The 70,666-nt window shown below is 53.0% G+C and overlaps 3 protein-coding genes and 1 long non-coding RNA gene across 10 annotated transcripts in view; 1 reads left to right on the top strand and 3 right to left on the bottom strand.

Annotated features, from left to right (window-relative positions):
* LOC119110506 (engulfment and cell motility protein 1) overlaps positions 1-1,802 on the top strand; it is a 7,264-nt gene extending 5,462 nt beyond the window's left edge. The window contains exons 5-6 of the mRNA XM_037234363.1: positions 1-82; positions 849-1,802. The exon at positions 1-82 is cut by the window's left edge and continues 49 nt beyond it. Of these exons, the coding sequence (XP_037090258.1) occupies positions 1-82; positions 849-1,006 (240 nt within the window). The 3' untranslated portion in view covers positions 1,007-1,802. The remainder of the gene's footprint in view (positions 83-848) is intronic.
* A 1,645-nt stretch (positions 1,803-3,447) lies between these two features.
* Positions 3,448-6,850, bottom strand: LOC119108573 (D-aminoacyl-tRNA deacylase). Of its 7 annotated transcripts, none has more exons than XM_037232166.1 (5): positions 6,771-6,850; positions 6,061-6,157; positions 5,609-5,699; positions 4,685-4,920; positions 3,448-3,591 (listed from the first exon to the last, which is right to left on the bottom strand). In XM_037232166.1, exons 2-5 carry the CDS (start codon positions 6,101-6,103, stop codon positions 3,470-3,472), a joined length of 492 nt encoding a protein of 163 aa, XP_037088061.1. In that variant the 5' UTR covers positions 6,104-6,157; positions 6,771-6,850; the 3' UTR covers positions 3,448-3,469. The 7 variants fall into 7 exon arrangements, with proteins under 7 accessions (XP_037088061.1, XP_037088080.1, XP_037088098.1 ...); XM_037232185.1 differs by having other exon boundaries at positions 6,061-6,114; XM_037232203.1 differs by lacking the exon at positions 6,771-6,850 and adding an exon at positions 6,649-6,679 and having other exon boundaries at positions 6,061-6,114.
* Positions 6,851-32,726: 25,876 nt separating this feature from the next.
* LOC119108562 (protein turtle) lies at positions 32,727-62,349 on the bottom strand. Its single transcript, XM_037232158.1, has 15 exons — positions 62,341-62,349; positions 60,873-61,107; positions 58,759-58,874; positions 58,157-58,316; positions 54,618-54,905; positions 43,811-44,001; positions 41,902-42,111; positions 40,819-40,959; positions 40,062-40,192; positions 37,916-38,094; positions 37,548-37,622; positions 37,069-37,254; positions 34,507-34,734; positions 33,811-33,880; positions 32,727-33,474 (listed from the first exon to the last, which is right to left on the bottom strand). Exons 1-15 carry the CDS (start codon positions 62,347-62,349, stop codon positions 33,432-33,434), a joined length of 2,262 nt encoding a protein of 753 aa, XP_037088053.1. The 3' UTR covers positions 32,727-33,431.
* Positions 62,350-64,595: 2,246 nt separating this feature from the next.
* LOC119112423 (uncharacterized) overlaps positions 64,596-70,666 on the bottom strand; it is a 17,487-nt gene continuing 11,416 nt past the window's right edge. The window contains exons 2-3 of the long non-coding RNA XR_005095715.1: positions 67,932-68,035; positions 64,596-64,630 (exon numbers count right to left, since the gene is read on the bottom strand). This is a non-coding gene — a long non-coding RNA (uncharacterized LOC119112423). The remainder of the gene's footprint in view (positions 64,631-67,931; positions 68,036-70,666) is intronic.

Raw genomic sequence — 70,666 nt, 5'->3', positions numbered from 1 at the left:
CCTGATGGCGGCTCTCTTGACTTCGTCGCACCCGACGAGAAGACGTTCGACTACTGGACGGATGGCATCAACGCCCTGCTCGGTGAGCTGTCCCGCCGCCGGACCCTCGGTGGCGGGGGGAGGGGGCGTTGAGCTCTTGACGGGGAGGGGCGCAGCGGCACCGGACCCTCGGAAGGGGGGGGGGGGGGCGGGGCGGCGCCTGAAGGGTCAAAAGCCGGCAGTCTATTGTTCGCGATTGTGTAGCTTTAACCGCGTTTGTTCTCGTTCCGAGGTTTTTATTTTTATGTGGTGCCGTTTGCGCCCTTTTGTTGGCCTGATGGTATGTTTAGGATATATCTGTGCGTTTAGCTAGTGACCCGACTTTCCCCTTTGTTTTGACCTGGCCTGCTGGGGATATGACGGGATTCCGGTGACATGACTTACCGGGGATATGACGGGGCTCCGGTGACATGGCCTGCGGGGGATATGACGTATGGGATATGGGGATATGACGGGGCTCCTGTAACGAGACCTGCGGTGGATATAACGGGGTCCCTGTGATCTGACCTGCCGGGGGTATGACGGGGTTCCTGTAGCCAGACCTGCGGTGGATATAACGGGGTCCCTGTGATCTGACCTGCCGGGGGTATGACGGGGTTCCTGTAGCCAGACCTGCGGTGGATATAACGGGGTCCCTGTGATCTGACCTGCCGGGGGTATGACGGGGTTCCTGTAGCCAGACCTGTGGTGGATATAACGGGGTCCCTGTGATCTGACCTGCCGGGTGATATGACGGAGCTCCTGTAAACAGATCTGCGGGGAACATGACGGGGTCCCGGTGACCCGAGCTGACGTGTTCGGTTTGGCAGGTAAGCCGATGACCTCTGAAGAGGCCGGCCGTGATCTGGACATGCTGCTGGCCATGGAGATCAAGCTGCGCCTGCTGGACACGGACGGACTGGAGATCCCGCAGCAGCCGCCGCCCATTCCGCCCGACCCGCCCAACTACGACTTCTGCTGTGACTGACCTGCCGCACGCGGCGAGCAGCGGCGGCCACCGCGCACCCGAGGCCGGGCCCGGCCGGCCAGGGCGCTTACCGCCCGTGCTTCTCTGTATTTTAAAGCGCATCGTTTCGATGGAATGAACGTTGTTTTGCCCCGGCATGCAGAGTAACCGAGCGGAACAGGCGCGTTGGGCGCCGCTCTACCATACGGATCTCGCTTACTTGGCCGCGGCATCAGACGCCACTGTCGACCGTAAGGCTCATAGCTCAAAGCTCTCTGGGTGCCGCTTCGCGAGCCTGTGGTCGGCAGGCCGTTGCCTTTGCTCGGAGCAAGGCGAGCTATTTTGTGTTCGACGTACTCGCCGCGCCATCCGCCCGCCGCCGCCCGGCACCTCTGGCAGACCGGACGGGCGCGCGCCAGCCATCCGCCCGCCCCTGCCCGGCGCCTCTGGCAGACCGGACGGGCGTGTGCCAGCCTTGTTCGTGCCGGGCTTTCGATCCGTTCTTGCAGGTCACAGCATGCCAAAGCTTGTTTGTTTTACGCAGGTCTGGCGCCGTTTTCTGGCGCTATAGAGCGCTTACGGGCAGTTGTGAGTACAGTTTGACCAGTGGTCGGTCCTCAGCACATACGTACTGATTGTCAATGTACTGCTCTGTGGGCCGTCGTGACGTGCACGGCAAGCAGCAGTTATGGGAGTGAGGGACACCGTCTACCGGCTAGAGACGGTGGTGGTCTCAATGTCAAGCGAGTGGTGATTGTCTCGTCCCGCTGCTGTACCCGCGTCGAGCACTGCGCGCATCGTAAGTTTTCATTGCATGTGCTTTCAGCTCTATGTCACGTGCCTGAGAAGAAGTGAATTTCGCCAACGGAGTGATGGAAAAGCAGTTCCTTGCTACCATATGTACGTTTTTATATGGACGGATGTGTACCATTATTAGTCCAGGTATTGCATATTTGACTATATTCTTAAATAGACACCGACAGAGAATCCGATGTGTGTCAGGGGCAGTGCGACACGCCGGACTCCGTTCAACATATCGGAAGGGCATCGCACGCGCGTGGGCAGCTGGCTGGTGAATGCGTCGCATTCCGGGGATCTCGTGGCACCACCACAGCATAGCAAGGATCCCAAGCCAATGAAAACCGAAAGGCGCCACGACACGACTGGTAACGTTCGGGGCAATGGGATCCTCCGCGTTTTTGGAGTCGCGACAGCAGACTAGCAGTTGACCAGGGCTGCGGCGACAGCGGCTGGGTTTCTGGACGCCGCGGGATGGATCGGCTCCCGCTCGCGGACCGCCCTAGGAGTGTCAGCTGGCGCCACGTGCCGTCAGCCTCGGACGCCTGGACGGAGAGCGCGGCAGGGATCTGCAGCGGGGCACCGGCTGGGGCCGTCCCGCGGCGTCCGCTGGGGTCTGCAGCGGGGCACCGGCTGGAGCCATCCGGCAGCTTCAGCTGGGGTCCGCAGCGGGGCACCGGCTGGAGCCATCCGGCAGCTTCAGCTGGGGCCCGCAGCGGGGCACCGGCTGGGGCCGTCCCGCGGCGTCCGCTGGGGTCTGCAGCGGGGCACCGGCTGGAGCCATCCGGCAGCTTCAGCTGGGGTCCGCAGCGGGGCACCGGCTGGAGCCATCCGGCAGCTTCAGCTGGGGCCCGCAGCGGGGCACCGGCTGGGGCCGTCCGGTGGCGTCAGCTGGGGTCTGCAGCGGGGCACCGGCTGGGGCCGTCCCGCGGCGTCCGCTGGGGTCTGCAGCGGGGCACCGGCTGGGGCCGTCCGGTGGCGTCCGCTGGGGTCCGCAGCGGGGCACCGGCTGGAGCCGTCCGGTGGCGTCCGCTGGGGTCCGCAGCGGGGCACCGGCTGGGGCCGTCCGGTGGCGTCCGCTGGGGTCCGCAGCGGGGCACCGGCTGGAGCCATCCGGCAGCTTCAGCTGGGGTCCGCAGCGGGGCACCGGCTGGGGCCGTCCGGTGGCGTCAGCTGGGGTCCGCAGTGGGGCACCGGCTGGAGCCATCCGGCAGCTTCAGCTGGGGTCCGCAGCGGGGCACCGGCTGGGGCCGTCCCGCGGCGTCCGCTGGGGTCCGCAGTGGGGCACCGGCTGGAGCCATCCGGCAGCTTCAGCTGGGGTCCGCAGCGGGGCACCGGCTGGGGCCGTCCGGTGGCGTCAGCTGGGGTCTGCAGCGGGGCACCGGCTGGAGCCGTCCGGCGGCGTCCGCTGGGGTCCGCAGCGGGGCACCGGCTGGGGCCGTCCGGTGGCGTCCGCTGGGGTCCGCAGCGGGGCACCGGCTGGAGCCATCCGGCAGCTTCAGCTGGGGTCCGCAGCGAGGCACCGACTGGGGCCGTCCGGTGGCGTCAGCTGGGGTCTGCAGCGGGGCACCGGCTGGGGCCGTCCCGCGGCGTCCGCTGGGGTTTGCAGCGGGGCACCGGCTGGGGCCGTCCCGCGGCGTCCGCTGGGGTCTGCAGCGGGGCACCGGCTGGAGCCGTCCGGCGGCGTCAGCTGGGCTCCGCGCTATCAGCGGAGCCGTCGGCGCCGCCGCCAGACGGCGACTCTAGTGTGATCGTTACGGGACCGTCGTTCTGGATCGAAACTTGCATGTAGGCGGCGAACAGTCCATCTGGAACGAGCGCAAGGTGAGCTGGGACCGCTGGTCGTGAGACAGGGGCCCTCTACTGTGGGCCGGGCCGCACCGCGCGACCTGACTCCGGTCGTCATGCAGGATGGCACAGACACACCTGTCTCCGAAGGGCCCCTGGAACCTAGATAGCTCTTCTAAGCAAAAGGTAACATCCTCATATAAGGACAGTGACCTCGTTTGACCTTTTGAAGAACATGGTGACCAAACTCATACAAGACCACTGAGTTTTGCATTTGGATAAGCCAGATAGATTACGGCACGCAGTATATTCCTTAAAACAAAATGTTGGTCTGGGTCATTCCAGGTCAGTGACCTATTCGGATCTTTAAGAAGTTTATGGAAGGTCCATAATATGGCTCCTTTGATCAATACATTTGAAGTGCGCACCAGAAACTACCCTATACAACAAGCCCTACAGTAATAAAGCAGGTTTATGTTGACCTTGGCATGACCTTAATAACGGACCTAAGGTCAATGTTATTTGTTCATTCAATTGTTGTGCTGCCAAAGAAAGTATCTCAGAGATCGCATCTCACTGTTGTATCTCACTGTTGGATCAGAGTGAACGATTCCCTAGAAATTGTCCTCGCTGAGACCATTGCCTGCGTTTGACCTGCGATAGGTCAGCGACCTCACAAGGTAAATCTAAATATTTGATGCCAAACGATCCGCTATTCAATTGTCTACAGCTATGCAAAATTTGGCGCGGCTACGCCCCGACGTTCGGAAACAATTTTCGAAAAACCTTCGGCGGTCAATTTGACCTCCCACCCGGGCGCGTGTTAAGTCGCGTGAGTCTGCCGTTTCCCCACTGTTCATTAAAGCGGTCCAGAGATTGACGTCCGTGAACCGCCATCGTAGCACGTGCAACGCTCAATCGCACCAGCACCGTCACCACCCGAAGCCCGTATCAGCTCCAGACGGGTGCTGACCGCGACAGGCGGACATCGGCCGACCGCTGGTCACTGGCAGCTCTGCGGCTACACCGGTGGCGAGACACCCGGCACGACACCGACCCCCGAGAGCGTAGGTGTCGTGGGCACGGCAGCATAGTCGGGCAGCACTTCCCTACCTTTGACCTTCTCCGAGCTGTATTCGTCGCGAAGCCGGTCCACGAAGCGCTGGTACAGCTGGCGCGCTTCGACGCCGCCCATGGCACGCCGGAAGTCGGGCTTGTTGCCCTGCAGCTTGCCATAGAGCGTGAACTGGCTGACACAGAGCACCTCCAGTCCACTGTCGCGCACTCCGCACGCCCACCGCTTGCCATCGGCGGCCTCGAACACGCGCAGGTTCAGCACCTTGCGACTCCTACCGACACATGGTCAGAGTAGTCTGGCTCTGGCCTGGTCTCACAGTGCCCTACTGAAATAGCATACCTCTCCCCTCTCCCAGCAGAACAACAAATATTAAATGGTGTAAAGGACACAAATTACTGCCTCTAGTTGTGAGCCAGATCATATAAACACCTGATGTGTTCACAAGGGCATTCTATATAGTGAACATGTTTCAGTGCCACAAATAAGATCACTGAACTGAGCCCTCAGAATCTGGCATGTGGGTGAACATTCCATGCTGACAAAAATGCTGTCTCAATTTGTGGCACTATAACAGACATTTTATGCTAAGTGCATGTGAGGCATGCCAATGCAATGCATGTTGCATCATATTTCAGTTAGTCAGTTGCTAACTGTTGGCACTGCCTGAATGGTTATTTTCCTTGACCCAGACATGGCTTAGCTACTTAAATACAGCATTATTTCTCTCTCCCCACCCCACCCCACCCCCCCTCCCACGAGCAGCATTTTGTATTAAAAACAGATGTGTTATACCCTACCAAACATTGGCACAATCGTGCAAACATAAGATGATCATGAAAATACAAAAAACATTGTATCAAGAGCATGTCATGTGACTGAAGTCTGAGCCTGATAGTAGATGGAAGGAAGTACAGACAAAATCATATATTTTGAAGACCAACAGAAAGTGATATGCTTACATATATTCTAGATCCTTATCTGTATCATCTCTTGAGAGGCCAACTAGGATGCACAGGCCTTTTTTAATGCTGCTGACTAGCTGCCCATCAACTGAAATAATAATGTCAGCCATTAGTACAGTGCATGAAGAATCATCAGTCATGCCACAGTTACAATCTGACCACAATCCTCCATTTCATTACAAATTATCTGAACATTCTCACAACATTTAAACACGACAAAAATAGCCGAACCGCGAAAGCAATGGACATCAAGTCCTGAGCTCTCATTCATGACAACAATTTGTCTCAATGTCACAGGGGTACAGGCTATAACTTAACATCATCAAGCAGAAATATTTCTGAGCAAGTACAATAAGCATTCAAATCTGACAATGAAAACCGGAAATGGCAGACATCCTACATTCAAAATGACACAACCAAAATGACAGTATTCCAACATTCAATATTACCTGTAACACTTGCATTGGACACCCTCTGAACGACAACCTTCATGGCTTAAACTTCTGTAAATAAGCAGATGCTAATGTGGCTCATCAGCTCCAGCGCCTGAATGCATAGGAGGGGAGAGACTGCATAGCACTAGAGAGGGGAAGCACGGGAAAACCACACATGTGCCATTTTGCTTCCACAGGCTTCCACCGAAAATATGGCCAACAGGTACCCTCACCCAGAATCTCAATTTGTTGCATACATATGGGAAAAAACCGTAGTATTAGTAAAAGCTTGGCTACATGGGGCGCCGGGCCGTTCCCTCGGCCAGCATAATCCACACATGCCACAGGGCTGATTGGTGAACACCGCCCCGCCCTCCACACCCTCCAAACGCTGCCAGGCCACACTGGCCCTGTCTTAACCGATCCTGTCCCGGACGTTGTGATGAAATCGCACCTGAGCACGAGAACCTGGCGAGATCTGTTTCGACCTAGCACATCCAATAAAGCATTTGCACCTGGGAAATGGCATTGGTTTGCACCAGAACCACAAAATTATTAGTGAAACTCGCTTCCAGCCTGCCCCCATAGAGAGGATGCATTCACCAGTGATTTGTTCCGAAGAACTCAAGCCGAAAGTGCTTTGAAATAGTCTGTGTAGAGGAGTACAACATACAGTAACAACAACATGTGGTGGGGATGGGATACGGCGGGCCAGACGGACTCACATCACCCTGGGGCGCGCTTAGAAAAGATGGAACGCGGATCCTCCTGAACGCGCGCCTGTAGTGGTTTTGGTGCGTTTCAGATGTGGCCTCACGGGAGACGTTCGTATTGTCCAAGGTACAAAATGTCCAAAGGCCACCTTCGTTCGCAAGGGTGTTAGCGAGGACATTTCCCGCGATGCCACAATGTCCCGGTATTCACAGAAAGGTCATATGTTGGTCGGTAGGTAGCGAACGCATTATATTGTGGATGTCATACACTCACGGGTGGTTGAAATCATCGATTCGCTGAAGGGCCTGCAGCGATGCCTTGGAGTCTGTGCAAATCGTAGCCTGACGAATACGTCTGACTGGTATGCAACAGCACTCGTTTTGTATTGTATACGTTCGCAGAGAACACCGTGCTGAAGTTTGGAAGATGTCCGGTGAATCGAAAGTCAGGACCGACGTCTGCCACACCGACCTGGTCACCATGACCAGATCCATCAGTGTTAAAGAAAACGCATTCAGCGTGCGTATTTCGGCACTCCAGTGAGGCAGATTGTACCTCAACAGGGGACAATTCCGATTTTAGTTTTAAATTGATACTCTTTTGAGAGATCATTGTAAACCAGAAAGGCATTAATGGAGGGCTACGAGCAACGCGTATGCATGGGATGCCAAGGGCTCGTTGCACCTGTTTGACAGCGTCGGATAGGAAACACGACTTTCGCTGCCGTCTTTGTGGGCGCGGCTTATTGGTTTTAAGAGTAGCGCATACCGCGTGGTTCAGCACACTTCGAGATGTGTCGTGGTACCGAAACAGCAAGAAAGAACGCCGGTCTGTCAGCACTGGCAGGTTGATGTCAGCACGGATCGCGAGAACTGGGATCGTGCGGAGGGCCCCTGTGATCAGACGCAGGCAGTTGATTGAAAGGGTTTTGAGCGTTTACAAAGGTTGACCGAGATAGTGCTGAATATGGAGAAGTTACACTCCAGTGCCGATCGGATGAGACCTGTATAAAGTGTGGTAAATGTCGTTCCGTCTGCACCTCAGGTATCACCAGCAAGGCGCCTGGAGGCGTTAAGTCGTTTTAAGTAACGATTTCTGACATCCCCTCTGCGTGCTTAGAAGGTTAGACGTAAGTCCAGTGTTATTTGCAGAAATTTGTGCGACTTGCGGGATGGTAGAGGAATACCGCAGATTTGTGGAGAGACGGCAAGTGACGGTAATGGACCTCGTTTGAAAATGAGCGTAGCGGACTCCGGAGCGGAGAGAAAGAAACATCCCCATTCTGCGCACCAATTCACACAATGCTCGATTGCTTTTCGTAAGACTGAAAAAGACTCTTGACAGCCTATGTGTGAACTCCATGTAACAAGGTCGCCAGCAAACAGAAAATATCGGATACATCCTAGGGTGTTCGGGAGTGAGAAGAATATTATTGATGGCGATAAGAAACAACGTTGGAGAAAGTACACCGCCATGTGGAACACCATGATCCGTGCGGTGTCAGTCATATACCGTGGACTGGCAACGTACATTCAGGGAGTGAGTCTGTAGAGAATTGCAAAGAAAATACGCTGTGCGGCCCCTAAGGTCAAAGGTATGTAACTTGCAGATCACGGCGTAGCAATGGACTCTGCTAAATGCTTATGTGGTGAGGTCAATAAATACAGCGACGTTTGGGCGTTGTCAGTCGCACTTGGCCTTTATATCTGTATTGAGACCCATAATGTTTTCTGCTGTACCATGGCTACTTCGAAATCCACTTTGGAGGGCGTCTAGCAGCTGATTTGTTTCGAGAAACCATCGCAGGCGTGTACTGACCATTCGTTCCACCACCTTACATGCACGATTTGTGAGCGACATCGGACGATATGAGTTGAAGGACAGCCTTTCTTTGCCGGGCTTCAGGATTGGAATGACCGTGCTTTGGAGCCATGCGTCTGAGAAAGTGTGATTGGTCCAGCGATTGTTGAAAGCGATTAGGAGTGTTGAAAAGTTAAGAAGATAGTACAAAAAAGCAGAGAAGATTTAAAGAAAAGTAGATGGGATGGTAAAAAAACGAGTTAGTAGCTCATTAGCCGATCAGGGCCAACCGGAGTTTTGTCGCAGCATTTGGTCAGGGGCAGTTCAAGCTCACGCGTGGTAAATGGAGCATTATAGGCTTCATCGTGATCACAGGTAAGCTCGAGGGTGGAAGCTCTATCAGTTAAACATCGCTTAACGCCGGGTGAGTAGATGCTTGAGGAGGACACAAAGGCAAAGTGTTGCGCGAATCTGCTGGCGACCTCACGTGGATCGGCTACAAATCTGCTGGCGACCTCACGTGGATTGGCTACAACGTCGTTTCCTTTCGCAAACTGTGGGAAAGCACACACCTAATTTCGGCGAGAAGCCTACGAGCGGACATGTTCCTAAACTTAACTCGACGGCGTAAAGCGATTGCGCGTCGAAGCAAAGTCCCGCCACGCGGTTTGCCTTTCGCGACGCAACGTCTCATAAAACGCTTTGCGCGCTTTTCTGTACAGTTCAGCATGATGGGCGCAAATGTATTTTGGAAAATTTCTGCGCGCCCTGCGTCGAAGTGCCTTTGTCCGTTGACAGCGCCATTTCCACCATGAAGAATCTTCAGTCCAACCGGGTCTGGAACGCTCCTGAAATGTTTCGGTAGCGGCTGAGAGGACGGCAGTGAGAAAATCTGGTACGGTTTCTCTTAAATCATATATAACATGCCGAGTGACACTTATTAAAGGCTACCCAGTCACCACCACTTGTATGCCATTTATTTGTTGAAAGTGGAGACAGGAATGGAGTCGCACTCGTAAGAATGAGATGGAGGGAAAGTGGTCAAAAAAAAAGATGTCAGTCGCCACAGTCCACTGGAATAATGGAGCGACACAGGGTGACGCAACGGACAAGTCTATGGCTGAGGTGGTGTGGTAAATGAAACTCATAAACGTGTGTGCCACATTGAGGTATACCAGAGAATGTTTGTTTACCACGTTTTCCACCTGGGACTCGCGTGGAGACAGGCGTTTTCTTCCCCAGAGCGGAGAGCGGATTGTGGACGTTAAAGTCGCCAAGTATCAGGCAGTTGGCAGGTATTTGTGAGAGCAAATCGTCAAGAGTGGTCAAGGGTCAAGGACGATTGCTGATTATTGTTTGTGTGAGACCATGCCTCGCCGGCTTTTGGCCGGCCCTTTTAAGTCCCTCTTCACCAGCGGAAAACCACTGACGGCGTTTTCATCTGGCGTCCGGAATCCTAAGACTCAGCGTACAATGCCCAGAGCAGCAACACAAGCTCGCTCATTTTATGATGTCTTACAAAGTTCGCATAGATAAGACAGTAGCATTAGCCTTATTCCTCGAAAAAAACAGGAGAATGGAGATATAGTGAGGTTGATGTTTCGGCAACATACCTTTGTCGAAACAATAGCAGAAGTGGATTCAAAATTGCCTGCCTATGATTTTTAGATATTTTTTTTTGAAACAGTAAGCCACAGTTTTTACAGGACATCACCATTCAGGGAATTAAACGAAGAGCGATCGCCATTCCTTACCACGATACAGTGCCTATCTAAGAATTAGAATGTGCGGACATACGTGTACATTCATGGACGTGAAATTCTTAGAAAGGCACTGTATCTTGGTAATGGCTGGCAACCACTATTTGTTTAATCTGCTAATGTTGTTGTCCTGTAAAAACTGTGGCTTTCTGTTAAAAAAACAGAAAAATCGGGCAGGATCATTAGCAGGCAATTTCGAATTCACTTCTGCCATTGTTTCCATAAAAACATGTTGCCGAAATACCAACCTAATTATATCGCCATTATCTTGGCTTTTTCGAGGAATAAGGCTAGTACTGCTGCCTTATCCAAGTGAATAATGCTCCTCGCTGATGCACTGAACACCCTACGTGATTTCTAAGAAAGTTTCCTTGGTTGTCATATGCCTTCGAATTAAGCGAATTAATTTCGCATGAATAAGGTCATGTATTCTAAGCCGCAGTGCGCCAACGCTCGTCGTTTTTATTTGTTCCGTGTTAATGCCGTTGAGGGTTGCATCAAACACACCTCGAACGGTGCAGTTCAGTTCATGGTATCGATGCACGAGTCAATGCTTTTGGTAGAAACTTTGCGTGCATGCAACACTGCGCGCAGTACCTTGTATGTAACACACTCCTCATCGGTATCAATCACACATCTCACTACCTATGAGCCCATCGCTAACCACGTGCCATTGCGAGCAGATCATGATGCGAAGCGGAAGGAGATTTTTAGAATGCAAAAAATCGGACGCATGTTGCCATCACTCCACGACAGGGGCGCAGTCAGGATTTAGGACGGGGGGGGGGGGGCTATCAGGAATTGCGATGGGGGAAGTGTAGGATCCCAGCCCAGACGCAATCGTTTTACGGGAGGATCGAGACAAGGTACTGGCTTCACGAAATCAGCAGTATCGAATAATTTGTTATGTGTGCGCGAAACTTCAAAGTTGACAGTGTCTGCCATGTGACGACAAAATTGTTTTTATTGGTGTGGTCGTGTTTTGGAAAAGAGAAGTGACTTTTGATCGGTAGCCAGGATCAGTAGGCTAACACCCTCGCAGCATTCGTAAAGGATCTCAATAATCCTGCCAACATTGGCTATGCCATCTGACCGTAGTTCCCTCGAAATAGTAAAATGGCCGACGCAAAACTTGCATTTCATCGTAAGTTGGTGTGGCCGTGCAAGCATTGCCACACCTGCCACACTAAATCTCTTATTCCCGCGCTGGTGGTTTGAACCGGTGAAGTGTTATTTGGAAGCAGAAAGTGTCGTCCTTATTGGCGCCCAATAAGCCCAGGCGTTGGCTTCAACGTTACCGTTACTGTATAGATCACCGTTCGAGTAGATGCCCGTGCTCGCGACACAAACCCGTCGCCTGACACCGCTACCTGAGGCTCTGCGAGCCATCCGGCGATGGGCAGCGGTTTCTCTGCCGAGCTGTCCGCCTTCGGCCGCCCACTGGACCCAGTCGGGGTGCGAGAAAGCGGCACCCGGCCGGCGACCCGGCGGCCCCGGCCGGCAGAGTGCCCCCGGACGGCGGACGGACGGCTGCCGGGCTCGGGCGCTGCTGCATCGCCGCGCTCGGCCCACGCGTCAGCCTCTCGCGACGGCCGCACCGCACCGCACCGCTCGAGAAGTGAGTCGTTCGGTGGACCGCGGTCACGTCTGGGCCCGGCTGGACCGCGGCCACGTCTGGGCCCGGCTGGACCGCGGCCACGTCTGGGCCCGGCTGGACCGCGGTCATGTCTGGGCCCGGCTGGACCGCGGTCATGTCTGGGCCCGGCTGGACCGCGGTCATGTCTGGGCCCGGCTGGACCGCCGTCATGTCTGGGCCCGGCTGGACCGCGGTCGTGTCTGGGCCCGGCTGGACCGCGGTCATGTCTGGGCCCGGCTGGACCGCGGTCACGTCTGGGCCCGGCTGGGATAGGGCAGAGAGATTGCGCCGTTTAAAGGGCGGACCCGACCCCGTCTGCTTGTAACAGGTAACATTATTCCATCCTGGAAAGTGTTTTGCTTATGAAGTCCAGAAAACTTAAGATTAAACGAGCTGAGGCACCGACGGAACAAATATTGCGTAACTTTCATAACGTTCTAAGGATGAACACTCATATGTACCTGTCCAAATGTTATACTCCCGTCATGTTTTGTGGCCAAATGCCTACTATTTTGTGCGCTGAATGACACGACATGTGAACGAACAGGACAGCGGCGCAGTTTTGCAAAATGAGTCGAGGGGGCGCGCTGAACAGTGAAAAATAGCCGAGCCTGCCTTAAAACATGTCAACAAATATGTTTATCCTAGGAAATGGCCCAGTCTCTTGTTAAAGTTGGATGTGGAATTAAGCCCGAGTTGGAGAAGGGTGAGGCTAAAGCCCCTCAGAGGAAAAGAAAACTTCCTCCTGTACCAGAACTCTGCGATTTTAATGACGAGGATAATGGGCGTAACAAATATGGGGCAAAATCTTTACTACACTGAATGCTCCTATTTCACACAATCTAAGACGTTTTTGTCTACACGCGGTCCGCACATCTAAATGCAATTGCACTGGTATGGATGACGACACTATGGTACCTATCAGGGAGTCCTACATCGTTCCCGTATTTGATTTCCAGGCAGAAATACAAAGCTGTGTTTTGGCCTCTGGCAGCCAACGTACAAATATTTTACATACAGTGCCGAACCTCTATTCCCACCTCGTGGATAGTGAGAAGTTGTATGAAGATGTATAGACATGGCTATGACACCATTAAAAAAAATGTACATACATCCATAGATGATATTCTGGGGGTTTCCGGCAACCCTTCCAGGCAGTAGGAGAGCAAAAATATGTTATCGTAACGCTGAACCAAACGATGAAACTTTGCATGTCTGAGAGGCGGCCTACCCCCCCCCCCCCCCCCCCCCCGCAGGGATGGTAAAACCTGCCGTCATGGTAGATAATGTGGGCGACAAAAATGTATGTATTCACGCGAAGCTTGGTGCCAAAAATGTTCTTGGGCAGCGGGTCTTGGTGGTGGCCAAGACAAAGCACTACAGCAAGCTGCAAAACATAACGTGAGGTATCTATACATAGATATTGTGCCCCCATAGTAATACATTTCGTCAATCAACACCAGCAAATGCTTTCAACCCGACGACAAAAAATATATGAATGACCAACTAACTAAAAACACCTGGTTTTTAGGTGGTCGGCTGACTCAGTGGCAGGTCGGCGACAAATCAGTGTATTTTCTATGTCCCGGCCGGTCGGCCGATTCTTTGTCTCTAACAGCTGACTCTCAGTGTCCCGAACTAGACCGAAGAAAAATACCGAAGAAAAAATGTAGATATGGGGATTCATCTGACCGCAAGGATATGTTTTAATCGTTGCGATTCGACAGATACGAAGTGGGCTGTGATTTTTTATGCACTGAAATTTTGCAAGTGACATTCGCATTGTAGTGTCATGAATAACTGCCTGGGCTTTAATTTCTGACCTTGCTTACTTCATTGGCGGTGCCACGGTTCAGCATCCTGTCCCCAGCGACGAGAGGCGTTTACACTTCAGGGTAAGTCGGCGGGATGATCCGATCAGTGTAGAAACTGGCCTGTGATTATCCAAACCGTCTTTTCAAGACACCGAAAAGGCTGTTGACAACGCTGAACCACCGCCTCATGTGAGGTTATTTACAAATTTCGATACAATTTACTCGTTGTGGGCCTCGAAAGGCTCCCACCAGTAAAAACATATCTCGCCAGGTTCGGAGCATGCCTAAGGTATGGTAAATAGGTTGATGGCGACTGAGATGGGGCTAGAAGCGCACACGTGATTTTCGTAAGGGGGCGTGGCCTTGTGCAGGCCCCATGTTTCACATAATCCCCAGTGCCGCTTGCCACTGATTCGAAATCTGCCATGCGTTCTGCTGCCCTGGTTATCGAGGTCCTTCGTTGTTTTTTCGTAGTCGAGGAAGACAAATCCAGCCGTGGATCGAGTTCGAACGTGGGGTCCCGGCAAGTCCTGAGGGTGGAAGAAAACTCCTGTTGTGACTGGGCTATTTCATTAGCTTAGGGCAGATGCGCCTGGTTTCTTAGCAGCAGCACTTATCCTGACAACGCTGATAAAATCGCTGGCAAAATCTGATTTGGTCGTGACATGCTGCAAGAACTATGAGAGAGAGAGAGAGAGAGAGAGAGAGAGAGAGAGAGAGAGAGAGAGAGAGAGAGAGAGAGAGAGGATATATATATATATATATATATATATATATATATTTAAATCAACTCAAGCAGAACACTTAACCACTTCACAAGTATTTGAAGCCGTCGATTGTACCATCGGATACCACCATCGAGCTAGCTGAATGGTTACGCACCGATAAAGACCCTGAGCATCGCGACAGAGCACGCGGAGTTCACTCGGGCTGTCGGGGTTCACACACGCATTGGATTAAATGCTCGTGTATGCAAGACAATGGGAGGCTAGCAAACAGTACTGTGAGTTTGATGTACCCCATCGGGAAGTCTCGCGTTAAATTGGGCGGAGCGGATAGAAACTAATGCAAAAGAGATAATAAATGTAAAAAATCGCAACTTCCAATCGAATTTTGCTGCGACTCAGTGAATTGTGCACTGATACGGCGCTTTAGCTTTATTAAAATGCACTTCGCTCTGGCTGCGCCTGCTCTATCACACAACTATCACACAGCTCCAGCAACAAAATGATTTCGTACCTTATCATGCACCAGGCATGATCAGGTACGAAATGAAGTGGCATGTATAAAAGCGATCTAAACTTAGCTGATTTGATTTCATTGCATGCAACAAAAATATGCTCAGATGTGTTTCAACAGTAAACCAGATGTACGTGGTCGCGAAAAAACGGTGTTGATTTTGCGTCTCCTATTTCATGTTCCCTGTATTGGTCATGTTCATGTTCATCTTACCTATAAATGATTTTCACCGCTTTTTATTAATCGAACACTTTTCGTTTCATCAAAAGATACCTGCATACGCATTCTTGACGTTGGTTGATAGCTACTTGCAAAAAGTGCACTCAAGTGTTTTTTATGCCGCTACCCAAGAACAGGTAACCAGGCGTGCCCCTCCCTCAATCCCAGCGACACAGTAAACCGTGCGTTAACACCAGAAAACATAAAGTCAAGTCGCGGCACTCCCAGCTAGGAAAATGAAACAAACGTAATGAGGCAGGCGAAGAGGTGGTGCAGACCCGAAGGAATTGTGTTATGTAATAGGCAGGCAGTTATGTATGGAATGAGACACAGACAAAAGTATGTGATTATATCTTGTTCTATTTGCACATCAAGCATAACATCAGTATCCTGCTGAGGTCAGAACCTGGTACGTCTTATTTGTTTCGAAAACCGCGTCATGCATTGATGCATTCGGCTGCGTTTTTGCATGCGTGCCAGCTGCCATAAAACGCAAGCTTTCTCCGAAGTTCCTGTGGAGACGCGGTGGCCCGTTTTGACATCGCCGGCTTCTTGCAGGGCCCGTTGCGGCAGAGTTGCATGCGGCGGCCGAAGCCCCACCAACGCCGAGGTTTCGCTCCACGTTTGGTCAGCGGATCTCCGGGATCGGCGACCGGTGGAAAGCGGTCCGGCCTCCCGCGGTCACGGGACACCGTTCCCGCCCACGCGCGCTGAGCCATGCGCGGCGCGGCGGCGGCGCTGCTGGCGCTGGTGCCCGCCTGCTGGGCTGGTTACGTCTTCTTTCCGGGCCCGTCGATCGGGCCGGAGCCGCCGGCGCTCTGGCTCAGCCTGCGCTCGGCGCGCGCCGGCCGCCTGTTGGACGCGCGCGGCGCAGAGGGCGCGCCCGAGCTGCGCGCCGCCGGCGTCATGATCGGCCAGAAGTACAGCGACCTGGAGCCGGCGCCGGATGCCGGGTCGACGGGCGACCCGTCGCCTGGGCACGCCTCCACAGGCCCTGACTCAGCGATCGGCGGCGACTCGACCCCGGCGGAGCTGGCCCTGTTCGACAACGCCTTTACTCCAGCCCCGGCGGAGCTGGCCCTGTTAGATAACGCCTTCGCTCCCGACGACGCCGAACTCGGCGAATTTCCGGCTGCGGGGACGTCCAAGTTTCTGGATGATTCGGAGGTGTTGCCACTGCAGGGCGAGGTGCTGTCCGGCGGTGGCCCAGCGCCAGAGCCGCGCCGTTCGCCGCCGCCGCCGCTGGACCTGCAGGGCGCCGGCTCCTCCCCGCAGGATGCCAGCGTCCGCCTGGCGCCACCGGAACGGGCCGGCACGGCTCCGCAGGCCGAGCTGCTGGTGTACCAGCTAGACGGGGACGAGTTGAGTGCGGACCAGAACCTGGTGAACCTGCTGGTGTCGCAGGGGGCGCTGCGTCGCCCCGGGCCGCGGCCGCGCGGCGTGCGCGTGGCGCGGCTGCGACTGCTGACGGACGAGGGTGCACCACCCGACCAGAAGCCCGTCTTCTTCGCCCCGCGCGCCGACGAGACCGGCTCGGTCGGCGCCCAAGACGATGTTTTGCCCGTTTCGGACGGCGACAACGAGAAGATCCTGCCCGTGCTGGCAGGTGTGAGCGAGGAGGAGATACTCAATCCGAACGTCAGCAGGTTCGAAATTCGAGGAGTGTCGGATGGCGACCATAATGAGATTCTGCCCGTCTCAAGCAGCCAGCATGACATCGTCACGGATGCGGACGGGGATGGGACCGAAATTCTGCCCGTCCTAGGGAGCCAATACGATATCGTGGCGGAGGCGGAAGGGGGCGGGGCCGAGATTCTGCCCGTCCCAGGGAGCCAATACGATATCGTGGCGGATGCGGACGGGGGCGGGGCCGAGATTCTGCCCGTCCCAGGGAGCCAATACGATATCGTGGCGGATGCGGACGGGGGCGGGGCCGAGATTCTGCCCGTCCCAGGGAGCCAATACGACATCGTGACGGATGCGGACGGGGGCGGGGCCGAGATCCTGCCCGTCGCAGTCAGCCGGGGTCAGGCTCTGGACAGCAACGTGGTGCCCACGCCGTCTGAAGAGCAGGAGGGCGACGCTCCGGCGCGCGACCCACCGATGACGTCACACGTCTCCGTCAGCTGGTCGGCGGCGCCAGCGGCCGACTCGGAGCCGGCGCAGCAGGAGGCGAACCGCGGCTGGCCGGCCGCCGCGCCCCTGCGGCTCGTCTCGGAGGCGGCGCTGCTGTCCGAGCCCGGCTCGCGGGTGAGCCGGGCCGGTGCCGGCTGGGGCCCGGCCGCCGCCGCCGCGCCGCCGGAGGGCCCGCGTACTACGGAGCCCGGCTCGTCGCTCGTCGGTGAGGTGTTCGGCTGGGGCTCGGCATCACGCGACAGCCAGGAGAAATACAACGAGAGCCAGCTAGACCCAGATCAGCCAGGGTCGGCGTCTCCTTACTTCGCCATAACCCTGGGCCCCGGCGAAGAAGCGCTCGGCGAGCCGGGCATCTCGCAGGGGAAGTACGAGGATGAGGAGAGTTTGTTGCAGAAAGAGCTGCACGGCGATGTGGCTTCGCTCCAGGAGGTGGAGTACGAGGACGACGGAAGCTTGTCACAGGAGGACCTGGTGGCTGAGGGAAGCTCGCTGCAAGAGGCGCTGCATGCGGAGGGTACGGCCCAGGCCGCGCTTCTGGACATTCCCACGGCGCACACGGTCAACTTCGGCACTGACAACGTCATAGAATCTGGTGAGGACCGGGTCGTAAGTCCAATTTTTCGCCGATGGGACATGATCGATGGCTTCTGGTCGCGCGCCTCTGTTCATAGATGGCCACCATGTGGGAAAACATCGGATGCAGTTTGGTTAGCATCAGTTGGTAGCAGAACAGGTCGTTGTGTACCTGTTGCGTAATGTTATATGTTGGGAAGGACTGCTCCTTAGTACTCCTGTTGTCGCTTGGCGTTGTTAGCGTTCATCAGCTGTGCTTTCCCTGCAGATGACGGCACTGAGCCTCAGCTGGTAGGAGAGATGGAAAACTGCCCCAAGCTGGGGCAGAATATGACGCTTGAGTGTCGCATCAAAAACGCTCCACAAGGTGACGAGATTCAGGTAACGCCACACAAATGTGAAGCGTGTCGAGCTGCCGTTATGTGCCGCCAGTGACAAATGACGAACACGCGCATGGCTCCCGCTGCACCGCTTCATGTGTCTGCAATGGCGGAGGACACCGGCGCTGTGAAAGGGAGAGTTAAACAGATGCAGGCGGCAGGTTACGCAAACGTTGATCAGTGGATAAAACCAGCTGTCAGGGACACAGATCTGCGCTCCGCTTCATGGAGGGAGATTAGAAACAACTCCGTGGCATTGGGCGAATGATGTCAGTGTGTGCCAAACACCTCCTGACCGACTTCATCGACTGAGCGAGCACTACTTCATCCGAACAGCCCGATTCTGACCGTATCAGGGAGGGCAGTCCAGTGCCGGCTGGAACGTATCGAAGGTGATAGTGCATTGGGTGGCATGGTGGCGAAACGCCTCAAGCTGGTGCCGTGTTCCAAAGAGGCCATGATATCTGCATAATGTCCTGTTATGCTGCAATCAGCCTGCTGTCCAGCCTGATTGGTAACCTCTCACTCAGTCAACAGCCTGCTGTCTCCGGCCGATCGGTAACCGCTCACTCAGTTAACAGCCTGCTCTTCCCGGCCGATCGGTATCCTCTCACTCAGTCAACGGCCTGCTGTTCCCGGCCGATCGGTAACCTCTCACTCAGTCAACAGCCTGCTGTCTCCGGCCGATCGGTTACCGTTCACTCAGTCAACAGCCTGCTGTCTCCGCCCGATCGGTGACCTCTCACTCAGTCAACAGCCTGCTGTCTCCGGCCGATCGGCAACCTCTCACTCAGTCAACACTTCTGGGAAATGCTGGCCGACGGTCAGCGCCGAAGCCAGCTGTGGCCGGATGCAGGTTTCAGTGCATCAACGTTCAGAGCTGGAGGGACGAGGCGGCCTCAGTGTTAACGTCCAGGGCGACGTCGAGGTCTCTGCCTTGCAACACTCACTGTACGTCGCCCAGCGTTGGCAACGGATATGCGGTCACCGAGTATGAATCCGGTTGTGGCTCGCTGGCTTCTGCTGTGGCTCTGCTGAGTGCAGCCCGCGGCTGTCATCCGGACCTGGGATGGGTTTACCGGCAGCCTCAGTTCTGTCACCCTACCCTGGCGGATTTGTCCCACCCTGTACCCCGGACCGGGCCTGGGTTCACCGGCAGCCCCAGTTCTGTCACCCCCACCCTGGCGGATTTGTCCCACCCTGTATCCCGGACCGGGCCTGGGTTCACCAGCAGCCCCAGTTCTGTCACCCCACCCTGGCGGGTTTGCCCTGCCCTGTCATCCGGACCTGGCCTGGGTTCACCGGCAGTCCCAGTTCTGTCACCCCACCCTGGCGGATTTGCCCTACCCTGTCACCCGGACCGGGCCTGGGTTCACCGACAGCCCCAGTTCTGTCACCCCACCCTGGCGGATTTGCCCTGCTCTGTCAGCCGGACCTGTTCCGGCCTCACCGGCAGCCCCAGTTCTGTCCTCCCGCCCTGGCGGGCCCGACCTCACCCACTGTCAGCCGGACCTGTTCCGGCCTCACCGGCAGCTCGTTGCTTTCACCTCTGACGTCACCCACATCCGTGTAACACGACCTCACATCGGCTTATCGCGCCCAATCGGACGTGGGAGGAGGCAGTTTGCGCGGGGAAAGGCTGAACTCATTTAAATGCTCGATGAACCGGTGAAACGGCTGGAGAAGCACGGCGGCGGGGTGAGGAAAAGTGTTCAGGTGCTTGTTTGCTGCACAGACACACAAAGCTGTCGAATGCATTAGCAGGCGATGATGCAACAGATGGTGGTCCGGATGGTTCACACCGGTAGCGTATATCCAAGGAAAAACATTATTGTTCTGATCCTGAAGGCGATGATAACTGCAAGCATTTTAGTGTGCTACCATGAGATCCGTCACTTTGGTTTCTTTTTTAGAAAATCCGATTTGCTAATGATGATTGGAGGGATTTGACAATCTTGTGTCTGTAATTTGACCTCAGTCCGTGGGCAGCACAGCCCTCTGCTAACACACCCTGCCCGTTCCAGAGGTTCTGGTGGGTGAAGCGTCACTTTGACGGCGCCGACCGGGTCGTGCGGGACGAGCTGCTGGCGGCGAACGGCAGGAGTTTGGATGCCGCCAGCAGGACCAGCGTCGAACAGGTCAGTCGGTCGGGCCTCTATCCCGCGACCAGCGGCAGGAACGGGTCAGCCGGTCGGGCCCCTGTCCCGCGACCAGTGGCAGGAACAGGTCAGCCGGTCGGGCCTCTGTCCCGCGACCAGCGGCAGGAACAGGTCAGCCTGTCGGGCCTCTGTTCCGCGACCAGCGACAGGAACGCAGCAGCCGCCGGCAAGACCATCACTCATCAACGCTGTCGTTGCTCCAACAGCGATAGCTGGAGGACGATGCAGCTCGGTCGTGACAGGATTACAGGCTGTGGGCGTCTCGTGCCGCAATGCCAATATTGCCAGACAGCACTGCACCGTCGTATGTCGACAGTGTTCACTGTTTAAGACCATCGGCGATTGCGAAGCATAGTGAATAGTTGAGTCACGTGTCGACCGGATCTGTTTGGCTACCGCTGTGGTGCTACTGCTGACGTGTGTTTCACACCTACGTCCCTAACGCGCCGTGACGACAGGTGGCGGTGGGACACCAGCGGCTGATGGTGACAGCCGTGACACCCGCCGACACGGGCCTGTACATGTGCCAGGCCGGCTGGGGCGACCGGCTGCAGGAGGTCGAGCTGCTGGTCTTTATCTGCCCCTGACCCGCGCTCGCGCCGCGCACCGACGCGCTGCTACCTGTCAGGCGGTGCTGGTCGGTTCATCGTTCGTCCCTCGCCATGAGTAGTCGGTTGGAGACGCATCTGTCGACGTCTCGACGAGTGGTGACGGAGCAGAGCGAGCTGCTCGACCCTGCACGAGTGGTGACGAAGCAGAGGGAGCGGCTCGACCCTGCACGAGTGGTGACGGAGCAGAGGGAGCGGCTCGACCCTGCACGAGTGGTGACGGAGCAGAGGGAGCGGCTCGACGCTGCGCGGCCGCGAGCTCTTGTGAATGCCGTGGATGCTGTCTTCCCGCGCATGTTTTGATTTGTCAACGCATTTGGGCAGCATGCGTCACTGGACGCCCATGGTTAAGGAAGTGTTGGCCTCGATCAGGCTAAGCGACGGCGAGATGCTGTCATCTCACCCAGTCACGGATCCAATGACGGCGAGATGCTGTCATCTCACCTTGTCATGAATCCAATGGCCGGGTTGTTAGTTGTCGCAGCACCGCTCGCTTTTGCTTTAAAAGCTTTCATTTGGTTTGCGAGCCGAATACGCTTTTGCGAGCATCTTGGTTGTCATCTGAGAGTGAGGATATCATTCCTGCTTTTGATGAAAGCAGTTCACGCGACATGTAGCGTTTGACTTGTGGCAAGGGCTTCATTCATATTGTTTTGGTAAATACAATGTATTGTTAACGTTGGGTCGTACCGTTTTTTAACCCCCTGAGACGGATATAAGAATATATATATATATATATATATATATATATATATATATATATATATATATATATATATATGTGTGTGTGTGTGTGTGTGTGTGTGTGTGTGTGTGTGTGTGTGTGTGTGTGTGTGTGTGTGTGTGTGTGTGTGTGTGTGTGTGTGTGTGTGTGTGTGTGTGTGTGTGTGTGTGTGTGTGTGTGTTTACATATGTTTGTTTAAGAACAGCCGCTGATTTCGAATTGGCAAGCTTACTGATGCATCATTCGAGGGTTTCGGGCTTTCGACTTAACCGTACCGTTAAGATTAGAGATTGTTTTTACAAGATTGCTGATGTATTCGTCGATATCTGTACACTCCAACGTTTATCGGTATCTGTAAAGCATAGTTCAAACACGTTTTGTCACTCTCCACTCATGCACAGACGCATGCATCCCTCTCCCACACAAGCACCCACACCTGCACCCTCGCTTACACGCAAACCACATGCATGCAAAGAGGTATACATATACATATATACATATATACATATACATATATACATATACATATATATATATATATATATGCATATGTATATGTATATGTATATGTATACCTGTTTGCCCTTGCGTATGTCCATGCATGCATGTGGTTTGCGTGTGGGCGAGGGTGCAGGTGTGGGTGTTTGTGTGAGGGAGAGATGCATGCGTCTGTGCATGAGTGGAGAGTGACAAAACTTTTTTGAATTCTGCTCTTGCCATGCATTTCCATGAGGTTCATGCTAGGCTTTCATTATGAGCGAAACTACATTCTGAGCCTGTATTACAGTCATAGTTATTTTTTTTAAGGCGCTTCAACGTGGTGGTTGTTCTGCGCCTAGTCGTACAAGAGAAAACAACCCACACACAGTGCAGAGATACAAAAATACGCATAGAAACATAGTTTCAGTCAATGAGACAGCGATTTAAAACAGTCAAGAATGCCTGGCGCGAGGGGCTCGGACGGCCGCCGCAGGCAGCCGGTTCTACGCCGCGGCGGCGCGGTACAGAAATTGCCGCTGTGTGGCGCTCAGTCGTGAAAGTATTGGCGCCAACATACCCGAGATGCTTTGGCTTTAGCAGTCGAGCCGGACCTGACCTGTTCAGTCACCTTTTTAATTAGCTTATCATATATTCGCAAACACTGATCGCACTCGCTGATTAACGTAGGAAATGTAAAATTCGGAAGTTGAGAAGGTAAGCGAAGCAATTGTCTCTGATCGATCCTGATCTCTGTGATCAAGAGTATGTACGACACGATCTGTTTGGTGGAGAAAACGGAAGATTTCGCTAACAAGAGAGCGGGCGAAATGTCTAACTGGTTACATGAACCCGCCAGCGAGACGCTGATGCACGGATGTAGGAGCGTTTTTAACCCCTGGTTTTAGGTCATGGTAACCAGAAAAGATGGATGTATAGTGTCAATCGCATGATGTATGTGAAGGCACCCACCGTCTACAAATCACGTGGTGAACCTAACACCGACCGACCCAGAACGACGCCAGTAATCGACTGAGACGAGGCCAGTGACGCCCTCCTGAGACGAGGCCAGTGACGCCCTCCTGAGACGAGGCCAGTGACGCCCTCCTGAGACGAGGCCGGTGACGCCCTCCTGAGACGAGGCCAGTGACGCCCTCCTGAGACGAGGCCAGTGACGCCCTCCTGAGACGAGGCCGGTGACGCCCTCCTGAGACGAGGCCAGTGACGCCCTCCTGAGACGAGGCCAGTGACGCCCTCCTGAGACGAGGCCAGTGACGCCCTCCTGAGACGAGGCCGGTGACGCCCTTCTGAGACGAGGCCGGTGACGCCCTCCTGAGACGAGGCCGGTGACGCCCTCCTGAGACGAGGCCGGTGACGCCCTCCTGAGACGAGGCCGGTGACGCCCTCCTGAGACGAGGCCAGTGACGCCCTCCTGAGACGAGGCCGGTGACGCCCTCCTGAGACGAGGCCGGTGACGCCCTCCTGAGACGAGGCCGGTGACGCCCTCCTGAGACGAGGCCGGTGACGCCCTCCTGAGACGAGGCCGGTGACGCCCTCCTGAGTACGCCCTCCTGAGACGAGGCCGGTGACGCCCTCCTGAGACGAGGCCGGTGACGCCCTTCTGAAACGGGGCCAGTGACACCCTTCTGAGACGATGTCTGGAATATGACAATGCTTAGCATAAGCCTAGTGATTAGTCCATAAGGGCTACGCAGGAACTTGATCCTGCTCTTGGCGACTGAGTACATCAAGAGCTCTTTTCACGATGGTTTTGCCACAATGACTGAAAAATCTAGATGACATGTCAGCATGGTCAGGCGTACGGCCAGCCGAGTCAAATCGCTTTCCGTTTGTGAATATGTCCGCAAGCATCATGTGTCAGTTTTTTTCTTTCCTCATGAACTCACAAAGTGTTAGCATTCATCGAGAGAAAGCAATATTATCTGAATCGAAAGATAATATTCTGCCTAGCAGAATGCCCATATCCGGATAATGATGGCCGTCAACTGTACCACGGACGTCAGCCAAACATGTGCATAGTGCGAGGCGCGGGTCTTCTCGCTCATGACAGATGTCACCTGCCTTATCTTGACAGGGTTCACCTATCATATGTTGACAGGGATCACCTATCTTATCTTGACAGGGGCCACCTATCTTATCCTGACAGGGGCAATCTATCTTATCCTGACACGGGCAACCTATCTTATCCTGACAGGGATCTTATCCTGACAGGGGCAACCTATCTTATCCTGATAGGGGCCACCTATCTTATCCTGACAGGGGCCACCTATCCTATCTTGAGAGGGTTCACCTATCGTATATTGACAGGGGCAACCTATTTTATCCTCACAGGGGCAACCCATCTTATCCTGACAGGGGCCACCCGTCCTATCTTGACAGGGTTCACCTATCATATGTTGACAGGGGCCACCTATATTATCTTGACTCGCCACAGCACAACATCCGTACCTTATTGGGACCTCCTGTCTGCAGCAAGGCTTTCCTGTCAAATAAGTGAGACCTCTTTTCAGGCCGGTATTGAGCGGGGGGGGGGGGGGCAAATCTGCCCTCCCACGCCTGTTCAGTATTCACGATGATTCAAGAACGCCTTGAGATATCACGCCAAAATTAATGTCAGGTCTTGACCGATGATTTTTCATCTTGTGCTGAAATAACAATAATGAGACAATGATTGATCAATCATGAGCGATATCAGAGTGCCGTCAAGTTTGCCGATTTTTGACAAAAGCGTCTAGCCGTATACAAATTAATGCAGGAACCGAACGAAAGGGCATATCTGATGCCTTCAAACGTAACTGTGAGCACATTAGTCCTTCCATTCATGTGTGTTTGTCGTGCTGTTTCAAAAATCCCACATTAAAATATTGACATGTCAAATAATACAAATGTCGTTGAGCAGTACACTCAACATCTTTTGGCCTCAGGCTCAAAATCATGAAAATATGAAAGGTGTCCTAGATACGGCAATGAAGAATGCCTGGACCAAGTTTCAAGCAGGCATCTGTGACACCGACTGAGTTACAGCTTGAAATGCGTCACAGCACATGAACCGTCGCCCCATGACCGGGTGGGCCCGGGCTCAGCGGGCGGCGGGGCCCAGTCTTGCCGGAGCGACGCGGTAACGGGGCGGCGTGAGCTGTTATCAGCTTCACACGCAAACCGACGACCACGTGACTGGCGGCGGGGTTAAAAGATATTAGGCTGCGCTATCGGCAGAACTGGACTGTCAAAAACAATGCGAAAATCGATCCCATATGGTCGCGAAATAAGAAGAAATATACTGATATCGCTTTTACCGCAGTTTGCACATGATCATTTCTAGCAGAGCTGTTTAATGCCGTTCTAAGTATTGCAATTGGATCAAAGGCTATTTAGTTATCCGTTTTTGATGGAGTTGATCTGATATGACCTCGGGCCTTCAGTCTCCTCGTTTTACCAGGTCAAACCTGCTAGTAGAAACGTTTCTCATCGCACAATGGAATGATGTGCGGGCACCTAGCTGAGAAGTCCGGCATCCGACCACAACTCACGTTTTGAATGCCGTCCAGCCGCGTATTCACCACCGAGGTCATTCATTCCACTTGGTCTTAGGCGGTTTTTGAGCAAGAAACAGCTCTTGCTCACGTGTCTGATACCCACAGCTGTGACTAGGCTCTCCTACTGCGTGTTTAGAATGGTTTAAATCTGACGGAAACAAACAGACCAAAAATAAATATAGACCAAGCCTTTGAGAGGGATTTCTGTGGTGGGGGTGGTGCGCTGCGCCGCTGCCGGCCGCCGCTGGATGTTAATGCGCCGCCGGCTGCCGCTGGCACGCCTCCCCCCAGAGCAAATTTATAGAGGAGCCCATTGGTCAGCATACGAGCCAGACGATGCTAGCGCACGACTCGGCACGTTGTGACTCCGGTACACCCGACATCAACACATACTCATGTTAGCCATAGAGATAGGATGAAGCGGGTGGCCGTGGTATGGACGGGAGGTTGGGCCCGTTCAGGCACCATGAACGGCTGTCTCTCCACACATGGCTGTGCGCCCTTAACCACGTGCCCCGCCTCCACCTTTTTTAGCTTATGATAATATTTAAACGTGGCGAAAACGGAACTGGATGAACTGATAACACAAACCAACTGGCAAGGGTCGCACGCAACTGGCGAATTACATTGGCAAGGGCCCGCTGGATTGTAACTCTGGAAGCCCCCCCCCCCCCCCCACGGCCTTTACTAATCCACGCAGACTCCATGCACTCGGAGCCCCACCACACTTACTCCAAGCATACACATACGCTGGCGCCCACGTCACCCCACTCATTCCTGGCTTGCATGCTATGAGACCCCTCCACCCCCTTTTACCCAGTGCCTTGGTATTATGATTGGCTTGTCTGCGTGGGTCCTCGTTAAGCTAACTTAAATTTATTTATCACATTTCAAACATTTCATAAAGTGACGTGTAAGCCCTGTTTAAAATGTATCATGTTAATTTGTCAGTTCGGCACCGACGCAATTGCTGGGGCGACGCCTGGTGTCCGAAGCTGAACGGCGACTCGTTCCCTCGCCTGACCTCCAGGGTGACGGCTCCCTGTTCGGAAGACGCTTCCCGTATTCTGTCCACGGTGGGCGGCCCATCGCTCATTCGGCTACGCCCACCTCTAGCAGCTTTCCGTTGCCGCGCGCCCGCCTTAGGCAGCGCTTCGTCCAGCGCGGAGACGTCGCCTCCGGCGCTTCTGCGACCTCGCCTCCCACCTGCCGGAGCGAGCTTTGCAAGGCACCGGCCCACGAGGCGTCCCTCAGAGGCTTGGAGATGAACGGCGCGCCTGGTGGGACAGTGAAGCCCCTCGGCAGACGACGAGCGCCCGACTTGACCTGCGTTCATGCTTTTCGGTCTCCACGGCCGGCGCGATCTGGAGACTCGGCCTGACCGGCCTGTCCGACGACCTGGTTCCTCGTCGCTGTTCCTATAAGCGCCGATGGCGGAAAATCTATTCGTCCCGAACATCCCGCCATCAAGCGCTCATAAGGCCTGGCGTATACCGTGTCGGAAGAGAGCAGGCTGTGTCCTTTTCTCTCCCAAGGCGTGGTACACGAACGGATAGATCCAGGTACCGCAGTGCACAATCCGGCATTCCGGGCCGTCCCCACTGGTCCTGGGCCATGCCATGACCCGTGCCCCTTGATGCCGCCACGCCTGAGGTCTAATGAGAGACAACAAAACGACTTAACCGTCTCTTAGTTAAAAAAGACCGCAACTGTGCCTTTAAGCTGCGCCACCCACAAACGTATATCTGCGTAAAAGCAGGACTGCTCTCGCCTCGGGCGCGCCCTGCGCGTCCCCCGCTGGCCCAGTTCTCACGTGGCATGGCGCCTCTGATGGCAGCTGAGGTGACAGCGGCACCGGCGCGGCAGGGTTTCTGGGGATCTTCACAACGTGTCAGTTACACATTTCTGTGCGCATGTTGCGTCGCCGGGGAGCTGGCTCTTGCATCTATTTATATTGACGCAATGGACCATTTTGACAGAAGGGGCCGCCGTTATGGCCGTTCCGGTGGGGGGGGGGGTACATCTGGCGTCGCTTCGTCGGTGCGGGTCGATCGGCTGGAGTGTCGGGCCGATCGGCTGGAGCGTCGGGCCGATCGGCATCCTGCTCTCGGCCTAATGGTCGTGTTTGGTGCGCCGTGGGGGAGCTCCAGACCATGGCCGGCTCGCTTGCTGTCCCACGCTCCGCGCGAGAAGTCTCACCGGTCCCGGACGGGTGACGCGCAAAATGAAAAAGCGTGAAAATGTACGCCCTACACTTTCAGCATTCATTTGCACGGGCCGTGACCCGGGCTCTAGGCCTCATACGGCGCGCGTAACATGGGATGCATTCCTACGTAACGTGTGTGATCAGAGCGCAATGGTGCTACACACCATCCATGAGACACCATCGTAAATGTGATACGTTTTGGGCGCGGGAGGTATCCAAAAGTAACATTTTACAAATTTGGCATTACCTTGTGACTTTAATACACACTTAAACTTAAGTTTGTTGTGTTGTCCGAGACCGCACGATAGGATGCTATCGATTGCTACCTGACTTTTTAATTCGGCCCAGCCGTTCTCGAGATAAGCCCGGATAGGTCAAATCTGTTCTCTGCGACCGATGGTGTGTCGCTGAGGAGCCCGATCAAGACTGGGTTACTCCGACAGCGGGCCTCCTCCTGTGCGGGGGCTTAAACCAATCTAATTTACCTGACTTACTAAGTTGTCTTCTTACTGCACGGGTCCTTTACTCGATCATGGCATGTGCCTGCACCCTATCTTGGTTCTCAACCACGGAAGACCATGACATCACTGTGGCCTCCTTTCACCTATGATAGCAGCCTCCTATAGCGCGAGCGGAGCCGACCATGCCCGTCCTTTCCATACACTCATCTCGAGCATGGCATTACGCTGGTGGTCATAACAGGGCCTCCCGACCAAAGCATTGACCCTGATTAGGTACGTACTTTAAATCTGGCATGCCTCTAAAGGGCCGCGTAAATTTTCATTGTGGCGAACCAAGATGTGTTTGTCTACCCTCGCCAGACGACAGGGCTGTTGCTGCTGCTCACCTTGCTCACCCGTTGGCGCTCCATCAGGTTGATGCGGAGGAATAATACACAATAATAGATGACTACACTTTAGTAAAGGAACACAAGTTCCATTGCCGGACGTTTGGAAAATGTCAAAGTTTATATCGGTGATTCGTGGAATTCCAAACTGAGAAAGATTGTCGTTCGACGGGATACGTCTCGCCCTACACCGACGGATCTCGACGTGACCTTGGCGCCTCCCTCCCCCCCCCCCCCCCCCTCCACGCCGACGGGTCCTGGAGTGACTTCGGTGCCCCCTCTCCCACACACACCGACGGATCTCGACGTGACCCTTGGCGCCTTCCCCCCCCCCCTCCACGCCGACGGGTCCTGACGTGACTTCGGTGCCCCCTCTCCACACACACCGACGGATCCTGACGTCATCTCGGCGCCCTCCCCCCCCCCCCCCCCCACACACATCGACGGACCCTGACGTGACCTCGGTGCCCCCTCTCCACCACACACCGACGGATCCTGACGTGATCTCGGCGCCCTCCCCCCCCCCCCCCCCACACACACACATCGACGGACCCTGACGTGACCTCGGCGCCCCCCCCCCCTCCACGCCGACGGATCCTGACGTGACCTCGGTGCCCACTCTCCACACACACCGACAGATCCTGACGTGACCTCGGTGCCCCCCTCTCCACACACACACACCGACGAATCCTGACGTGACCTCGGTGCCCCCTCCCCATACACACCGACGGATCCTGACGTGACCTCGGTGCCCCCTTTCCACACACACCGACGGATCCTGACGTGACCTCGGCGCCCCCCCCCCCCCCTCCCCTCCCACCGAAGGATCCTGACGTGACCTCGGCGCCCCCTCCCCACACCAACGGACCCTGACGTGACCTCGGCGCCCTCCCCTCCCACCGACGGATCATGACGTGACCTCGGCGCTCCCCCCCTCCCCTCCCACCAACGGATCCTGACGTGACCTCGGCGCCCCCCCCCCCCCCCTCCCCTCCCGCCGACGGATCCTGACGTGACCTCGGCGCCCCCCTCCCACCGACGGATCTTGACGTGACCTCGGCGCCCCCTCCCCCCTCCCCTCCCACTGACGGATCCTGACGTGACCTCGGCGCCACCCCTTCGTACTGGCGGATCCTGACGTGACCTCGGCGCTCCCCTCGGGGCTTGCCAAACGTTACATAGAGACCGCTTGCTATTGGTAATAAATCCAGATGACATGTCGGGGACACCAGAAGACTAAGCCTGGAAGTCTGAGTGGTGCGAGGAGAGCGGCTGGCGGAGCCGCTGGCACCGGCGAGGGTGCAGCGTTCTGGACACCGGTGATGGCATGACGCCGCCGTGCATTTAGAGGTGACCGCTGGGAGGCGTGGGCGCACAAGACGTCGGGTCCCCTGCCTATGTTTACCACCACTTCCAGGGCCCGTTTCTACGGCCTCTGTCACACTGAGATCATTGGAGAGGTGATAGGACATGACAGACCGCTTTCACCACCCTCTTTCGCAACTGGTGGATCGAGATGTTACACCACCGGTGCTGCATGCTCGCACGCATCCAGTAAGACTTGACAGCGGCTGGCTAGGAACTTTATCAAGGAAGATTTACGAAGGAGCAAAAATGCAACAAACACTGCAGTACAAAATTAGCACTGTATTCCCATCTGATGAACATCATTACAGTTGCATACGCTTTACAAGCAAACATTTGGTTACCAAAAACGCGATAGAACTGTGACCACCGTATGGAATAACAGGCGAGCAGGGAACAGACTTGCAGGGCTACAGCGTTCACTGCATCGTAAAGAGCAAGGGACAAAAGACCATTAAAACATGACCTATGGGTGACGCGTTTTTACGCATGTCTTGCGGCAGCCAGCCCGGCGTGCCGACCCCGGTCAGCAGCGCGGCTCGTGACCCGGTCGTGACCCGCGCGGCGCGCGGTGCCTGCGTGAGGACGCTCCGGCCATCGATGAGGCTCAGGCATCGCGAGTACACACATCCGGGTGGGGAGGCAGCCAGGGAACGCAGAACACGGACCGAAACAGAAAATCTGCACCAGGCATCGTCCAGCCCTCCTCAAAGAGGCGTTCTTCCCACCCCGTGCCTTGTGTACAGGATGCTGCCACGGACCCGAGGCGGGGCAGATAGCGTGACAGAGTTCATTTTCGGCAGGCTCGGACTTGAAGCCCGCCTGAGCTCCTGACGGGCCGTCGCGACTCGGTCCTTTGCTTCAACGCCGGTCTGTAGGTCTGGTTTGGAACGTGCACTGCGGCGTTTTTTTCATCCGTCCTTCTGTTAGAGTTTATCGCGCCGAATATGGACCGTGCTGTGAGCAGCCGTGCTCGCTGAACATCCTCATCAAACAGTTTCGGCGTCAGGAAACCAAGCTCTTAAAGTCTACCTACAACTATACTGGAACAACTCCCGGGAGAGCTGCAGGCTGCGGTCTGTTTCCCCATGTTAAAATACTGCTGGTGCGAGTCATTGCCCAACGCTTGGAAATGTCGGGCGTCCTCAAGAAAGGGATATTATCACTGAATAGACTGCACATTTCCCACCAATTTAACCAACAGCTTCGTTGTTCTTTTGTTTCAGAATCGCCCATTTGTGTAGATATTTTCCATGTCTAGCTTTGCATCGACAGCTTTAGCAGCCCCCCGCGTGCTCTACAGGTCTAACGGCACCCCTGACCGACACTACCTGGTCCGGGCGGCAGCTGCTTGGCAGCTGACACCACCAGCCAGTCCCCAGCCGGCTTAAGAGCCTACGCCGCCGAGCGGCAGTGACGAGACGCGGGATCCGCTCACGCTCATGACTCAGACTGACGCCGGCCCGGCCGTCGTGGGTTCGCCGCCGGTGCGTTTGGCATCTGTGACCAGCGGCGCGGCAGGATGAGCCGGTCCAGCAGAGGACACTGCTGGCCCAGCGCTCGCTGGCGGCTGGGCAGCAGGCACCGACGCTGGTCGGGTGTGACACCGCTCACCAGGGGGTGACGGTCTTCGAGACACGCGGGCGACCTCGTCATCACCCGTCAGCTCTCAGCGGCTCATGCCAGTGACGTCCGATGACGTCAGTGACGCAGCCATTTCACACCCATAGTTGCATGCACTTACCCACCCTGAACGTAAACCCCTTTATGTACAGCGCAAGAAGCGTTTGGGAACGTCTCAGCCACCCCCTGGGCAAAGCGCGGGACACGGGTATCACAGTGACGTACGTAGGCTGGCCACATTTGTACGTCTCTCCAACGTCAATAGCATAATGTCACGGTTTTCCTCTGCCTCTGGGAGAAAGCAGTGGTTGAGAAAAAACACCACTTTTGGCCACTAAGAAGCAGATCTTATGGTATGAGACTTATCGCCTCCATTTTGAGCATTTAATGCTTGCGATCCAGCTGCGCTTGACATGCTTTAATTAACAACGGAACATCAAAGCCATCGTCGATGGCCGCTGAGCACGTTTTCCGTTAGGTGCGGCCGTCTTCGGACGCGGGCAGCTGCAGGGCTGGCGCGGCTGGGCGGATCTATGCCGTGGGGTAGGGGGAGGGGGAGGTGCCTCCTGTGGCCTCAACTCCGGTGGAGGTTGGCTGTGTAGACCTGTACCGTGGGGCGGGGGCTCGGTGCCTCCTGCGGCTTCGGCTCTGGCGGAGGTCGGCTGTGTAGACCTGTGCGGTGGGGTGGGGGCTCGGTGCCTCCCCGGCCTCAGCTCCGGTGGAGGTTGGCTGTGTAGACCTGTACCGTGTGTGTGTGGGGGGGGGGATCGGTGCCTCCTGCGGCTTCGGCCCTGGTGGAGGTCGGCTGGGCAGACTTGTGCCGTGGGGGAGGGGGGGGGGGGGCTCGGTGCCTCATGTGGACTCAGCTCTGGTAGAAGTCGGATACATGCGACGCAAATCAGGGCGTCTCTGTCTGCCGCACTGGGCCCACACGATCCGCGACGACATTGGGGATTAGCTTGGGCTGCGCAAGCGGCAGCTCGAACATAGACGTGTTGCGCGCCTCGGCTGGCCGGCGGTGCCGCGGAGTCTGCGACACTCCTGCTGGCCGGCGGTGCCGCGGAGTCTGCGACACTCCTGCTGGCCGGCGGTGCCGCGGAGTCTGCGACGCTCCTCCTGACCGACGGTGCCGCGGAGTCTGCGACGCTCCTCCTGACCGGCGGTGCTGCGGAGTCTGCGACGCTCCTCCTGACCGACGGTGCCGCGGAGTCTGCGACGCTCCTCCTGACCGGCGATGCTGCGGAGTCTGCGACGCTCCTCCTGACCGGCGGTGCTGCGGAGTCTGCGACGCTCCTCCTGACCGGCAGTGCCGCGGAGTCTGCGACTGTCCTCCTGACCGGCAGTGCCGCGGAGTCTGCGACGCTCCTCCTGGCCAGCGGTGCCGCGGAGTCTGCGACGCTCCCCCTGACCGGCGGTGCTGCGGAGTCTGCGACACCCCCGGGCCAGCCGAGTGATCACCAGGCATGTACGTCTGATCGCGCGGCCCCCCACCTTTGTGTTCACGTCTTCTGGCAGTCGTCTAGTAATGTTCAGGTCATCTGGCAGTCGTCTAGTAATGTTCCAGCGAGGAGTTCTCTCCCCTATCCAGAGTCCTGTGAAGAGCGAGGGAAACATCTTGTGAGGTGTCCGCATCGCAGGCATCGGCTGTCTGGCCTTACATTGATGCGATGACAAGGTGTGCAGGGATTGATGGGTTGCTGTTACCACCGCCATCGTCAGCTGCCTGGACACACATCAGTTGCCGTACATAGCAGCCATCATTGGCTGGCCACGCAGTACCTACAAAACGCCCCTGAAATTTGGAATATCATGGAAAATGAGCACGCCACACCGTTGAAAGACGTGACATCAGTGCATCTGAACTTTCAATGGATACATATATATATATATATATATATATATATATATATATATATGGACGTACTTACTTATTTAAAGGCACCGGGCTGCTGACGCTGCTGCGAGCCTCAGTAACCCGGCACGCCACCATGTTGTACTCTGCCGGAAGAGACGCGGGTGTTTCATAACATGGCACAGGTCACTGTGCCGTGCTTTCCTGCTGCTCGTGCTGTTGTATCTTATAAAAAAGCGAGCATATTAGATATAATACTCGATAGGCCACCATGTTGTGTCATGACGCTCACGACGGATATTTTAGCTAACACGACTCAGTCGCCCGCCGCCATGACCAATTACGCTGAAGTCGCCATTGGTTCGAAAATATAAGCAGCCGTGATAAGGCACGGACAATTCTGTCTGATATACTATCGTCATTTTAAATGCCCTGTTTCGTTTAAAATGTTTGTAGGACTGCGATTACAGTATACTGTGTTCACCTACGAATACTACGGACTGTCTGAGCTGTGGCATGGATCCATTTGAGAGTTGCTAACTGAAGAGCTGTCTCTGCTGTCTTTCCGCTCACCATATGTTAGTGAAAAACGTGTCTACCAGATCACCACTAACAAATGGAACATCCAGTGACAGCCATATGCTCCCTGAAGAGCACGCATGTAAAAAGGTACCACCTCAAGAATTAAGACGCAAAATGTATTTTTTATCGTATTCCGTACTCATCGTCACGCTCTGCAGCTAGTGGCCAGCTGAGAGCACTGTCCGCTCACCTTTCTCCTGTTTTCGGCGCTTGCGCTTATTGCATATTTTGACGGTGCAGACGGAGAGGATGATAGACACGATGAGCAGCAGGAGGCCGCCGACCAGCGCTGCCGTGATGGCCTTCTTCTGCACGTGGTCGGGCACCACGTACTTGACGGTCTCGCTCTCTCGCCAGCCGTCGTGCGAGTGCGCCAGCACCTTGAAGTAGTAGGTGCGTCCTCCCTGCAGCTGCTTCACTGTCGGACAGCGGCGCCGCCGGGTCAGACGTGCGGTCAGCCCCGGCGGTAGCGGGGGGGGGGGATCGCGGCCACGAAGGCGCCAGTGTCTCAGGCTCGGATCATGCAAAACTCGTGATGGGATGGTGCTTGGTGTCCATGTGGCCGCACATCCAACACCTTGCTCATCTGCTGTGTTCGCAGCCCAGAAGCGTTAGATCTGCTTAAAAGCTTTTATTGGAAAAGTAATTTAGCATTTGCCGTGCTTTGAGCACGGTGTAATGCGTCGAACTGAGCGGCACACTCAGTGGTGGTCATGATTTTGTTAAGTACCTTATCTCTGTCAAAGATATTGTTGAAACCAGCAGAGTCTGCCAGAGATGACCTAAAGCTTCAGTCTTAGAGGCAAATCGCTCACTGAGAAACTTGTAAAATTGAAGTCAAGCCTCTAAATCACTAAATACGTTAGCGTATATTAAAGTTAATCCGTCAAACTGTTCATTTCTGAAAACGTTTTCCAGTTCCCAGCTGATCTATATCCCGTAAGTCTTTTTAAAAGGTGGATCGAGACTTAACTGCCGCAGGTTTCCCACTTATAACTAGTTTCATTGGTTTCTGCTAGCTGTGCACAATGCTTCTGCCAATGGAACATTCCTAATTCGACCAAAAAAAAAAAAATAGAGACAGGCATTGTCGACAGGCACATTGACGACAGGCAATGCAACAGGCATTGGCAGGCATAAAGCATGAGCTAAGTCATAGATTTCTCCAGACCACAAGAAGTGGAGCTATGCCAAGGTATATGACCAAGTAGCAGTGCCCCGCCCCCAAGCGACAGGCTGTTTGTGGCAAAACACGGATTGGTAATCGGTTACTTAAACTGTGATGACACTATTTCATGATGAGTGTGATATCTAATCCCTGACTTTGAATAAGTTTTTTAGGTTTCAGGCTTTGTACGTCGCTTATAATACAACACCAGCATCGAAATCACTTAACTGATGAGGCATGCCCAGGGCTTCATTCAGGAGATGTCAGGGGGCAGTCCCAACACAACCCCCATGCGTGCCAACAGGAAGTTGGTCAACGTCTACCATTGTCTACCCTTTACTCATATTATCAAGGCTCAAACCATGGAGTCACCCACCACTGGTGCAAAGGCTAACGCTCTGAACTCATATGAAAATTTGTATAAAAAATAACAGCCCCAAAGACAGCAGACAAAAACTAAACCGATCTTAAAGATTCCGTGAATTGTTAGCGACGTTAACGAGAGCGGAAGTCTATTAAGATAAAAAACCAGTTCATTCACGGATTGACGGTTTCAGGAATTCCTGCCCACTACTGGAAATCAGCCATCGGTGAGACACCGTAAATGGCTTGCGACAGGCGCTCTCTGCGAGTTGGCAGTGGCACAGCCCCATGTGCGTCGGTTTTGAGGAAACACTCACGTGATTCCATCATATTCCCAGATTTATAGCACCGCCATGCAAACCAATGATCTCTTAGCTAGAATCTGTGTGGTGTGAGCGAACAAAAATAGGTTGGTCCTGTAGACCAATACCGATGCATGCATATAGCCCGGCCCAATACGCTCTTTTGGCGTGTGGATGATCACTTGCGTCACAGATTATAGATTTAAAGAGAAGAGCTGCGCATATTCACGTGAGATTTAAATTTCGGATTCTAGTAGGGTTAGTGCCGGCCGTCGCTCGCTTCGAAGTTAGCTGTTTGGGTCGCCTACACACATATATGCATATTATACATACATATATATATATATATATATATATATATATATATATATATATATAGTTTTCACCACTGTTTCATAAAACGGCAAACCTTCCCCCCCTTGGCAATAGCAATGGTATATGTCCTAGGGGTAACTATTCAACTGAAAATCAGTGCCACGTGACGTCAGCCTCGTCTGCCGGGTGGGTTTGTTCTGATACACGTGGCTGTACTCCGTGATGGTGGCACGCTTTTGTGCTTTCTCACGTGTACACTTACGACTTCACTGGCATAATGAAACTTGGACTGATCGAGATCGACCCAAGTAAAGCTGAGGTCGGCTGGTGCCGTAGCGTGTCTTGGTGTCCCGCTCCCTGTGCCGCCTGTGGACTGCCCCTGTCAGGTCAACAGTCCCTGTGTAGCGTGTCTTGGTGTCCCGCTCCCTGTGCCGCCTGTGGACTGCCCCTGTCAGGTCAACAGTACCTGTGTAGCGCGTCTTGGTGTCCCGCTCCCTGTGCCGCCTGTGCACTGCCCCTGTCAGGTCAACAGTACCTGTGTAGCGCGTCTTGGTGTCCCGCTCCCTGTGCCGCCTGTGCACTGCCCCTGTCAGGTCAACAGTACCTGTGTAGCGCGTCTTGGTGAGCCGACGCTCGCCCAGCGGCTTCCACTCGCCGTCGGCCGGCTTCAGCTCCACCGAGTAGTACAGCACCGGCACGTGCGGGTTTTCCAGCGGCGGCTGCCACGACACCAGGAAGCCGCCGCTCGACTCCGTGACGTTCACCTCGAGCGGCGCTCCCGGAAGCGGACCTGAGGAGCACCGCCACATCTGACGCATCCACACCGGCTGCTGCTCACCGGCCCGGTGAAGGCGCCACGTGAAGGGGACGGTGCTTCGCAGATGCCTGTGGGTGAGGTTGCAGCGTAGGCGCGGCGCTGGGCAGCCCGAGTGTCCCCACGAGCGATTCGCCACCAACAAAAGGACGCGGATCTGAAAACCCCACCCTTAATTTAGTACGTGGCAGCAAAATCAAGTGGACTAGGACTGGCAACTTGTTTCTATTGAATGTTTATCCTTGTGTTTCCCAAGAATGTTGGCTTACCGGAACCGTCAGACGCCTTTTTCTTGGAGGCTTTCGGGTCTACCGCCGGGTCAGTCTTCGCCGATTCCCCAACATCTGGCGAAAGCACACAAAATCTAGGGTCGTAGCGGCCTCAACAATTCCATACATTGCGTACGAATGGCAGTGCAACGACGACTAACCACTACGTTATTCCTCGTCACAGCCTAACGCCGCCGGTGCAGACGCGGGCCAGACTAGAGCGACATCAGTGGGCTGGGTACCGAGCTGGGGCATCCCAGCCTGACCCGGACGACGGGTCCTGGTGTCCGGCTCAGGACCGCGTCAGGGCAGCGCACGGGCGCCACAGGCACCGCCCGCCAGCCCGGCGCCCGCCGGCGCCAACGTACCGAGCGTCCTGACGGTGACCTTGTCGGAGTACATGCGGTCGCCGATGTCGTTCTTGGCGGCCACCATCAGCTCGTACGCGGTGTCTGGCAGCAGCTGGTAGATGGTCACCTGGTTGTAGGAGCTCCCTGTCGGTTTGATCTCGTATGTGTTCCAATTGCCGGTGCCTTCCTGTTGATACCTGCAATACGGCATGGTCAATAAACGCGTCGCGATAACAGGCGTCCTGGTCTCGAAGTTTTTTACACCGTTTGCCGAAGTAAAAGCGATGAAGTCGTGTAGTATCACTTACTCGTGTTACTTTGAACGCCGTCATATCAACACAGCAGCATTGGCATGAAACATGCCGCCAAGGAAAATGTGTTGAGCAATGTTCAGGTGGCCGCTTTTCTTTGTCGCCAGCGACTGGCACCCAGCTTAAGCAATCGCGGACGTCAATTTTGGGCGCAAATTTTGGTGGGCTGGGGAGATATGGCGCAATATATTTGCTGACAGTAAAGAATTCCGTCCGCTAGATCGCAACAGGAAAACGAAATAGCGCAAACTGTTTCGCCTTGGAACTCAAAGCGTCTTGTCCCATAACCAAGTTTGCTATGCTCCGAAAGGCCCGTACCTGCGAGCAAGGCTGCAGGTCGAGCGGGTCTTCAAGCGAACCAACCGGAGTTGTGGCTCCCGCTGCCCGTCCCCGCCCGTCACATTCTGCCAGGCTGATATATTTGCAGCTCCATGAGTTTCCAGCAACATGTACCCAATTTAAGGACCTTGATGTAAGTAGTACTGTGATGTTCTCAAAGTAATTGAATGCAATATGTTTGATCAGGCGAGCATTCCTGCAACCTTGCAACAACAAGGTAGTTACACCTCCCAAGTCGCTAGACATGGGAAAAGCAAAATTTCCACATCGCAAACAAGCTTGCGCACACCGGCCAAAAACAGATCCAGCCCTAGAGTAAGTCAACCAATACAACCAATCTAGCATATCGAAGTCAACTGATTTCGTCTATTCAGATCGCCAGGCATTGGTCGGCCCAAATTCAGCCAGGCTTCAAACGATACCCCGGTGATCTTCCTAACGGATGAAGAATGGTCGTCAGCATAATGATAGAGTAGCAAATAAAAGCCAATAGCTTGCCAAGACGATTAAAATTTGTGTGAAAGTATCACAAAGAGGAATGAGCCCTTAACACTGTCATCTGGTGATGTGTGAATGATCTCAGCCTTGGTATGAATCGAACGAAAGCTTGTTCATCTTTTAGCGGGCTTTGCAGAAAAAAGACAATAATTAATGTCATAATAAGATAAGATAAGAATACATAGTATAATAAATAATGGCTCGTTAATTTCTAACCTATACGTCAAGCCTAAGCATCAACGCTAACGATGCAGTTACCTATTAATGATAAGACTGGTGTGAGGGTTATAAATGCTTGTAGCCTTTATTAGCCTATACTGAGATCTAACTTACATGATGGTATCTATGTACGTCCGGGTGGTGATGATGTGCGTTGCACATATGACACTTGTATGCATCTATGTACCACTATACATAGGTGTACATAGTATACGTAGGTGTACATAGTACATACTCATACCGCAGAAGGGACCTTTATAGCTACGGAAAATGTGACTTGTTTTGCCATATGATACTTGTATTCCATATCGCCATGTGATATGGTAGCCTACACCTATGCACGTAACCTTCCCAACGCTAACCTCTGGTTGCCGACCTTCAAAGACACTTTTTCACCTGCGCAATCCAGCCGATGCCGGAAAACTTCGTGATGTGGAGCGTGCGGACCACATTGTAGCCTATTTTTGGAGGAACACAGAAAGGCTGACTGCCCAACCATGTTGTCATTTTCAAGACAGTTGCCCATAGTTATCTGAACGCTTTCTATTATTTTTTTCTGCATGAGAGTTATAAAACCGCATGATTTTATTCACGCGCAGTTTCGCACCGGACCCGGCAACATCAACGGAAGTCACGACCGTTGGGTTTAGAAAAATGATTCGGTTGGGAAGAAAAACGGATTTTGTGACAGATCACCAGTCGCAGACCTTAGAGAGTGCTCCAGCCGCTACGCAGAAGGCGCTGGGTTAGTCGGACGGCAGTTCGTGTGACGTTCAGCTGACATTGACCTAACTCACCATACGGCGTACTTCTGGTCGAAGCTGTCCCCGCCGCTATAGCCCGGCAGCCAGCGGATGGTGATGGCGTAGCTGGAGGCGTTGGTTGTGATGTCGTGTGGCGGATGAGTTGTCGTCCCCTCGACCACAAGCTGGGGAGACGAGTGACATTGAGAGAAGCCCCTGAATAACATAGTGTTTGGACATGCTCTCATCCGTTATCATGCTGAGGACAGCCGAGTTTTAATCTACCATTAGTCACTGGTTAAACGGAAATATCCAGCAGTCATTTGGCTCAACCTTTCTAGCGGCGCACACGGAGACGTTACCACGAACAGTGTTTGAAACATCTAATACTTTCGTAATATATCTCAATGTTTGTATGATGCATTCGTTTAACAAGTATTTTCGGATACAGGACTAAAAATGAGAAAAACCAGGAGATTATAGTCTTTCTCCGTTCTTTCTCCGACGTTTTCTGTAATACCGTGCACCTAATGTTTTTATCACAACCCTTTTTCCGTCCAATGCTTCCCTCTTCCTTCCATCGCTTTCTGTGTCTACCCCACTCCAGATGCTTTCTTCTTTGCGGCTGGGTTTCTTTTCCTGCCTATCCGTATAGCCTGCACTATCCCTCCTTTCAATAAGTCTTTTTGTATCATGATCTCCTCCAAACTTTTTCTCCCTGTTTCACATAGCCTCTGTCCATCCTGCACCCTGGCGCTCCCTCCACCACAGCACGTGCCCGGCGCCTCCTCTGGCTTCCCGTTCTCGGCACCTGGGTAGAGGTGACGATGGTGGCCACGCTGTTGCGGGCCACGCACTCGTAGTAGCCGAAGTCGGACTTGCGCAGCAGTCGGATGGTGATGTTGCCCTCTTCTAGTACCACGCGGTCACTGGGCAAACTCTGATTGTCGTGCTGCAGCAGGGGTCAGCCGACGGTCAGGACCCGGCGCTGGGAGGCGCCGCTCGCCGCGCGCTCGTCACCTCTGCTGATCAGGGCCGGCTACAGGGCAAGGGGTTCGTCCAACGCGGACGGGGCGCGTTGCATCGTCTAGCAAAAGTCAAACACACATTCACATTCAGTGGGCTTTGAGCACAACTTCGAGCATCAACTCTCAGTTTGGGGCGGATCACGCCGAGGGTTTGATTTAATAATACAGACGACAGTCACAGAGAAGCCAGTCACATGTCAGTAAACTTAGTCGAGACGACGCGTTTCTTAAATATATGCGATACAAGGGAGCGATGCCATTCATATAATAATGGATCTACCAGACATTAATGTATGCATTACAGAAATACCCCTGCCTATCCGCACGCTGCGGGTACAGCACGATCAGACATTATCCAACTGTCAGCGGCTCCGATGGACGCAGTACATCTCACTGACCCGTCTCCAGGTGACCTAGAGCGCTACCCCTCCACTGACCTGTCTCCAGGTGACCTAGAGCGTTACCCCTCTACTGACCCGTCTCCAGGTGACCTAGCGTGTTACCCCTCCACTGACCCATCTCCAGGTGACCTAGAGCGTTACCCCTCCACTGACCCGTCTCCAGGTGACCTAGAGCGTTACCCCTCCACTAACCCGTCTCCAGGTGACCTGGAGTGTTTCCCCTCCACTGACCCATCTCCAGGTGACCTAGAGCGTTACCCCTCCACTGACCCGTCTCCAGGTGACCTAGAGCGTTACCCCTCCACTGACCTGTCTCCAGGTGACCTAGAGCGTTACCCCTCCACTGACCTGTCTCCAGGTGACCTAGAGTGCTACCCCTCCACTGACCCGTCTCCAGGTGACCTAGAGTGTTACCCCTCCACTGACCCGTCTCCAGATGACCTAGAGTGCTACCCCTCCACTGACCCGTCTCCAGGTGACCTCGGGCGGCGGCGAGCCCTGCACCACGCACGGCATCCGGATGGTGTCCTGCACGCGCCGCTGGTACAGGTTGTTGGGCCGGACGACGAAGCGGGGCGGCTCGCGCACCACCACCTGCATCTCGCCCGACTCGCCGCCGGTGCCGTACAGATTGAACGGTCTGCACCGGTAGGTGCCCTGGTGGGCGGCGCTCACCTGGGGGCACCGGGTACGGGTCAGCGCAACTGGTGGGAGCACTCGGTACGGGTCACCACAACTGTTGGGTGGTGCTCACCTGGGAGCGCCCGGTACGGGTCACCACAACTGATGGGAGCACTCGGTACGGGTCACCACAACTGGTGGGCGGCGCTCACCTGGGAGCGCCCGGTACGGGTCAGCACAACTGATGGGAGCACTCGGTACGGGTCACCACAACTGGTGGGCGGCGCTCACCTGGGAGCGCCCGGTACGGGTCAGCACAACTGATGGGAGCACTCGGTACGGGTCACCACAACTGGTGGGCGGCGCTCACCTGGGAGCGCCCGGTACGGGTCAGCACAACTGGCACGAGGGGTATCTCAGGCCACTGACCAGCGGCGGGTACCCCAGGCCACTGACCAGCGGCGGGTATCTCAGGCCACTGACCAGTGGCGGGGCACCTCAGGCCACTGACCAGTGGCGGGGCACCTCAGACCACTGACCAGCGGCGGGGCACCTCAGACCACTGACCAGTGGCGGAGCACCTCAGACCACTGACCAGCGGCGGGTACCTCAGACCACTGACCAGCGGCGGGGCACCTCAGGCCACTGAACAGCGGCGGGTATTTCAGGCCACTGACCAGCGGCGGGGCACCTCAGGCCACTGACCAGCGGCGGGGCACCTCAGACCACTGACCAGCGGCGGGGCACCTCAGACCACTGACCAGCGGCGGGTACCTCAGACCACTGACCAGCGGCGGGGCACCTCAGGCCACTGAACAGCGGCGGGTATTTCAGGCCACTGACCAGCGGCGGGGCACCTCAGGCCACTGACCAGCGGCGGGGCACCTCACGCCATTGACCAGCGGCGGGGCACCTCAGACCACTGACCAGCGGCGGGGCACCTCAGCCCACTGACCAGCGGCGGGGCACCTCAGGCCACTAACCAGCGGCGGGGCACCTCAGGCCACTGACCAGCGGCGGGTACCTCAGACCACTGACCAGCGGCGGGGCACCTCAGGCCACTGACCAGCGGCGGGTACCTCAGACCACTGACTAGCGGCGGGGCACCTCAGACCACTGACAAGCGGCGGGGAGATCACTGGACAGGAGTGTGGAAGTGAAGAGGTGACGGCGCTCGAAGGTCTTCTGGCCGCAAAATGATTGACAGCGAGCGTCAAGCTCAGGGTGTCTTCACATGGCCTTGGACTGTTTCAAGTTCATCACTTGCAAATGTAAATTCAATACAATTTATAAGTCCTAAAACTCCCTGATTGTTTCAACAGATGGCAAACTCTCCTGCACTGCAACCGACGATGTCATGTAATTTCAAATAACTTTTGGATAAAAGTTGCAGCGATTATGGGTGTACTGAGATCCCTCATTTTTCCTCACAAGGCTGGAATACATTCTTCCATCTCTAATATTCATGGATGCGGCTCTCAGTGATGCGAAGTGGAGTTGTGGGAGCTATGACGGATGCATAGTCAGCGAGAGCAAATCAAGATTCCCAGTCTGTAACAGTAGATCGCGTATCTCCTCAATCTTCCTTCCAAAAGTTAAGCCGGCATTGCAAATGGATTTAGACAATGGAAAATGAGCCTGTCAAGTCGGTAAGACCATATAACAAATGTATCATTGCTCATCACAAACATCCAGTCGAGAGAGCGCATCACATACACCCAGTCCGCTCGAGTAAGCAGCGACTGCGGCGGACCTTGTCGATGAGCAATGACCCGTTGGGCAGGAGGGAGACGCCGGTGACGTTCTTCGGGTCGTAGTCGCGCCGGTTGCGGTACCACGTGACGAACTGGATGGGCGGGTTGGCCTTGATGTGACACCGTATGACGCCCTGGCTACCGGTGGCCAGGTACTGGACGGACGGCGTGTACGGCACGTGGGCCGCGTCTGCAACAGTCGACAGGTGTGCATCCAGCATGGCCGAGAGTGACGCACTCGCGACCGTCGCAGCCGACACGTGTGTAGCCAACATGGTCGACAGTGACGCACGTACAGCTGACGCCACCGACATGGTCGACAGTGACACATGTGCAGCCGACACAGTCGACACATACACAGGACGCCACTGGGTTCAATGCGTCGAGTGACGTCAGAGTATGGTGCGTCTTTATTTGCACGACTTCAGCTTTGAACCGTTGAGAACCATTCAGAACAGAACATGCCATCATTTCTTTAAATACCTAATCCGGATCTTTTGACCGGATGGATTTCTGGGACCAGAGCTCACGCTGAGCGGTGCTTGCGTTTGAGCCCTGACCTCTAGCGTGCGATCGCGCAATGCCAGGTCAGCGGCTGAATTTGGTAGCGAAAGCGTAACGTGCCGCAACGCTCGCCGCGGTCCGTCCTGCCCTCTGCTGTCACCTGACCTCTAGCGCGGCCGCTGCCACCGGCCGCGGGTCACACCTGGCAAAGGTAAACAGCGGGCGCCTGAAGCGACTCGAACCCACCCTGCGACGGGTGGGTGGTGCGGAAGGTAGGCCCTCTAGCCAGCTGAGAGGACGGACGTGAACAGACTAGCGTTGCCAGCGTGTATATGTTGGGCTGTGGCGGCAAAATGTTGGTCGGCGCTCTCCATGCTCCCGAATATATTACCTACGGAGCAGTTCCCGAATATAGTACTCCCCTCCGGTGAGAGCTGAGGCTGTACCTGTTCCTTTCCGAACGAACCGGGCAGGTCCGATAACTCGACCTGCCCTGGTCGAAATGTTGCAGCGGTATTACAGACTTACCGCCCCTCACAGACAGGTCAGAACGTGTAACGATTGTACATCACGCTCCAGTGGAAACAAGATAATATTACATGATCAACCCAGTCACACCGTACAACCAGACTCGGCTTAACTTAGGATTGGACACACTAAGCGGTGGCAATTAAACGTAAGAGTAGTAGATTTAATGTTATTAAGGTTCTTAAAACTAGTTCTTCAATTTTCATACAAGAACAATGCGATGCAACGTGATCTTGATCCCACCTGACCTTATCTGATCTCCACAGTCGGGGATTTCCACCGCTCCGTTCTGCGTACGCCTTCGGGGTTATCAACCTCACGCTTCCGACCAATGATAGGACTATCGGCCATCGTGCCCGGATGGACTCAAAACCAGGCGGCCGGACAGAAGTTCATGTTCTGAAGTTCTGACTAATTTGATCCTGCAGAGATTATGCAATGACCGGCTGCGCCCACAAGCAGTTATTTGGCCTTGATTCGCCAGATACTTTCAGTGGCGCACTGCACAAATAGATCTTGCCGAAGAGCATCTTTCGCAGATGCGTTCTGCGGGACGAGGCACACTAAGGATTAGGTCTGAGTTGCATGCCAAATAAGAGCGAAGGGACAATTATATAGAAAGGTGCATAAAAATCTAGAGGGGTCACTGTTTTCTACATCAAATCTAAGCACGAATTTTGTGTTTTCGACGAGCTCGGTGCCTGCCATATCGTCCGTATCCAGGGTACGTCACTGAGCGCGCCTCTGTGTTTCCCCCCCCCCCCCCTCCCATACTGGAATTTCCGGTCCGGCCTGCGAGCCGCACGCGCCCGCTAATCGGCTCAGTCGGGCGGCGACATCAGCCTGGAGCGGGCCGCGATGGGCGTGAGCGCGGTTACCGCGTTCGGTGCGGCGCTGCTGGCGGTGGCCGCCGGCCCGCTCGGCGCCGTGCCCACGGCCAACAGCGGCCGGCCGACCCTGCTGCCGCTGGACTGCGGCCGGCGCCTAGTACGCCCCGCGGACGCCGTCCGCCCGCTCGTGGCCGGGCCGGGCAACACCACCGCCTACTACGGCCAGTACCCGTGGCAGGCGCTGCTGGTGATGTACGACCCCGAGGTGCGCGGCTACGTGCACCAGTGCGGCGGCATCATCATCACGCGCCAGCATGTGGTGACTGCCGCCCACTGCGTGGTGAGCGTCAGCATCAGCCGGCTTCTCGTGCGCGTGGGCGACCTCCGGTTCGACGTACGCGAGACTGCCGAGCAAGAGTTCGCGGTCACCAGCCACCACGTGCACAGCCAGTTTGGCAGCGGACCAGGACTACAAAACGACGTGGCGCTGTTGCGGCTGCGACGCCGCGCCGGACTCGACATCCAGTTCGGACGCTTCGTGCAGCCGGCGTGCTTGCCGGCGGCCGGCGCCGAGTACGAGACGTTCCTGCCGTGCGAGGTGTCCGGCTGGGGTCGGACCGCGGACGGCGCGCCCCTCTCGGAGACGCTGCGCGGCGTTTCGGTGCCGCTGGTGTCGGACGCCTTCTGCGGCTCTCCCGAGGTCCACCTGGGCCGGTTCGTGCCCGGCGCCATGTTCTGCGCGGGCCCGACGAACGGGGGGCGCCGACAGCTGCGAGGGCGACTCGGGGCGGGCCCGCTGACCTGCCGCGACACGGATACCGGCCGCTTCGTGGCATACGGCGTCACGTCGTCCGGTGACCCGCGGGGCTGTGGCCGCACGCCGGGGCCTCTACACAAACTGTCGACCTACGTCGACTGGCTGCTGCGCCGGCTCCAGCTGGAGCTGGACGAGGAGCCGGCGCCGTCCGGCGGCCCTGACCGCCGTCCGTCCCCAGAGCGGCCAGCGTCAGGGCCTGCTCCACACCGGCCGGCGCGGCCGGCCTCTGTCTCCGCCTGCAGGACTGCCCCGGCCTACTGCCGGCGGCCGGCGGCCGACCGGCCCTGCCGTGGTGGGGCAGCCCGTCTGCGGGCTGGACGCGGCCTCCACGCCGCTGCTCTGCTGTCCCCGACGAACGGCGGCAGCCTCGCGCCGCGCCGGCTGCGGACGCACTCGCTTCTCTTCCGCCGGCGCAGCTGGGCGCCGCGCGAGTCAACAACGCCGCAGACTTGCCCTGGATGGTCACCATCGCCACCAAGGCGTTTTGGCGAGAGTGTAGGTGTTCTGTTCGGGTGCCATCCTCTCTGACCGGTGGGTGCTGACGGGAGCGACCTGTGCCAGCGAGGTTGGTCCGTTGAGCGTGCGCTTCGGGGAGCTGGACTTGAAGAACCGCGCGCGCAACAACCCCAGTGCTACGATCGAAATGGACGTTGTCAAGTCAGTGCTGCATCCGAACTTCGCACCACCGCAAAATGCAGCCTATAACATCGCACTGCTGAAAACTGCATCGCGAATTTCGCTGTCTGACACCGTAAGCCCAATATGCTTGCACGACACATCACGTCCGTCCACCGTGAGAGCGGGCAAGGACCTCATATTCGCGGGCTGGGGCTCCCCCAGTTTCAGTGACTTGGATGGCCTGTTGGCGCTCAAGTGGGCGAGGTTAAGGGTAGTTGATCTTCAGGGTTGTAGAAGCAATTATTCCGATAGTCATGCCAAAACCAAATTTGAGACGGAGACGTTTTGCACGAAGTTTATACAGCCTACAGCAGAGATCCCGTGCGCTATCAAACCAGGGGATTGGGGCTCTGTGTTCATGGATGTTGTTAATGCAGACGGCGTTGAGAAGTGGTACGCAGTAGGGCTGGCTGTTGCTGGCGCGGGCTGCAATACTGAAAGATACCCAAACATCAATATGTCGCTAGGGACGTCTTTGGGCTGGATCAAGTCGGTAATTCTCGCCAATAGACAGACGTAGTTACAAGTATTTATACCAGGACAGCTTATTATTCCGCGATATCGGTGCTCTTTCGTAAGCACGCCTTACGCTCACGATGCTCAGAGTTCAGCATATGGCTGTTACCACCGTATCTGTGAATCAGTAATCCTCATTTCAGTTATGAAAGTTAGCCTCGCGCAGAATTGTAGTGAACCAAAAAGAAACGTATATGATGAATGCTTGTTTAAGAATGAGGGCACGAAGACAAATAAAGGCCAACATTGTGCACGCCTGAGTATGGTCAGATAGGAACATGCATTATTGGAGAAAGGCTCACTTTAGACAGAAGCTTCTACTGCCCAGCAAGCGAGCTCCGGGAGGCGAAATGATCGGAGGAATATCATTAAGATAGAATGATTATTCCCACTATGACCGACAACGCTTACACGTTTCAACCAGCTGTTCTCCGGCTATTATCAGTAAATTCTCATAGATCCTGAAAATTTTGAGTGCAGCGGTGCAGCTAAAGCATCCACGACATCGACGTGTTCTCCATCACAACACACACGCTTTGTCACGCTGGGTCCTTCTGTCTTGCCTCGGGCTGTTGTCTTCCTCTGCTTCTGTAGTCTGCCTGACATCGGGCAACCTGTTTCACCTTTTCAACAGTCTTTCCCAACTGCGCTAGCGGTTTGTGTGCCGTTGGGTTTGCGTATCGTGCGTGCTGCTGGCTCCTGCGCGATGCTGCAGTCATCCCATAATTCGCCTTCTTGGAAAGATTCGGTCGCCGAAACTCAAAGCTGAACCACTGGCCGGTTGCCTTGGTTTTGCGGCCTACCCACTGGTAAGGTAAATCTAGTGTCGGTGTCCCCCAGCACTTGCTCGAAGAGGACGCGTCGCGTTAGAACCGGTCGCGGCATCGCAGAGCGTGCGCAGCTCCATATCTGTATCTTGCCTTGCTCCATATCAGTATCTACCCGGTGAGCCGGGTCGGTCGGCGCTGACCACTGATCCGGTGCAGGCATTTGGTCACACCTGTCTGATGTTGCCAGAGGATGACTGTGTCATCCACAGACCGCAGCAGCTGGCGTGCGTGGTGCCGTCTCCAACGCGACAGTAACGCAAAGCACTTCAAGTAGGTGTCAGCAGTCGCCAGCGGGAATGGCGTTGGCGCCGGTGGTGGACGTTTTGGCGCTGAACTAGACTGGCGCTGCATGAGGAAAAATGCCCTCTCTGGCGAAAGTCCACCCTGATTTGGCGCTGCTTTTCGCGCTGTACGGTGACCGAATCGTAAAAATATGTGTTGTGTTCCAACGAACCACTAATTTGAATGGCAGCAACCGCCTTTAAGGTGCTGTACTCAACAGCACCACTTTGACACACTGTGTTAGAGCTAAACAAGAGGTGTGATGCCTCTTGTTTTTGCCACATTCATTTGGCTTATGAGATAAGAAAGACAATTTTTGGCGCTCGCCTTGGACTTTGGCACAGGAAGCGTCTTTGGCGCAGACCTTTGTGCTAGCATTGAAAACATATTTTATTTTTGCTTCGGGTGAAGAATTTAGTTGGCATTAGCGTGTATAAAGTATACCAAATTATGCTGTTCTAGTTCTAGATACTCTGAGCTATTATGACGCATGCATATGCTCTAATATTCTTGTAGCACAACATTTTCCATTTTAGAAGTTTTGCGTGAAGATCCATGAGGATCATACAGCTTTCAGTTGCTCTCACAAAGTATCTCCAGTTTTAGGTTTCGGTGGCAAAGGGCGTACGGACAACCACGAATCTTTCAATAAGAGAAAGAGGAGCTTGACAGCATATCAGCTCAGGACAGTTACGTTCACTTTGCAGTGAGAATGGGCCAGAAATTGACGTTTTCCATTTTGTGAAAGAAATACGTCCGGTCTCGGCGCCATTACAGCGAGTTCTTCTCGTCCTCGTACGGCGCGAGTGAGGTAGATCAAGGCGCCATTGTGCTCTGCTATGCTGATTGTCCACTCACAGCGCGTTCTGAGAGCTGTTTTTGGCGCCGTATGTGGAAAACATCCGAAGGTATGTTGTTAGAGAAAATATGTGCACCTAAAACAGCACATGAACACCCATGAAACTTAAGTTAGCGATTTGATCAACGATTTATTCAACAACGAGTTCCGATTTCTCTGAAAGCAGGTCTCCAGGTCAAGTATGGCACGAAAGCATTGAAATTTACCTTTATCTTGCAATATCGTGTGACCTTCGAGGTCAAACGCGGGCTCAAAGGCCAGGAAACTCAATACCACCCAAAAATTACCGGTCAATATTAAACTTGAAAATATCAGAACATTCGTCACAGTAAGAAATAGTGTGCGTCAACAGTCCACACCTCTCAAGATCATCAGAGGACAAACGTGGCCTAAAGAAACGGGTATCTCAAAATCACCCAAAAATTGCCCGCCTATTTTAAACTTGAAAATGTCAAAATAATCAACACAGAGAGAACTCGCATCCGTCACAAAGTCCTGATCTCTCAAGATCATCTTTCAAGGCCAACATGACTCAAAGGACGGGGAACTCAATATCACCCAAAAATTACTGGCGGATTTTAAACTTGCAAATGTCAGAATAATCACCACAGAAATGACTAGCGACCACCAAAAAGTCCTGACCTCTCAAGGTCACCCTTTAAGGTCAGACGTGGGCTCAAAGAACGGGAAGCTAAACATCATCCAAAAGTTAAGGGGCGATTTAAAACTTTCAAATATCAGAATATTCGGTGTAGAAAGAACTAGCGTCTGTTAAAAAACCGATGTCTCAGGGTCACCCTTTGAGGTTAAACGCGGGCTCAACAAACGGGAACTACTTGACGGGCGCTAGTTCTTTCTGTGGTGAATGTTCTTATGTTTGCAAGCATAAAATCGGCCGGTAATTTTTTGGTGATATTGAGTTTCCCGTCCTTTGAGCCTGCGTTTGACCTTGAATGGCGACCTTGAAAGGTCAGGACATTTTGGCGGACGCTAGTTCTTGCGCCCGAGAATGTTTTGATGCTTGCAGTTTTCAAATCGGCCGGTAATTTTGGGGGTTATCAGTCCCCCGTCCTTTGAGCCCGCGTTTGGACTTAAATGGTGACCTTGAAAGGTCAGGATCTTTTGACGGATGCTAGTTCTTTCTTTGGTGAATATTTTGACATTTTCGAGTTTAAATCAGCCGGTAATTTTTGGGTGATATGGAGTTCCCCATCTTTTGAGCCAGCGTTTAGTCTTGAAGGGTGACACTGAGAGATCAGGACTTTTTGACGGACGCTAGCTACTGCGCTTGTGAATATTTTGATGCTTGCGGTTTTTAAATCGGCGGGTTATTGTTTGGGTGACAGCGAGTTCCCGTCTTTTGACCCAGCTTTTGACCTCGAAGGCCACATGACATTAGAAAATAAAAGTCATTTTCGATGTTCTCCTGCCATGATTGACCCTGAGACCTTTTATCAGATGACCTCTGAAGGTCATTCTTCAAGATCAAATTCAGGCTCAAGGAGACAAAGAACTCCAATCACCAGCAAGTCACTGGCCAATCCCTTAACTTGCAAGCATCACAATATTTGCAAGCACAAGAACTTGTGATATGGAATTCCCCGTCCTTTGGGCTCACGTTAGATCTTGAAAAGTAACTTTGATAGGTCAGGACTGTTTGACAGTCGCTTGCCATTTATGTGTTGCATATTCTTGTGCTGGCAAGTTCAAAATCGGCGGTAATTTTTTGGTTTCCCGTCCATTGAGCCTGAATATGACCTTGGAGGATGACCTTTCGGAGGACAAGGCTTTTTGACGGGCGCTAGTTATTGCGCTTGTGAATATTTTGATGCTTGCAAGGTCCCATCCCTGTACCCAGCTTTTGATCCCGCAGGTCACAAGACATTGAAGAATAAACGTCATTTTTGACGTTCTCGTGCCATAAATTTGAACTGGAGACTTTTTCAGAGAAATCGGAAAGTCTTCCCCTGAGTAATTCTCTTGAATAGAATCGCCAGCTTCACAGACATGACTCAGGCGCCGTTATGCTGACTGCACACTTTCAACCCGTATTCAAAAAACCTAAAGCCTGGCAGCACATGGGGACAAAATCACTAATGCGGGCGCCATATATTTCTTTTTGGGCATTTAGAGGGCTCAGACGTTCTTGTCAAAATACTCTCTCTGGGCATTCCAGGCCCAGATATTTTTCAGATTTATTCATTTTGGATATTCTAACCGCTGTAATAGTTTATTGATTCTAGATTACTCAAGTAAGAGTTTTCCTTCCACAAAAGTACGGGTGCAGCGCCATTTCAGCCGCCCATGTATCACATTTGCTGCCGTGATATAAGCTTAAGAACATGTGTGCCAGGCTAATCCCAGAGGCTAGTCGCGCCTCTTTGATGGCGTAGCCAGGATTTGGCCCAGGGAAGGGCCAAATCGGGTCACAAGGGTTCCTCCAGTCAAGAGACTCCTGATCACTTCGTCGCTCTGTTGTCTGGCAAGCGTCTTTCTCCGAGAGTCTTGACATCCGAACAACTCTCTCCTAACGTCTAGAAGTTATAAGCAACCTCCGGTGGACTAACATGCAGAGAAGCAAGGCCATGGTTCGTCTATCCGAGAAAAAGCTTTTGCATCAGGATTCTATTTTGATAACTCGGGCCTTTTATACTTCAGAAGCCCGGTGGGCGTCTTGAATTGACAAAATTCAGCTGAGGGGCCCCGCGACCTCCAGGAGGAGGGAAAGGGGAGGCATGGCTTCACCCCCTCCCCCGCCCACCCGCCCGTCCCCTCACTGGGTACGCCACTGTGCCTCTTCAAGTTTAGAGCACAAAATTCACTTGAAGGCCCTCCGGAATCAATACGAGCGTGGGTAGCAGTGTAAAAGGGTAGATGCAACAACCATTCAAAAATGGAGATGGTAAAATATGGGTGGTCGCAGGAAACTCAGTCTCTTGGACGGGACTATCTTAGACATCGGACCCTCTCTGGAAGATTTTCAGGCTGTGCGCATGCTTCGATCATGGAAAACTCGATGTATTCTCTTTGCTGGTTTGTTTTTCTGCCAAACATCTGAGCAGCGATGCCGAAGGGGCGTTAGGCCATCTGAAAATGATTGCATTGGAACAAATCCCATCGCATGCAGAATGATATGCCCTTTGTCAGAACACGTTGAACTACGTTACCACATACAGCGCCAAAGCTAGGTGCCCAAGATTTCAGGACCCTTTAAACTAACTTTACAGCGCCATTGCGCCGTATGATGAATTTCCAGTCTCATTATGTCCATCTACGGCGCCAAAAAGCGCTAAATCCACCAGGTTTCTGGGGATGGGATTTTCTTTCTTTGAAGCGGTTTGCAGACCATAGTGGTGCTTGGATTTCAAATAAATCAACATGATAGTAATTCTGTATATGTGTCTCACCAAATCCATACACATCTCTCGCAAGAATATACTGCCTTTGTTTTGAAAAAGCGCAAGTTGCCGGTACCAATGTCACCATCTGGGGAGCTAAAATTCAGTTCGTTTCCTTTCTTGTCACTCCATTGATCTCTTTTGGCGCCCGATGGTGAAATCCACGTTACAGGCAGACAATGACTAGCCCGTGGCTATTCCTGATGTCTGCTGGTAACGTTGACTGTCTAGCCAAAGCCTTGTTGTTAAAGTACAGGACGCTAATAGTTCAATGATAGTTGACACTGCTTTTCTTTCGCGAGGTGTGATGCCCTTATCTATCTGGTTTCTGTCAACCTGTTTCTAGCCTGAATGCCCTTCAAACCGTCCGAACTGTCTCCGATATCATTTGTGATTTACTGAGATTATTCGGCAGCATCAACATCCCTGATAAAGCAAGAAAGGCACAGTTAATGACGTCGTTGGCGTCCTTGCTAGTCTCCCAGGTTCGAACTCTGGCATTAGTCATAACCTTCTGCTGCAAGCATGAGCAACATACGTCGCGCGTACGTGCACACGTTCTTGCGTACGTGTGCGTATGCAAGCGTGAGCAACGTATACTCTGGTGTTTTGTAAAGACGACTTACAGCCAGCCGTACGCCGCAAGAGGTCAGCCATGCGGTATTGTGTGACCCGTTGTTATATATCGGGAGGCTCCGTCCGCCGTGCTGACATCCAGCGGAAGCCCCATGAAAGCATTCCGCCCTCCATGAAATGATCCTGGTCAGGGGCGAGGCTTTGCAACATCTGGTGCGGGGGAAGGTGAGCCAATGAAGACGACCTAATCTACCATCAATCGTGATTCATCATCGGATTTCAGACACTTATGTTTGTGTCCCAGACGTCAAATTTAGAATACAAAACAAGTTAGTCGGTTTCAAAATCGTTTTGATGTTGAGGAATGGCTTCCAACTTGAGCCCGATGTCGCAGTGATGACATATGATGATTGATGGTGCTGCGTTGATGGTACCTAGGGTACCATCAGTCCAGACAGTTGCAGCATTTCCTTGGCCCAGTATTTCTTTTTTACTCATATACATTGGGGAGGGTGTTCAGATGAGCATTTAGGGAGCTTAAGTTAGCATTGGGGACTCAGCCGCCCACACAAAACTATACAAAGTGACCCGCCTGGTCTTGGTGCCTTGCGTAGCGACATTAGCTACTTAACGGGAGGGAAGAGCTACAGCAAAGAACCCAAAACTGAAAAATTATGGCATGAAACCGCCACGAAAAGAGTGTATATTCCAATTGCTCGTCGCTGAAGTTTTTGGGCACGCATTGACAGCGTGTATGTGATTCAAAACGGAGGTTCTTCCGTGGAGTAATGGCAAATCCTTCAGTCCATAAAAAGAACATTATGCCTGGTTTCTCTGCCAAGTTGCACGAAAATGCATCGGCTCAGCATGTTTCGGAGGAAAACATGAGCGGTCCAAATACACTGGGCGTTCAGGCTCACACTCACAGCGCACTCCGCTGCGCGGCAAGACACTCACAGCGCACTCCGCTGCGCGGCAGGGCACTCACAGTGCACGTCGAGGAATGCGGAGGCGCGCTGTGGCACGCCGATGCCGTTGGAGGCCTGGCAGGTGAAGCGGCCGGTGTCCTCGGCCGCCAGCGGGTCGATGACTAGCGAGCCGTTCTGCAGCACGCGCGCCCGGCCGTCCAGCGCCGCCACGCGCCCCACCGGCTGGCCGTCGCGCAGCCAGAGCACCGTCACGTTGTCCGGCCGGGCTCGCGTCCGGCAGTTGAGCACGGCCGGCAGGGACGCCTTGCTCGTTTGGTTGGCGGGCCCGGCCACGATCACAGCGCCACCTGTTGCCGGGAAAGATGGTCAGAGTGTTGGCCAGCCGCCGCTGGGGCCTGAGTTCGCCCGCCCGCAGCGCTAGGCGAAGCAGAGCACGCTGGCTCTGTGTGACAGATGGCTGTCGACAAGTCAAGGCGCGACGTGCACTCACGACGGGCCTCCTGTGCTCCAAGGATGTCTGCCGTTGCCACAAACCATGGCTGCCGACTGTACTCTATCGTCGGCGTCGGATGGCTCTCGGAGCCAGCAGTCACCACAGGCGGCGGGCGTATTTGTGTTTGTGGGGAGCGGCCTAGCCATTCCGTGGTACGGAGCAGATGTGTTCTCCGGAACTCTCAGTTAGGCTTCAAGGTTGCACATAGTTCATATAGAAACATTTCAACTTGATTCCTCTTATTGAACGGTAGCTTCCGAGATAACCGCTACCACTTCATCACCCATGACCAGACAATGGATGGCCAAGTCTGGGGAAGAGGTAGGAATCATCCCTTCATCTTTTTCCAATCAAGTCTGTTGCTTTGTTTATCCCCTCAGCTGGTAGCCATGGTTTGTGGCTGACGCTGCGTACCAGCACGATTTTTATGCCGGCAGAGTGACCAGACGCTGGTAGGTACATTGCTGAACACGACGAATACACATGTCCGTGACTTACGGAAGATCTGCCTACGATACAAGGCAAGTAAAGAAAGAGCATCCCAACGATTCCAGACGTCTAGCAAGCAAACTGTGTTGCCACCATAGTGTTACTAGTAGCGGTGTAGCCAGGGAGTCCCACAGGTCACCTTACGTGACGCTGTGAAACGGTTAAATGACAGCGATCGTATTTTGTAGCCTTCAGTGGTCACTTTTAACTTTTTCATCACCTTTTTCTGCATCATATTGACCCGAACTGTTCTGTGCCACCATTCTCCAATACGTTAGTTTCCAGAAAAACTTTGTTGTCACCCGGCATAACAGATGGCACTGTCACCGTTATCGCGACCTTTCATTAGTCTTGCGTCCTATCAATGACCTCACATTAACATAAGTGTCACCTCTTATGATCGATTTTACCCATCTTTGATCAGCTCAAAAAATCGTTCAAAGAATATTCAGTAGGTCAACCGGGCGCGTATTAACACGCACTCGGGTGGGGAGGGGGGTTAACTTGACCTCCCAAAAAGCTTTCCAGAATGGTTTCCGAATGGCGCGGCTACGCCGCGCCAAGTCCAAACCCAATCAATTATGCATAGCTGTGGACATTTGAATGACGGATCGTTTGATATAAAAATTTAGATGTACCCTGAAGGTGTCTGGCCTATGACAGGTCAAAGTTAGGTCATGGCTTCAGCGAACGCAATTTCTAGGAAATCGTCCAATCTGATGCAATAACGGAAAGTTTGACGAAGCCATACATCTATGAGATGCTTTCTTAGGCACCACAAATCTTGAATGAGCAGATTACGTTGACCTAAGGTCAAGTATGAAACTCAGACCAAGGTCAAAATCAACCTGATTTATTACTCTAGGGTTTGATGTATGCGATAGTTTATGCTGCACCTTTCTAATTTATTGACAGCAGAAACCGCATTATACATCTTCCATTGACTTCATAGAGGTCAGAACAGGTCATGTACCTAAGATGACCCGGGTCGACATGTTGTTTTTTTAACATGCTGCCTAGCGCAATCTTTGTCGCTTATTCAAATGCGAAACTTAGATCAGTCCTGAGTGGTTTTGGTCACCGTGACCTTCAAAAGGTCAAAAAAGGTCACTGTCATCAAATGGGCTTGTGAACTTTTGCTTAGAAACAGTTGCCTAGGTTCTGGGGGCAACTTAAGAGCCCAATCTGGAATTTGACCTTGTTTGACCTTATTTGACCTGAAGGTCATGATCTAGGAAGCTCAAACGTTGACACAAGTGAGTTCACGTACAGGTCAAGACACCCTGCAAATTTGGTGTCTCTAGCTCTTTTAGTTCCCGAAATCTCAAGGGAGAGTCAAACTGACCCCCCTCCACCCGAGCGAAGGGTATCAATCCGGTCACCCGAGCGCGTGTTAACTTACGTTTCCTTTTAGCATAGCTTGAACTTCCATTCATATTAAGTTCACTAATAAACAATGCTGGTTAAAACTTTGAAATTGTGCTGGCGGAAGTCTTTTGTTGAAACTGCAGTGAGGTCTACAGAGAGCCGTGCAAGATGATGGATTCCTTGCGTTACTGGGGGAATGAAATCTGATAAACTATATGATTGCTGAAAAAAACGGCCATGAAAAGCGGTTTCCGTGAAGCAAAACTGATTGCGCATCCTAACAGCCGAACCAACATATGACGGTTTCGAGGCAATTCAAATTTGACTGTGGTTGAACACACACAAACACACAACACACACACACACACACACACACACACACACACACACACACACACACACACAACACACACACACACACACACACACACAACACACACACACACACACACACACACACACACACACACACACACACACACACACACACACACACACACACACACACACAACACACCACACACACACACACACACACACACACATACACACATACTATATATATATATATATATATATATATAATATATATATATATACATATATGTATATATATATATATATATGTATATATATATATATATATATTATATATCCGTGTTTATTTTAGTTTGACCTTGCTGGACCTTGCCTGACCCAAAGGTCATGCCTAGGAACCTCAAATTTTTACAATAGTAAGTTCACATGCAGGTGAAACCACTTCGCACATTTGGTACCTCTAGCTCTCTTAGTTTTTTTAGATTTCAGGCGGTCAAATTGACGCCTACCCGATCAAAGGACATTCAAGAGGTCGCCCCGGGCGCGTGTTAACTCACGCTTCCTATTAGCTTAATTTGAGCTTACATTCATGCTAAGTTCACTCTAATCTATATATTGTGGCGACTTAACTTTAACTTACAATTCGCGTTAACTTAGCTAAACTTTCGTTTCGTATCAAATCAGCTTTGACTTAAATTACGACTTACACTTTGACATGGTGCTAGCGCGTTGTTCTAACTGCCGCCTGAGACAGGGTGTGTATGTGAGAGGTCCATTATCATGTGTTCATAGGTGCCGAACAAGTATAGCAAGTAGCTGTTCCGATTTCAGGCGTTGTTTCGGCGCAGTTCCAGCCTACGGCGTTGTATCGTCGTCAGAGATAATTTGGCGCACATGTAACTAAGACACTGCGCTGGCCCACTGACGTACCTGCCATGATAATCTTGGACGTCCAGCGAACGCTGCCTTCGCTGTTGGTGGCACGACACGTATACTGTCCTATGTCTTCCTCGCCTATCCTGTGTATCCGGAGCTCGTTGCCCTCCTCGCTGAGCCTGGTGGTCTCTGACGGTCGCACCGGCTTGTCACCCTGCAGACGGCCGGGGCAGGTGTCAGCGCCAGCTGCTCAGGAGCAGCACCCGCGGCTGATGATGCGGGTCTTAAATGTTCCGCGGACGTTTCCAAGAACAATACAATCTGATTTTCGGTGTTATTCATTTCCGTTTTCAGAAAGAGCACGGAAACGTTAAGCGCCTCACGGGATAACGCACAAGTTCATGTGTCTAACATACCTACCCTAAGCAAGTACGGAGGCGTGATTTCGCATGTATGTGAAAGTACAGGAAGAATACACGCCTTGATTAGTTTGGAATCTTAACTGCATGCACGTGTGCAGATGGGTTTCCTGTACATCACTGATATCATCATCCATTTGGATGACGCATAGCCTACGGCTGGCTGCTGTATGTCCCCATTGCGACAGCTGGCGCGGGATCAGGCTCGCGCCTGGTTGGCTGCGATGAGAGCCTGACCTTGAGCCACGTGACCACAGGCTGGGGCGTGCCGCGGGACTCGCAGGTCAAGGTCACCGAGTCACCGATGTTCACGAACACATCCCGAGCTGGGGTCTGTACCAGCCGCGGTGGTGCTGAAAACAGGCCGAATAAAGTAGCACGAAAATGACAGTATCGGCACGAGGGTCAGTAACTCCAAGGTTAGGCAAAGCATCAACATTCTGCGGTTATTATGAACATCGGACGATGACATTTTATTTAAGGCATATGAGCCATTGCTTAAAATGATACGTTGCTTAAATGGTTTGATAATATATCTACATAAATATGGTCGAAATAAAGGCATTCTTCGTTGGTCACTTGATTTCTTAAAAATCTAAACTTCCGTTGGGTGAGAAGTTGTGATCGTGTCGTGCGAAGGTCGATGCTGTCGAAGGTCGATGCTGTCGTGCTGGGCGCAAACTGCTGCGGTCGTGGAAGGTCATTCAATGCAATTAAGAAGACAGTGAAGATGACTCGACTGACGAAAACTTTACAGTCCGGTTGTCACCAGCCCTGGCCGATTGGCCTCGGAGCGTCCGTGGCCGGGGAGCCACCCGTCCCAACGGCTGTCACCAGCCGTGGCCGATTGGCCTCGGAGCGTCCGTGGCCGGGGAGTCACCCGTCCCACCGGCTGTCACCAGCCGTGGCCGATTGGCCTCGGAGCGTCCGTGGCCGGGGAGTCACCCGTCCCACCGGTTGTCACCAGCCGTGGCCGATTGGCCTCGGAGTGTCCGTGGCCGGCGAGCCACCCGTCCCACCGGCTGTCACCAGCCGTGGCCGATTGGCCTCGGAACGTCCGTGGCCGGGGGGTCACCCGTCCCAGCTGAAGCCCGTGTCTGGGCTCCACCCGAGAGTGGAGAGCAACTCCCCAGCTGGACTTCAGCCCGAATAAAGATATCAACTAGGTCTCCCAGGTGGGAGGAGTAGTCGGAGAATGATAGACGCTAGCCTCAGTGCTGCCGCTTCGCTGTCGTTTTTTGAGCGCTAGGTGTCTGCGACGATCACCGCGATGTCACTGCTACCACGTAAATCGTACTTCGTGCTAATCCCACAACGCACTGATGGTGCACGCCGAGCTCACGCCAAGCACATCCAGGTGAACTTGATTCTCTGCTGTTGTAGAAACGTCTGGGTGCAGCCCTTCCTTGCCGCACGAGTTCATGCGCACTGCTGACCCGTTTCTCACGGTGCACAGCCAATTTGAGCTCGTTCTCTCCGCACACGTCTAGGCCGGATCCAGTTGTTTAGCATGCGCGTCCAAAGACGCTTCACCGCTCACGCCTCGACTTTTCACACTATCTTAGTTAGCTCAGACAGTCTGTTCTCACCGTGCACGCCCAGGTGGACCCAGGTGTCTACTCTACCTGTCCAGCCTTACTCTACCTTGCTTAGTCCAGATAGAAGCCGTTCTCACCATACGCGCCCAGGTGGACCCAGGCGTCTACTGTACACGTTCAATTTCACACTATCTTTGTTAGCCCAGACGGTCTGGTCTTACCGTGCACGTCCAGGTGGACCCAGGTGTCTACTCTACCTGTCCAGTCTTACTCTATCTTGCTTCGTACAGACAGAGTCCGTTCTCACCGTGCACGTCCAGGTGGACCCAGGCGTCTACTGTACACGTCCGATTCCACACTGCCTTAGTTAGCCCAGACAGTCTGTTCTCACCGTGCACGTCCGGGTGGACCCAGGTGTGTACTCTACCTGTCCAGCCTTACTCTATCTTATCTAGTCCAGAGACCGTTCTCACCGTGCACATCCAGGTGGACCCAGGTGTGTATTCTACCTGCCCAGCCTTACTCTATCTTATCTAGTCCAGAGGCCGTTCTCACTGTGCACGTCCAGGTGGACCCAGGCGTCTACTGTACACGTCCAGTCTCACTCCATCTTATCTAGTCCAGACAGAGTCCGTTCTCACTGTGCACGTCCGGGTGGACCCAGGTGTGTACTCTACCTGTCCAGTCTTTCTCCATCTTATCTAGTCCAGACAGAGTCCGTTCTCACCGCGCACGTCCAGGTGGACCCAGGCGTCTACTGTACACGTCCAATCTCACTCCATCTTATCTAGTCCAGGCAGAGTCCGTTCTCACCGTGCACATCCAGGTGGACCCAGGTGCCGTTGCCGAGCACGGCTGGCTTCCGATTGAGGAAGTGGACAACGCACTCGTACCAGCCGTCGTCCGCCTCTGTGATGTTGGTCATGTTGAGCGAGGCCAGTCCGTGTCGGGTGTTGCGCACGTCCATGCGGCTCACGCGGCCGGCGTAGCTGTCGGCCACGTGCGGCGGGTAGCCGTCGTACCACATGTAGAGCGGCTGCTGCAGACCCTGTCTCGGCGGGCACGAGGGAGGCTGCCGTCAGCAGGAGCGCCAGACGCGCTCTAGCGGGAGCTCCGCCGCGGGCAGTTCAGTTAAGCGCAGTAGCCTAACGCTACCGGCCGTGACAGCCGGGGCACAATAAGTAAACCTGGTACCCACGAGAGGTTGCACCACCAGGGGCAGGGCAGAGGGCAGGCCACACAGCGCCGCTTTTTAAACGATATATGTATATATATATATATATATATATATATATATATATATATATATATATATATATATATATATATATATATATATATATATATATATATATATATATATATATATATATATATACATGTTGTGTTCCATGAAACTTCAGATGCCGCCACCATGCTGACGGAAGGCCTCCAATGACGGAGACGGAGCATTTCATCTAACACAAAAGTGAAAACAATAACTGTCCCTATACTAGAAAGCCAGCGCCGAGTTGTTATGAAAGGAAAATCCGTTATATGCAATGCAAAGGAGGCCCATGAAAAACAAAGGAAGCCCGAGAAGAGACCAACAAATTCTAAGGACCTGAGGTCCCACTATGCTAGAGGATATTTTGTAAGATGAATAAAGCAGCCTCATTCCCAATCCGTGCTGTGTAATCGCCTGATCCAATCCATAACATAAAAAGGTAGCAATTAGATAAGACAAGAGGTCAGGTATGACGTAAGATAGAAAGAGTAGATTAAGAGTTGGGAGGTGTAAGAGGTATGCGGTCTAGGAGATAAGGGGCAAGAGATACCAATAGGTCTCTTTGAAAAAGAACAATTGGGCAAAATCCGAGACAATCTATTACACCTAGTTCGGTATGGAGATCCCCAGATTTGCTGTGCTTGTCCCCTATGAAAATGACAGTCACTTCCCCTGGTACCCGCTTTTAACAAGACGCGTAATTTTCACCATGCCACGTTTGCTTCATAGTAGATGCATATGCTTCACATTTAACATAAACGAGTATTCTTGAGCTCCGGGCTTTTCGTAATAATAAATTGGGAGCCTTTATACTTAACAATTACTAGTTATGTACGTGTACTTAAGCAAGGCTGCTGTCTGTAGCAAAAATGCAAAGTCTATACCAAATAGCTTTCAGAGGCATTTTGAAACCATGCCCAACAAACGCTATTTTGCAATTATCCGAGCTTATAAGAGGCTGTATCAAATATCACTGGCTCGGACAAGCCACATGCAGTCCGAGAGAAAACCCACCAGAATCATACTATAAATAAACTCATCATTCCATTAGCTAGCCTTCTGGCTGGTGATGTTTACCATTTCGTGGCAATGATTTAGCGAAGCACGCAGCAGCCCCTTCTCCGCCCATTCAAGGTTTGTTTTGCATACCTCCGTCACTGTGAGTTTATAACTTCTCAGCAGACCACGCATGACCTCATACAGTGTCATATATCACGCCCATTGGTCAATATCATGAGGCACTGCGGTGACGCCGTGTTTGTTTTAACGCTCGGTGTTTGGAGATATTCCTTGCCGGTAATGATGTCGAATAAATTTGAGAACAAAAATGGTTCAGACACGATCCATGGGACGTTTGTCGCAACACTCGTCAGAATTGGCAGATGTGCCTCCCGTACACTTCATTGCATCACGATTCATTCGGGCTGTCTCAGTTTCAAAGTGTTTACAGCTGATCCAAAATTTTGGGAGCCAGCTAGCATGGCCAGATCCCTGACAAATGACCTTGCTCTTGAGAATCCCAGCGGAGAGAACATCACCTATCGGCGTGTTGTGTTGGATTCTGTGTCCGCTTATCAGATCCTCTTCCCGAGTGACTCGTCAGGAGTGAGGTGATCATGCCATGACTTATGGTGTCACCACTGCTTGTGATTTTTTCTGATGGGCTTAAGCTCCAAGGGCAACTTAGATGGAAGTTCGAAAACGACGTCGAATCAGCCCTGAAGCGAGTCATATCATGATATAAAGTTGTTTGCACGCAATGGTAGTGTCAGGGTCACTCAAATCATGTCCTGTTGTCTTCAAAATCGACGAAGTTGTCAGCAATCGTCGTACAGTGTACTGATGTCGTATTTGTCCATCACTGTTGTAGAATCAACGTAGAGGTCATGTCAGGCCAAGTTCACCTCAGGTCAGATATTACAAACTACCCAAGTTAATGTTGTAAATATTCCACAGTGTGCTAACATTGACGTAGTACATGGAGACCGTAAGTACAGTGGTAATGCAAAGTCACAGCCGTGTAAGCTAATGGAATGGCTTCAGCCTGACCTCGTATTACATATTGCTTGGTCAGATGAAGATCACTTACGAGACATGCTTTGTCTTGCGGTCAGCTTTACTGTGTCATGTCTACAGGCAGCAAAAATGTAGCCTGTCCGCTTTTGACCGAGCTTCACAGGTTAACCGGTGTGCGTGTCGTAACATGACGTCAGTAAGTGTTCGAATCACGTGCGGGAATATCGGAAACGTCCATGTATGCTATGGGATATCGGAACGTTCCATGGTATGCTATGGATATCGGAACGTTCCATGTATGCTGGGATATCGGAGCGCTTTCGTATATGCTATGGATATCGGAACGTTCCATGTATGCTGGGATATCGGAGCGCTTTCATGTATGCTGTGGACATCGGAGCGTTCCATGTATGCTATGGATATCGGAACGTTCCATGTATGCTGTGGATATCGGAATGTTCCATGTATGCTGGGATATCGGAGCGTTTTCACGCATGCTTGGGCGCTACGGATGCGGAATGAACAGTGGTCGTAAGGGCCGTTCTGCGCTGGCGAAGGCGGTGACGTGTCTCATGCTGGCTGGGTTTACATGGCCACGTCACATACATTTCTGTGACGTGCATACTCACCACAATATCAAAAAGTCGATGTTGTAAGTGATTCTAAGTTGGTACAGTCATGTGCAATGTAAGGCATGGCAAGTATGAAAAGGGAATTAAGATGACTTCTTTTCGATGATTATATGCGTAAAAATGCAAAAATGTGACTTAATTAACGAATATCGCGCATATAATTGCTGTATAGAGGTAATGTTAACTTCCTTTTGATATCGTAAGTGTATGACAACCCACGCTTCATAGAAAGTTAGTCCTATTCATTGCAAGTCTGTGATTTCTAAGATGCAATTAACCCACTTCGATTCCTTCCCATTGCAACCAGAGCCTGCTAGTAAGAGCCCGACAGGCTTTGACGACTGCTGGAAGCCTAAATCTGCTGACTCGGTCGGGTCCGAGAGCGGGCGTTGCCATTGGTCGGTGGCCGACGTCTGACGTCATCCCGAGCCGCTCGTCCGCGCCACGGCTCATTTGGAGCCGTATCCCGGCCCGTGATAAAACGGCCCGTCAGCGGCGGCTCGGCGGGGGGTGGGCCGCGCCAAACTCGCCTCCTTCCTCCACTGGATGACGTAGGGCACGTGCGCGCCGGCGGGGAAAGACGAGCGGACAGTCGAGCACCACGTCCCGCCGACCAGGGCGGGCGGTCACGTGACGACCGCGCGGCGTCTCCAGACCTGCCGACACGGCCGGCGCGGACGTCAGCGGGAGCGCGGCTTCAGCTGCCAGTCACGGACGCCGAGAACATAGCATTATGAACAGGACAACCGAGAACAGCTATGCAGACACTGTGCGGGCGGCATCACGTCCGTTGGCACCGTTTTATTCGCATCATTGGAAAATGAGCACCATTCTGGGGCGACCTCTTTCGGCGCTATAGCGCTTCCTCACCAAGTCATTTTCCAACTTTGCTCGACCTCGCTGGAGCAGTTGCTGGCATGAGTAATGGGGAGGGGGACGGAAGACATAACAGAGCGGCCTCCATTGGACAACTGGCGGCAGACTTCCGTGCCAGAACACCAACGACAAAGCCGCTGGAGAAAAAGCTAAATTGGGAAAGTTTTATCAGTGACGATTATTTTGATTTCGCGGAAATACGCCATCATGGCCACTTTTATGGTCGCTGGAATGAAGCACGAAGCAAAAGTGAGGATGAGCAGCGGACAAACGATAGTGACGCAGCTAAGTTACATGCGTGATGTAAACGGCAATGTCCCTTGCAAACAGGAACGTAGCCAAATGGCGGGGAGTGGGTAGGGACGGAAGTCTTGCGAGTCCCGATCGAGAAGATTTTACACCAGATATTTGATAATGCGCATAAACTCGGTCCAAGATTTGCGGAGGTAGAGATTTTTGCTTTGCTTCTGAGAGGGCAAATTCTGGGGAGAAAAAATTCTGGAAAATAATATATGTGTATATGCATATATGCATATATATATTTATTTATATATATATATATTATATATATATATATATATATAAATATGTATATATATATTATATATGTGTGTGTGCGTGTGTGCGTGTGTGTGTGTGTGTGTGTGTGTGTGTGTGTGTGTGTGTGTGTGTGTGTGTGTGTGTTGTGTGTGTGTGTGTGTGTGTGTGTGTGTGTGTGTGTGTGTGCGTATATATGCCCACATAAGCATACATATGGCATATATATACATATCATTAGATAGGCACTAGACTAAATAAGAATGCTGGAGAGCGAAAAGTTCCTTTTGTTATAAGGAGGCGGCAATTTGTTTTGAACTTGAATCCCTTAAACCTAGAATTCGTTGAGGCAGGGAATCCGAAGTGCGGGTGGTGTACTACCGATGTGTGAATTGTATGCACATATATGAGCGATATATTAAAGAGAGAAGAGAGAGAGAAAGAGAGAGAGAAAGAGAAGAGAGAGAGAGAGAGGGAGAGAGAGAGAGAGAGAGAGATGAGAGAGAGAGAGAGAGGAGAGAGAGGGAGAGGGAGGAGAAGGAGAGAGAGAGAGAAGACGAGAGAGAGAGAGAGAGAGAGAGAGAGAGAGAGAGGAAGAGAGGAGAGGAGAGAGAGAGAGGGAGAGAGAGAGAGAAGAGAGAGAGACGAATGTGAGCATGAAGCGAGGTTTGTATAGAGAAAAATAACAAAATCGGGAGGCGGCACTTGTTTTAAACGTGAGCAGCTGAAACGTACAACATTCCTGTAGATCATGTTCAAAGGGGCTGTGACTCCAAACGTTGGGTTATATCAGTGGGAACTATAAGTTGAAGTGCCTATGTTGAGTTAACAGCTTCAATATACCAGATGGCACTGGCTTAATAGCATCGCGTAATGCTAACAATGATGAGATTGATGGTAATTTCTTCGACCTGTTGTCATCCTTAAGATTTGCACGCTGAAAAGTCTTCGGTAGCTTTTTGTCCTGTAAAGGTCAAGCAGCAGTACCCTGGGTTGCCCCACACTGAACACACCGCACAACACACCGCACAACACACCGCACAAAAACTTGTCGATGCCATTCCTCGACACCCCCTGGTTACCCCACGCTGGAACACGCCGCACAAAACTTGTCGAACCATTCCTCGACACCCTTTTGTGGTGCAACTTGGTGGTAGCTTTACCATATAACTCTATTTTAAGTTCATGGCCGTTTCTATCACACACATTATAATTCAGCACACCCCATGAGTACTAAGAAAGCGACTGCTTCATCACAAACCCGGAAGGCGGTGCGGCCAACTTCTGGGTGAGATCTGCTGCTTGTGCCGCACGTTCTCGATTTAACATGACAACAGGTTTGCGTAGAAGCTGTAAAAGGGCGGACCAACTGCATGTGTTCAAATGAATCTCCCTTTTACAGACGACGAGCCGTAAAAACCAGCAAATGCCGTCTTACGATCGAGTGGTATGCACGGCCCAGCGACGGAGTGCTCGTTACCCCACTGTGTTCATCTGTTGGAAGGTTCGTCATACATGTGTGAATGGACTGAAGGGGTGATGTTCGCAGAAGAATATAGTGTGCAAAATAGCATGCAACCCTTGTCCAGGAATTTTTATGTAAACAACATAAAAACACTCGTATATCTGGTTGTTATTGGCTGTCTATGAGTGACTGGTTCCATGAGCACCTCGGAAACGCACGTTTACAGAAAGCGTACACATCACAGGGAGAGAAGAGCACTTGTCACTCCTGAGGATATATATAGCTGGAAATGGTGAGTGCCGTCAATATGGTAATTAGTTAGCATTAAAAGATATATTGAGGCTTTGCAAAGCTTGAAATATTGAGCACCATCAGAATAATCGAAATCTGGCATTACAACGTCGCTTAACCAGTATCTCCTGATATACTGAATTTCGCTAACTCAGTATAGGAATTTTAAACTTATACTGCCGAAAAACTAGAACCTGAAGGCCTTTCTTTCTTTAATCAAGCTACCTGAGCCGGTCGTATATCTGTCTAAAGGATATGGCAAAATGAGCCATCTTTCGAATGAAAAATAGCAAAGCACGTTGCTCAATGGTATCTCGGATCGCTACCGCACGACCCATCCTGTTTATGAGTACCTCACGAACCAAGACTGAATCCAAACCAGGAAACTGAATCAAGGTGACCTCCGATCCGTGACTTCACATGTCACACTTTCGCGGCTTCATGGTTACATGTCATGAAACTATAAAGTCTTCGTAGGGTAAGACAAAGCATACCTACATTAAGTAGGTCGCCAAATGGTTGGTTCAAGGATTTGCGATAGCCCGTTCCGATGCAGTTTGGCCATGGCTATAGCATACAGGTAAATTGATACATAAGGATAGGATATATAATTTCCAAGTGCAATATCAAACAGGTGTTTTAGATAGTTGCTGCGATCTGCGCGCGGTGGGTAGGGTAAGTCCAGATCGCAGGTTAATTGACAATTAAGCCGGCGTTTCCAATGTAATGGATCTCATGCTGCAGGTAGGCCTGAGGCGCGATGCGTTAACGGTGCGGTTGACACGTACCGATGGCGGGTGTAATGGCCAGGAGCACGGCGCAGACGGCGATCATGGTGCGACCCGGTCCGCGGGGGAGGCAGACGTCTCCATCAGCCGCACCGGTCCCGCATCTGTGGGGCACATCGACAATAACCAGCCAGACACAAGGCGCATCGTACACACATGCAGCGAGGGTGCGTTACTGGCACCTAACCCGGCGCGTAGGGGACCCGTTGTGCCAATCGTCCGTCCCTATCCTGCACAAGACACCTGTACTCCTCAGAGCACACAGCTGCAGTTGTCTGGCCAGCCACACGTTGCTGACCGGTTCTGTGCTCTACAGAGCACACAGCCGCAGTTGTCTGATCAGTCACGCGTTACTGACCGCTTGAATACCATCGGGAACACTCTAGTGCAAAGCTTCACTTCTTTCTAAGATGTTATCTGTTTCAATGACTATGACGACATCGATAATCAATGCTTGCTCTTTTTGTGGTGGGTACGGCATTTTCCACGATGTAATCGCCTCTATCTTCCGGTGCTGCTTAAAACATAACACTTAAGTCAAAGTTGAGTCCCAACGTGGCTGAGGTACAAATGCAGCATACTTTCCCTTCCGACCATGGCTGCATTCGACGTTGCATTTCTACTTACATTCACTTTATTCGTTCTGTTGCTCGCCTAGCTCATCTCCAACGGAGTTCTTTCTTTTTCCCACCTCTCCCGCCTCTTCTTGATCCTTTGGTATGTAGGTATTTGCCGCATTTATGAGTAGGTACAGTGCAGCAGGTGCATCCTCGTCTTTGTTTTTTCATCTGGCGTTATTGACATTGTTCCCTCTCCTTTGTTTTAGTTTTTGTTTACTTTTTCTCTTGCAGTTCATGCTCGGTGTTTATTTTTTCGTTGTACCTGCCGCTTAGTATATATGCAACATCATGCCTGCTCTTGCGCACCCCCATGCGTTTTGTTGCCCGCATCAACTGTGACGTCTTTACATAGGGTGCGGTTCTCTGGGATAATTCTGTCTGATTTATGTAACTGTCATGACGATTGTATCCTTCGTGAGCTCGTTGTTCATACAATTCGGTATCGATTGCAACTGTTTTACGTCAACATTTCCCTCAGCAGTCGCGTTTCTTTATTTTTCACCTCGACGTTTTTAACACTACCACCATCCCCGCATTTTAGACTGCTGAGGAGGCTACCATGTCACTCTGGTTGTCTCCTTGATTTTTCAGTGTTTGCATTTGGCTGCAAATACTGCCGCCTACGTGATCACCATATATGAAGAGCAGGACCCCGAGTATGGGCACCAGCAGAGCCGCAGCAACGGCAATATATTTCTCAAATATGTTGTCGGACTGGTATCGCAACTGCTGCTGGTTGTCATTATCATTAAAAGATATGATACATCATGCCGATGGGCTTTCTTACGTCGCAACTGATCGCACCTTGTGGGTCTATCAGTTTGACCGGAGCAAGGCGTCATAATACACGGCAGCAGTCATCAGTGGTAACCCATCAATATCTGTAGTGACACGAGCATCCTAGCAACGAACGCAGTAGTCAGTACACTAGGGAGCAGTCAGTCAGTCGACATCACATGCGTTTTGCAAAAAACTGCATTAGCTATGGTGTGAACGGATCTGCAATTAAGCCTCAGGGATTTCTAGAATGTAAGTCGAAAGCTCAAATGCTTATTTGACACCTCATAATGACTGATATCTTCGTTTTGTCCAGCATCTCCTGACAGGACCAATGGCAAGGATTTTCCGTTGGGACAGGCTTTTACAGGGCTTTCCTGGATAAAATGAAGCCTCCTGAAAAGGGGGGGGGGGCTTCCTGGGCAGCGTCGTACTCAAGGGAAAGAGACGATGAGGGCATGAGCCCTCTTATTGAATTACTGCATGCATCATTGCTAATAAAACCGAAGTTGACAACTCAAAGATCCGGTATGGTGAATAAGATGTGGTACTGCTGTCGGCTGGCTGACCATCTGATTATCCAGCAGAGGGTTTCGCTTTCTAAAGCAGGGCCACCTGTGCCAAACAGGGTCTGATGATGCGAAGCGGAGCCTCCTAATCCAGAACAAGACGCTTCCGATTCAGAAAAGGGGCCAAATCTAGCTAGGAAGCCTCGTTTTCCCAAAACAGGTCATCCTGATCGGGAACCGCGGCCATCTGACGCATGAAATGCATTTCAAAAATGGGGCCTCCTGTCCGTTTCAAAAATGGGGTCTCCTGAACATAGAAGGTGACTCCTGACCCAGAACAGGGGGCTCCTAGTTTCGAACAGGGACCCCTCGAGCGGGCAAAGTAACCTTAACATAACATTGGTCCTGCTTATATATTGCTGATTTACGGGCAGCTACAGTATCTTTAAGTTTGGAAAAAGGGACCTCAAAAAAGTTGGAAGGGCCGAGCACCTGCTCTTGCCTCCCCATGCCTACCGGTAGGGGGGGGGCAACTTCTCGTTCTGCCCCCCCCCCAGCCTCTTCTCCGCTTGGTTTAATGAAGGTGGGCTATTTCAGAGCAAAAGTAATTATGCAAACACATTTCTGTTAACCTGGAGCTACATCACATGGGAATTCTGGCATTTGGTTCAGTTCCATTACGTCGACCAGCTAGTGCCTTTCCGCACAACTCAAAGGGGTGTGGGTGACCGCCTCGACGGGTACGTAACGGGCGAGTTCGTCTCGCGGGCTGAGCAGTCGGCGGGCATTCCCTCACGCCGTCACCAATGGGCTACGGCGGCCGTCGCAT

This window comes from Pollicipes pollicipes, unplaced genomic scaffold, assembly GCF_011947565.3.
Source record: "Pollicipes pollicipes isolate AB1234 unplaced genomic scaffold, Ppol_2.1 Scaffold_2555;HRSCAF=2994_pilon_pilon_pilon, whole genome shotgun sequence".
NCBI classification, from domain to species: domain Eukaryota; kingdom Metazoa; phylum Arthropoda; class Thecostraca; order Pollicipedomorpha; family Pollicipedidae; genus Pollicipes; species Pollicipes pollicipes.
Note: the sequence above shows the minus strand (reverse complement) of the source record. Positions and strands in the feature narration are given on the sequence as shown.

Excerpts from the sequence above, each read along its gene's own strand:
- LOC119108573 (XM_037232166.1), bottom strand. The coding sequence starts at position 6,103 with ATGAAGGTTGTCGTTCAGAGGGTGTCCAATGCAAGTGTTACAG. Across the intron at positions 4,921-5,608 it reads GATAAGGATCTAGAATATAT|GAGTCGCAAGGTGCTGAACC; the intron begins GTAAGCATATCA and ends ATGTGTCGGTAG. Across the intron at positions 3,592-4,684 it reads CAGCTCGGAGAAGGTCAAAG|ATGGACTGTTCGCCGCCTAC; the intron begins GTAGGGAAGTGC and ends CGCTCGTTCCAG.
- LOC119108562 (XM_037232158.1), bottom strand. Across the intron at positions 54,906-58,156 it reads GTCCAAGATTATCATGGCAG|GTGGCGCTGTGATCGTGGCC; the intron begins GTACGTCAGTGG and ends TCCCGGCAACAG. Across the intron at positions 34,735-37,068 it reads CACCAAGACGCGCTACACAG|TGAAGCAGCTGCAGGGAGGA; the intron begins GTACTGTTGACC and ends GCTGTCCGACAG.